At 43.0% G+C, this 72,089-nt stretch overlaps 1 protein-coding gene across 1 annotated transcript; it reads right to left on the bottom strand.

The window, feature by feature from the left end:
- Positions 1-62,164: 62,164 nt before the first annotated feature.
- Positions 62,165-64,303, bottom strand: LOC309558666 (ATP-dependent DNA helicase pif1-like; the record flags this gene model as incomplete). Its single annotated transcript, XM_082261725.1, has 2 exons — positions 62,165-62,642; positions 63,237-64,303. 2 exons carry the CDS (start codon positions 64,301-64,303, stop codon positions 62,165-62,167), a joined length of 1,545 nt encoding a protein of 514 aa, XP_082117851.1.
- Between the last annotated feature and the right edge of the window lie 7,786 nt (positions 64,304-72,089).

Genomic DNA, 72,089 nt, shown 5'->3' with positions numbered 1-72,089 from the left:
GGGCAACTAAACTGATTAGGGGGTTGGAGGATCTTACCTATGAAGAGCGGCTGCAATCGCTCGATTTATTTTCCCTGGAGAAAAGACGTCTGAGAGGGGACATGATAGCAATTTATAAATATCTTAATGGGGATCTCAGCTTAGAAGAAAAGCTGTTCATTCGAAGGAATTGCATGAGGACTCGAGGACATACAATGCGATTAGAGGAGAAGCGTTTTAACCTCAGGCAACGTGGGGGGTTCTTTACTGTTAGGGCTACAAGATTGTGGAATTGTCTACCACAAGAGGTGGTTTCTGCGGGTAGTATGGTGACTTTCAAAAGACTCTTAGACTTACATCTCAAGGATCAGGAGATTGAGGGCTATGTTAGATGATTACAGTCACACACACCTACACAGGTTGAACTGGATGGACTATTGTCTTTATTCAACCTCACCTACTATGTAACTATGTAACTATGTAACTATGTTTTAGAGTTTTAAGACTCAGGGAAATCTCTGCTATATGATAATGATGTGGTCAAGGATAACAAGATTGTGTCACATTAACCAAAACACATTATTTATGTTATATTGATATTGTGTAATGCTATATAGGGCCGGCCCTATCATGGGTCCCACTGGGTCCATTGGACCCAGGCAGTACTTTGAGAGGGGCGGCAAATTAACACACAAGAATTTTTTTTCCAGCAGTTTTGTGTGTCATTCAGGAGTGGCTGCTCTGCTGCCATGTAAAAAGGCTACCCTTCTTCCCTCAACATGCATACTCATGGTTGCCGAGCGCGAGGGTGCTCACACACAGTCTAACACCGGCTGTTAAACACCCGAGCACACATGAACTGCTCAGGTGTGCTGCCAGGGGCGGGGTACCCACAGGAGACAGAGAGCAATGAAAGATCCCTTCCATACCAGCTCCGCCAGCAGCCAGTGTTCAGGCGCAGCTTGGGAGCCTTGCATTTCTATTGGGTGGAACTGGAGGAGGGGGTGCGGCCAGCCTCACGCCTGGCCTGTCTTCTTCTGCTCTCGTGCATGCATAAAGCTAGGCATTGAAGATGGTGGGAGCACTGGGAGAGAGAAACAGAGAGGTAATGTAAGTTAGTTTTGTTTGATAAGACACAAAGGGTGTCCAGCATTTTTTCTAGTAGTGGCTGCTGAATCTGTTGGATGGCCTATTTATATACTACCCTAGTCTGTCTATATACTACCCTAGCCTTTCCATATACTACCCTAGCCTGTCCATATACTACCTTAGCTTGTCTATATACTACCCTAGCCTGTCCATATACTACCCTAGCATGTCGATATACTTCCCTAGTATGTCGATTTTCTACCCTAGTCTGTCCAAATACTACCCTAGCCTGTCTATATACTGCCCTAGCTTGTCTATATACTACCCTAGCCTACCCCAATACTGTCCTAGCCTATCCGTATACTATCCTAGCCTGTGTATATACTACCCTAGGCTGCCCCTATACTACCCCAGCTTATCTATATACTATCCTAGTTTGCCCCCTTTACTGCCCTAACCTGTCCGTTTACTACCCTAGCCTGCCCCTATACTGCCCTAGCCGCCCCTAGACAGAGCTATCCTAGTAGCATATCATCCATGGGTGCAACATGTTCACTGCGCACGGGCCCTGAGGGGTGGGGGGGCCCACTCTACTGACACACACTGCACCCATGGATGCCCTAGGGTGCCAAGATGGGGGAGCCGTCAACACCACCAGTAACATGGTGGTATGTCATATAATTTTGCATATAGACAAGGTGCTGTTGCATGTAATTCTGACTTCCTGATAAACTAAATTTTTGTTTTAATGATTATGATATAAAATAATGGATGTGGGGACATTTTGGTGGGCATAATTTTTATTTTTTTTGGGGGGGGGAGGGGGGATTCAGCATTTCATTTTTAAGCCCAGGCAGCACAATGTCTTGGGCCATCCCTGATGGTATAGGTAGCAAAAACAGTGGGTTCAAGAGAATGATACTCACAGATTTCACCCAACATTCTAGCATGATTGATCCCAGTGTTAACACAAATAGAACTTAAACTTCCACTACATCCAAGCAGCCTCCTGTGTTTGTATTGGAGGAATAGGTGGGGGCCCTTGACAGGGCGAATCCCTTCCAACATGCACCAAGACTACCTGACACCAGGATAGAAAAAAAGTGGGAAAACTATGAGAGAATATTGATGTGATCTCATCGCATACAAATCATGTACAGAGGAATATGCTCCATACCCCAAATATTACCAAAGTGGACTTAGGGAGAGATGTATGTAGACAGGGAAATACATAGGGCTTGTGTCCACTGGATGTGGATGTATAGACAAGCCACAGGGGGATCTGTAAGGAAAATTTAGATACAGTTCACTGGTAAGTATAAATCTATCAATAGTATAACACTGAGGGAAACAAATGCTGCTGTGTGTATAGCTTGGTCTTTCAGCACACTATATCAAAGTTTGTGTAATGTCAGAGCTAACCTCTCTTTGCCTGCACTGTCTCTCCTTGTCTTGCAGTTTGAAATGGTGAAAGATGTACATGCCTCTGCCTTAGGGCTCTAAATAGTGCAGTGCTAAATCACTCCCTGGTGTGTGTGAGGAGAGGAGTACCTGTGTCTCTACAGGTTATCATTGTTTGGCGTCATCCTCTGTTCACCCTGGTCTTGGTGCGGCATAGCTCCACCCACTGCCATGAATCGTGTGTGGGATGATATCATATGTCGAAGACTCACCGACAGGCACACATGCCGGCTTGTTAATTGCCATGCAATGAAAGGCGGAATTGAGGTAGCGGAAGCATCTGGGGTGACACCAATCGAGTCTCCAATTCCCGAATATAAAACCCAGTGAAAAGGGGCCGACATGCTTCCCATCTCCTAGACCGGCTAGGAGCAGTGCAGCCCGCATGTGCTGTCTGCTGTCAGGTGCGTTCCTGCCCAGTGAGTTCCCTCAAAAAAAATGTTATATAATTTATTGCTTGGACAAAAGAGTTACTGGCATAGAACAACTGTGATCCATCATACTAGAGCTTGGTGACAAAAAGCTCATGTGGAGGCATAAATTGAGATCCTATGGACAAAGCAATGCATATACAGTACATTGTCAAAAGAAAGTCATATGGAAAGGAGACTCCATAGAAGGCATACAGGCTTTACCAGAGGTTCCAGGGCTAAGGTAAACAGGAGGGGGGATAATGGGCATCCCTGTCTTGTGCCCCTATGTAGCGTAAATGGGGCCGAGGTGTGGCCATTCACTATTACGTTCACCGAGGGGTTCGTGTACATTGCTTTGATAAGGTGGACAAAGGGGCCCTGAAAACCAAAACATTGCAAGACCAATGGAGCCAATCAATGTCCACCCTATCAAAGGTCTTTTCCGCGTCCAGGGAGATAATTGCCATGTCAGCGGTTTGGTGGCGTTGGGATGTTTCCAGAGAGAGCACTTTTCGAATATTGGCCGTGGCGGATCTACCAGTAGTAAATCCTGCTTGAGCAGGGTGGATCAGAGTGGGTATGATGGGTGCTAGTCTGGTGGCTATTATTTTTAAAATAATTTTACCATCTAGGTTCAAAAGTGATATGGGGCGATAAGAGCTTGGTTCGGTCGGATCTTTCCCAGGCTTCGGGAGCAATTTAACATGGGCTTGGAGGCCGGTCGGAAAGTAGGGGTGACCGTCAAGGATATGTTGGTAAAGTGAAGCTAAAAGGCTAAAATTCTTCTACATCATGATTATCATGTCTCCTTCCCCCCTGAGGTGAAACCTTCTAAGAAGGATTTAAAGTTCAATGCCTTGTTTAAACCTGGAAATTTAGTGGCCTTGAGCTGGTGGATCCATCTCAATTCTTGCTGGAGGAGGAGCTTGTTCAAGCCCCCTCCTCTCGGACTGGGGAGAATCTGATCATGCGCAAAAAATTGACTTTAAGAAAGATACCACCATGTATGGCCATAACATGTCTGCCCAATGGCAGTTCTGAATTGCAAAGCTCCATGTTGCAGATATGCCTGTACACCCACCTCCAAAATTATAATTTGGTTTTGCTTACATCAAATGAGCCACAATCACAGAGCATGAGATACACTACACCATAGATCAGTTCACATAGTGTTTGGCCATTAGCCATTGTGCATATATTTACAGTACCCACATGCCCCACAAAAAAGGGACCCCTACACTTGCAGGGGTTTTTCCTTTTGGTTCCCTCGAATTCACTTTGTATAATATGATCCCTTATGGAGGTGGCTTTGTTAAGTGTCACTAAAGGGGTTGGGGATCAAAACTTGCCAATATTGGGGTCCATTGATAGCAAATGCCAGTATTTTTGCACAATATTTCTAATTATGAAGTATTGGTTTGAGTATTTCATAATGATTCTCGTGGTGTTTTTGTCAGTTGTGTTTGTTTGATTTTTTGAGTTTAATTTGAATGTGTATTATATACCATATAAGCTCATTTCTTGTTTTCTTAATTTCTCTCTTGTAGATCTTTTTGAGGCTTGTTTTAGCTTACCCTCTTTCCAATAGACAATCCCTCAACATCCTCGGTGGAAGCCCTTGTGACGAAACGCGCCAGAACATAGGCATGCTGTCTCCAAGGCAACCTGTGTCGTCACGGCCGGAATCCGGAACTCGCCGATGGGAAGCTGTGGGAAGGTCCATCAGTAGCGGTGAGCCGGCCAGAACGCCTTGGTTGCGGTTTTATGATTATATTGCCTTGTCATTCATGTTGTTGATGTAAGCAGATTGGATTAGGGAGGTTTTGGTGTTGTATACTGTGTTGTGAAATAAACTTGGAAAAGCAGTATTACACTATTGTGCCTCCTATCCTATCTTTATATTTGGTACGGTCCGGTCTCTGAGTACCATCGTTTATTGTGAAATCTTGTTTTACCATCAAAAGGACTGAATATTTTTAGACTCATGTGCACATTATTTATGAGGACGATTATGATTAACAATATGTACACACATATTGAGCGCTGCTGAATGCTATTGATGCTAGGTTGATTTTAGTATTTATTGCATTTTTTTTGGAAATCCCTCAACGTGTTGGCTTCTTGTCGGAAGGATATCTCATTGGAACAATTTCTACTGGTCCTCAAATACTGACTATAGGGAATTTACCTCAACAGGGGCTTAGGATGAAAACCTGAGACATGTAAAATTTAATTACTGTTCTGTTGGTTTCATTTTTTTATTTTTTTTCCAAACCAAAGTTTATTGAACAAAATTAGAGGGAATAGTACATAGTTGAGGGTGAGGTATACAAAATCCAGAAGGGATACAATGTCCTATCAGTATGGTTTATCATATCTTATGACAATTAGGTATAGTATAGCATAGAAAATACAAGTCATAGAAATGTTAACAGTGCATCTTATATTAAGACATGTAATTGGTGAAACATACATATATATGTATATATGCACACTAACATATACATACACACATATACACATATAGATCTATGTGTTCGATTGTAGAGTTTAGTTTTGTGCAAGATTTTGTAAGATAATTTTTGCAAGATAACAAAAATTGTGTTAACCGGTGTTTGGAAAGTATCAAAAACCAAATGAGGGATGTGCTGGGTGCCTTTGGTTTTGTTTTTTTTTTTGTCTCCCCCCTCCCCCATGGGTAAGTCTCTTGTATCTTACAGATATAGCAGAGAGTCAATAACTCTGCATAGATAAGGAGAGTGTTTGAATACTCCGCTCTCATAGGGGGTTTGAGAGTTAACATGCCCTCCCAAGTTCAGAAAGTATGAGATAGGTAGTCAGTCATGTAACCAATAACCAAGAGAGATTTCAAAGCTGTGAGGTGCAAAATTGGAAAACAATAAAGTACTCACACCCATGAAATGAATTGAGTAGATTTTGTCGATGTAATATTTTCTTTAAATGAACACGATGATGATCAGGCTGGAAGTGAGGTCACGCCTGGGTTTAGGATGAGCCGGTGATGCAGGAGCACTGCCTTCTCAGGGAGATCAGTGGTTAGCAGATATAGGTGAGGTGCAGTGTGGAGATTGCCATCTTCTGTATTTTGGAGGATGTTCTTGATGTTGTATCTCCATCAGTTAAGCCAAGAACTGCGTGGGGGGGCAGAGGTCACTGTACCAGTCCAGTAGCTCTATGTAGGGGATATTTAGGCTGTTGCAGAATGCTGTTAAATCTTCTGGTCCTCTTAGTTGTGCTGTGTGGTCTGCAGAACCTGCAGATAGACAAAAGGGAAATGTTTTGTTCCCTAAAGACGTCAAGAAGAGGTCCTTGTGTTGTTGTAGTGTGATCTGTCACAGATTCTGGTATAGCTTGATTTCCATGGTAGAGAAGGCGTCCTCTGAGTCTCGCTCTTCTCATCATTCCTTCTTTTAGCTTGAAGTTTACAATGCAGCACATAATGTCTCTAGGTGGATCTGTCTCTCTGCCCTGGGTCGTAGAGTTTGGTGCAGCCATTCCATATCAATTGGCATTTCCTGGGGTCTGCCTAAGAGATCATTAAATATAAAGAGGATTGCCAGAAAAGAAAATGAGTGCTATTCAGCACCTCACTCCTGCGCTCAGAACCCGGTCCTCAGGCTGCCTCAATCCCGGAACTCGTACTTGCACTTGGCATCCAATATGGCTAGGCTTTGCTGCCCCTTACGACCAGGGCGGTCGACCAGACACTGTAGATATAAAACAAAGAAAAGGGCGCACCAGCCTAGCGCATTATCCTCAGCGAGTTTATTTAAAATAATGAGGGGTTCATCAGATTACCCCAGATAATAATAATAATCTTTTAACCTGGTACATTGGCCCTATGCATTACTCCCTTGCAGGTACGAATCCTTGATACTCACAGGCGGCAGCGTGAGTAATACTACTAAGATAAGTGAACCATTATGCGCCTGACTGATTTTCCAGCTCCTGGTGTCACGCATGTACCGTGAGAGAAGGAGGGGTTGTTCCGTGCAGCACTGACAGAGCAGTGTATTGTCCTGACTTATTGCAATATTCAGATTGCGCTATTCTTAATGTAGTATTATGCAAAACTCCAGATGAGTTGGGAAGATGCTGTTGATTGGGTAGCATACCAGTAGAGCCATTGGATGTTTAGGGTTCGCTAATCAACATCTGTTATGCTTTTGGCAACTAGCTATGTAGCCACGCCCATTTGGGCGATATCTCCTCCCACATCCCTAAGGGTCATGTGGAGGCCTGGTTTACCTCACTATATTTAAGCCATAGATTTGGTCATGGCCTCCAGGCTCTGAGGAAGAGGCACAGCCTCGAAACGCGTCAGCCCTCTGCTTCTATGAGATATTGGACTCCTATAATGAGGCGGCTTTATGGAACTGATATGCTTGTTTTCTACGTATGTTTGTGAGTAGCCGATTTTTATCTAGATATTTTAAATAAACCCGCTGAGGATAATGCGCTAGGCTGGTGCGCCCTTTTCTTTGTTTTATATCTACAATATAAAGAGGATTGCCTGGGTAAGGTGGTCAGTTTTAACCGATTCAGGGAGGTTTCTAATCCTCAAGTTGTGGCAACGACCCCTATTGTCTAGATCTTCAAGGTGCCTATGAATGTCTCTTAGATAGTGAGTGTGGGAGTCAGTAGTTTGTCTCACCTCATGGATGATTGTGTCAGGGTGGGCAGTGGTGTCCTCCACTTCCTCCAGCCTCTTGGCTACTGCCTGGATATCGAGGCGCAGGCCTGAAATGGCTGCACACAGTGTCTCCTTAATGTCTCCAGCCACTGCATGTAGATCGTCCAGCCTGGGAGGTTTAGGTGTGGTCGAGGTGTCAGCGGGAGGTAGAGAGTGAGCTGTGAGGGTCGGGCTCCTGCTCTCTGAGCAGATGGACCTGCTGGGGGTCAGGGCTGAGGCAGCCATATCCCTATATTGAGTGTGGAATATTTCAGGAATATTCCTGCTGAGCTGCGTGCCAAAATCCCATGTTGAGCGGGAGCTGGTTGCTGAACTCAGCTCAGGCTTCCCCATAGTGGCTGTGTCGGTTTCCCTTAGAAGGCTTACAGGGGACTGTTGTGTGTCGCAGCAGAGGGTTTAGGCAGCCATCATGATCCGGATCCAGGCCACGCCCCTGGTTTATAAAGATGGCTTGCGAGCATGTTATTCTCATCAACCTTCACAGTGACATCCAAAAATGTGACATCCGCAGGGTCATAAGACATCGTGAAGGCCAGATTCAATTCATTTTTATTGAATTTATCAAGGCAACTTTTTAATAAGACCTTAGGGCCGTCCCAAACCATGAACACATCATCAAAGTATCGGTACCATAGAAGTATATGATCTGTGTACATCGATAACTGTTCATCGGCCAAAATCATATGCTCCCACTCCCCCAGGCACAGGTTGGCATACAACAGGCACAACATGTCCCTATCGCAACCCCCTGCACCAGGAGCTAGTGGAAGCTGTCAATGGGAAAACATTGTGTTTGAGCACAAATTCCAGAGATTGCAAGAGTAAATCATTAAAAGCCCATTCCTACTGGCCACTTTGGGCTAAAACATGTCTTACTGCAGCTAAACCTAACTCATGAGGAATGGAACTATACAGGGCCTCTACGCCAATAGTGACTAGAAGCGACTGTGAGGGTATATAAAGGTTATCAAGAATTTAAAAAAAAACTGTATAGTGCACTTTATATATGAGAGGAGACACATTACATGGGGTCTAAGATATTCGACGATGAGGTGACCTAGATTCTCAGTGAGTGCGCCGTTACCTGAAATTGTGGGTCTTCCAGATGGATTTTTTTCATCCTTGTGTATTTTGGGTAATAAACAGAGTGTGGGAATTTTGGGAAAGTTTGTTCGAACGAAATCCCAAGTATTTTTGGCTATAATGCCATTCCTGAATGCTGTATCCATAAGAACGGTAAACTATTGAACATGTCAATTAGTTAAGGAGTTGTAGGGTGGTACCAGTTAGTGTTATTCAAGTTTTTTTTTTTTACATAGATATGTATTGTTCATTGTCCATATAGGGCCTGTCTTCCATCTTTGGTAAGATTGTCTTTTTTGTGTTGTTTGAATGGGCAGTTTTTCTATATCTCTCGTTACTAATTTTAAGAAGGCAACAACATTGGAGTTAGAGCTAGGTGGTGGAAAACTATCAGATTTTTTCCTAAGGGAGGAAGTATAGCAGACAGGCTCCACTGTTTGCTCCTCACATTGTTGTAACAATTGATTATTATCTAAACGATCAATGAAATCAATATGCTCGTTTTTTTCTAGTAAAGATATAAGATGGTCAAGTGTTTTGTCTGTGTATTTATTGGAATGTTCTGTAGGTTTTTTTTCTGAGTTGTTATACATTCTCACTTCTGCCTTTCATTGGGTGGCAATGAACAAGCTGGCATGTGCACGTGTTGGCGAGTCTTTGACACGTGACTTCATCCTGCTGTCAAGGTCTTATCTTGCCTTCCTGTTGGCAGCCATCTTGGACATGTGCAGACTGCTGTCTTTCAAAAACTCTGTGTTGCATCATCATTTGCCTGCTGTCTGGGCGTTGCTCAGTGAGGATGTTGCACACCTGACTATATACAGTATCTCACAAAAGTGAGTACACCCCTCAAATTCTTGTAAATATTTTATTATATCTTTTCATGTGACAACACTGAAGAAATGACACTTTGCTACAATGTAAAGTAGTGAGTGTACAGCTTGTATAACAGTGTAAATTTGCCGTCCCCTCAAAAAAACTCAACACACAGCCAACACATGTCTAAACCACTGGAAACAAAAGTGAGTACACCCCTAAGTGACAATGTCCAAATTGGGCTCAAAGTGTCAATATTTTGTGTTGCCACCATTATTTTCCAGCATTAACCCTCTTGGGCATGGAGTTCATGAGAGCTTCACAGGTTGCTACTGGAGTCCTCTTCCACTCCTCCATGACGACATCACGGAGCTGGTGGATGTTAGAGACCTTGCGCTCCCCTACCTTCTGTTTGAGGATGCCCCACAGATGCTCAATAGGGTTTAGGTCTGGAGACATGCTTGGACAGTCCATCACCTTTACCCTCAGCTTCTATAGCAAGGCAGTGGTCTTCTTGGAGGTGTGTTTAGGGTCATTATCATGTTGGAATACTGACCTACATGTCACAGTACATGTTGGCATTCATGGTTCCCTCAATGAACTGTAGTTCCCCAGTGCCTGCAGCACTCTTGCAGCCCCAGACCATGACACCCCACCATGCTTGACTGTAGGCAACACACACTTGTCTTTGTACTCCTAACCTGGTTGCTGCCACACATGCTTGACACCATCTGAATCAAATAAGTTCATCTTGGGCTCATCAGACCACAAGACATGGCTCCAGTAATCCATGTCCTTAGTCTGCTTGTCTTCAGCAAACTGTTTGCGGGCTTTCTTGTGCATCACCCCTAGAAGAGGCTTCCTTCTGGGAGGACAGCCATGGACACCAATTTGATGCAGAGTGCGGCGTATGGTCTGAGCACTGAGAGGCTGACCCCCATCCCTTCAGCCTATGCAGAATTTCTGGCTGCACTCATACATCTATTTCCCAGAGAAAACCTCTGGAAATGACACTGAGCATGTAATAATACATACATTGAAAGACAAGGTTGCGGCCAAGGATCTCTCTGACGAGCTCAAGGCTCTCATTTCTTTCCTGATTTTCTTTTTTTTTTAAACATAAATTTTTTTATTGAAAGTTTTTGCAGATAATACAATCCTGCTCAAGGATATAGAAACACGGGACAACTTAGGAAACAGTGACCATAGGTCAATTGGTTTCAGTATTAATTACAGTAATAGGAAGCACAAGGGTAATATAAGGACACTGAATTTCAAAAGAGCCAATTTTCCTAAACTGCGCTCGCTGCTAGAAAATATCAAATGGGATAGAACCCTGGGAACAAAGAACACAGAGGAAAAATGGGAGTGCTTCAAGAGCATACTTAACAAGGGGGTTGGCCAGTGCATTCCAAAGGGAAATAAATTTAAAAGAGCAAAACTAAACCCTGGGTGGCTAAACTCCAACATAAAAATGTATATTAGTGCTAAAGAAAAGGCCTTCAAAAAATACAAGACTGAGGGGTCATTGGCAGCATTTAAGCATTACAAAGAGTGTAATAAGAAATGTAAAGATGAAATCAGGGCGGCTAAAATAGAACACGAGAGACATATAGTGGAGGAGAGTTAAAAGAACCCCAAGAAGTTCTTTAAGTATATAAACAGTAAGAAAGCGAGGCCAGAACACATTGGCCCCATAAAAGATGACAAAGGAAATATGGCCACTGAGGATGGAGAAAAGGCGGAAGTGTTAAATAATTTCTTCTCTTCAGTCTTCACAAAAGAATCGGGGGGGCTACACGAACCTTGCTTGTAACCTGAACTAAATAATACACCTCAGGAAGTGCCGCCATGGCTAACAGAAGATAGACTTAGAGCTAAGCTAGAGAAACTTAACATAAATAAATCCCCGGGACCGGATGGCTTGCACCCGAGGGTTCTTAATGAGCTCAGCCAGGTGATTGCCAGACCATTATTCTTGATCTTTAAGGATAGTTTACAGACGGGTATGGTGCCAGCTGATTGGAAAAAAGCCAACGTGGTACCAATATTTAAAAAGGGGCCGAGATGTATCCCAGGTAACTATAGGCTGGTCAGCCTAACATCAGTAGTCTGCAAAATTTTGGAGGGGATGTTAAGGGACCACATACAAGACTTTAGTAATGAAAATGGTATTATAAGTAGTAATCAGCATGGATTCATGAAAAATCGTTCTTGCCAAACCAATCTATTAACCTTCTACGATGAAGTGAGCTGCCACCTAGATAAGGGAAAGCCTGTGGATGTGGTGTATCTGGACTTTGCAAAGGCCTTTGACACCGTTCCCCACAAACGCTTACTGTACAAACTAAGGAAGGTAGGTATGGACCATAAGGTGAGTACCTGGATAGAGAACTGGCTCCAGGGGAGAGTCCAGAGGGTGGTGATTAATGGGGAGTACTCGGATTGGGCGGGTGTGGAAAGTGGGGTCCCCCAGGGTTCTGTCCTGGGACCAATCCTGTTTAATTTATTCATAAATGATCTAGAGGAGGGGATATCTAGTACAATCTCAGTATTTGCAGATGATACTAAACTAGGCTTGCCAATATCTTCTATGCAGGATGTGGAAACCTTGTAAGCGGACCTGAACAAAATAACGGGGTGGGCAACTACATGGCAGATGAGGTTTAATGTTGAAAAATGTAAAGTAATGCACCTGGGGGCCAAAAAACAGAAAGCAAGCTACTCACTAGGGGGGGAACCTCTGGGTTAGTCTAGGATGGAAAAGTACTTGGGGGTACTGGTAGACAACAGGCTTGGCAGTGGCATGCAATGCCAAGCCGCTGCAAGCAAAGTCAACAGAATACTGGGATGTATAAAAAAGGGGATTCACTCCAGAAATAAAGAGATTATTCTCCCGCTCTACAAGACTCTGGTCCGGCCACATCTGGAGTATGCTGTCCAGATCTGGGCACCGGTCCTCAGGAAGGATGTACTGGAACTGGAGTAAGTCCAGAGAAGGGCAACAAAAATGATTAGGGGAATGGAGGACATCAGCTATGAGGATAGGCTACAAGCACTGAACCTATTCTCTCTGGAGAAGAGACGATTGAGGGGGGATATGATATCAATGTACAATTTCTGTACTGGCGACCCTAGCATAAGGAACAAACTATTCAGAGAAAGGAGATACAATAAGACACGTGGCCACTCACTAAAACTAGAGGAAAGGCGGTTTAACCTTAAAGTGGGTAAGGGGTTCTTCACTGTAAGAGCGGTAAGGATGTGGAATTCTCTTCCACAAGCAGTCGTATCAGCAGGGAGCATTGATAGTTTCAAAAAACTAGTAGATGGGCACCTTAGAGACCACAACATACAGGGGTATACGATGTACGGTTAAAAGCAAACACACACACACATCATAGGTTGAACTGGATGGACTGATGTCTTTTTTTCAACCTCACTAACTATGTAACTATGTAACTATGTAACAATAACAACAAGGTATTAAAAAAAAGACTGTGGTTACAGAAGCAGAGACCGTAACGTCAGTCGCCAAAGTGTAAACAGTGAAACATGGACAATGAGTAAAAGGCATGTTGAGAGTTCCCTGAAACAGGGTGGCACTCAACTGTATTAGTATTATAGGCATACCAGCAAATGTAGTACAGCAAGAAACCATTGGCATGAGCGAGTCTAGATACTGGACGGAGTGGGTATATAAAAGGAGGATTACCTGTCCCCCCAATGGGAACATACTGTAAACAGGTAATCCCCCGCGACGCTAGCATGAGGAGGCGGACTGCCACTACTCGCCCCCTCACTCCGGGATGTAGACCTATAGCTTGTGATGAGCCCATCACAATGCAGATTCAAACTAAAGAAAAAGCTCTCCTATAAGGGAGGCAATTAGTTATCCATCAGGTCAACACAATAAATAACCAGCAATAACAAAGTAGAGAGGAGGGAAAATAAAAGAAGGGGTAAATGAGGAGGGGATGGGGAAACGGGGAGGGTCCATGTACACCACCAGAGGACACCAGTCAATAGCATGATACGTCTACACCATATGTTTAAATCACATCAATTAGTCCACGTCAGGGAACAGTGTCAGCCATGCATTCCATTTGTGATGGAATGAAGAAGCTTTGTGCTCTTTGTACGCCAGGAGCTTCTCCATTTCATACTGGTAATGGACTCTGTGTTTAATTCCCCCTATAGTGGGGGGGAGAGGTTATTCTCCAGTGTTTTACCAAAGATATTCAAGTTGCAAATAGTAAGTGGGCTACTATCGTTCTGCATTCAATTCGAAATTGGTCTATACCCACACTCAAAAGAGCTAAAGCTGGGTTCATAATGAATGTGTTCCCACTTAATGTTGAGATAATAGATGCAATCTGTGTCCACAGAGGTTGAATGACGGGGCATTCCCAGAACACGTGTAGTAAATTCCCTACTTGTCTACACTCTCTCCAGCACCACCGTCACACAGTGTCGTCCATCAGGTGTAGTCTATGTGGGTTCATATAATATCTGTGCAGGATCTTCTGCGCATTGTCCCAGTGGTCGACGCATGCCGAGGATGTAGCGTTGGCTTTGAAAGCCGCCAGCCACTGGGCAACCGAAAAAGACAGTGCCAGATCCTTTTCCCATTTAAGTATCATATTAGATTTCTTAAACCCTTCCGGACGGTTGCAAAATGGCATAGACTACAGAGATACCTTTACAGGTAGGAGAAGACTTATTCATTAAGTATTGCCAAACTTGACCGGGATACGAAGTGGGGAGCCTCTAATAGAATTGTTATACAACTTGATTTGGGAGAGGTTCAAAACCTCTAAGGAGCTAGGGTTGGTAAGTGACGCAGGGGGGGAAGTGCAGACCCTGTTTCCTCCACTGGTGAGTGGATAGCCCTGGTATCAGAAGGTGGTAGCTAGCAGTCGTGATCTGGAGAGACACGCAGTTTACATCTCCTAAGTCTTGCTGCAATAGTGCGGACCAAGCGGAAACAGTAGCTAAAATAGTCGGGTATGGTGGAATCTGAATGTGACAATCTAAACATCTGGCCATCACCAAAGCCGGAAGGTCATGGATGTCTGCAACACAATGTTCGATTTGGTTCCATAAATTGTCCTCCTGCGCAGAGAACCAGTATTTAGCCTGACTCAGATTAGCTGCCAAGTAGTAAGCTCTTGCATTAGATAGGCCTACGCTTCCATATTTTTTTGTGTCATACAATCTAGTCAAGGAGATCCTGGGGTGTTTACCCTGCCATAAAAACAGTCTCAGGGATTTAGCAAGTGTAGCAAAGAACCCCGGTGGCAACGGTATTGGCAAAGTCCTAAAGTAGTATAGAAGCTTAGGGAGAACTTGCATCCTATAAGCCGCAATGCGGCCTAGCCATGACAAGTGGGTTTTTTTGATAGAGGAAAATTCCTCTTCTATTTGCTCCAGCAGCGGTATGTAGTTATATTGATAGAGGTTGTCGGTCGGCGTAGTCAATTGAATACCCAAATATTTGATGGATGTCGAGTCCCAGCCACAGGGGAACACGCGCTTGAGCACCTCTAATTCCTCGGGGGAGACATTAATTGGCAACGCTGAACATTTGCTAGTATTAATCTTATATAACGAGACTGCACTAAATGTTGCTAGAAGTCGCTTAGTCTCCACCAGGGAATCAGAGGGATCAGAGAAAGTGAGCATAATGTCATCCGCAAATAATCCCAATTTATGTTGCATAGGGCCTATAGTGATACCTTTAATCAATGGGCTGGATCTAATGGATTCTGCCAGAGGCTCAATAGCCAAGGAAAACAGCATAGGCGATAATGGGCAACCTTGCCTAGTGCCATTCGAGAGCATGAAAGGGTTTGATAGTAGGCCATCCGAATACACACACGCCGATGGGGTCGAGGATAATGACATAATTGCTGTGAGTATCTGGTCTTTAAAGCCAAACTTACTAAGGGTTCGGGAGAGGTACCCTCAGTGGACCCTATCGAACGCCTTTTCGGCGTCTAAGGCCACAAAAATGGAAGGGAAGCGCTTAAGTTCAACATGCTTGAGAAGATTAATCATTTGACGCGTGTCGTGAGGGGCTTGTCTGCCCTTAACAAAGCCTACTTGGTCTAAGCCAATCAAAAGTGGGGTAACTTGGAGCAGTCTATTGGCCAGTACTTTAGCGTAAATCTTAAGATCCACGTTGAGGAGGGAAATAGGCCGGAAATTTTGAGGGGAGTCAGGAGGTTTACCGGGTTTGGGTATTGTAACTATCACTGCCTGGAGCATTTCTTTAGGAAAGGAACCTAATTGGGCTGCTGTATTGAATATGCTGGTTAAATGAGGCACAAGGGTTCGAGCAAAAGTCTTGTAGTATTCTGTCGAGAAGCCATCAATACCCGGGGATTTATGAAGTGGAAGGGAGCGGACAACATCCAGGACCTCCTTGTCATTGAATGGTGCGTTAAGGGCCATAAGAGAGTCCTCTGTCAGGGATGGCAAATTAAGATTATTTAGAAAGGAGTCAATGTCAGGTATTATCGGTCGGTTTTCAGGATTTGAGTCTGCTAGATTGTAGAGGGATTCGTAGTAATCTTTGAAAACATTTGCAATGTCTTTAGGGTTAGTGTAAAGTTTTTTAGTCAAGTGATGCTGCATATGGGGAATATGCGACTTCAGACGTTTTGCCTTCAATTGAGAGGCTAGGAACTTTCCAGCCCTATTCTGTTGTGAGTACCATGAGACTTGAAGTCTCTGTCGGGCCTGTTGGGGGTTATTAAAATAATAATAGGTAAAAAGAAAAATGATTTTAAAAGCCATGTATATTTCGTATTATGCATAAGAGATTCTGAACAGGATGGCGTCCATCTTGTTTTTAAGGTGAAACAAAGTTCATATATACTTGTTAAACAAAATGTCTCGTACAAGCTTACAAGAGAGCATAGAATTTCAACAATAGGGTCCTATACTTTCAGCAGACATTTCTATTTTCTTTTGTCATAAATAGGATTTCTTTTGACATCTCGATCAGATAAAACTTAGTCAGTCTGACGCTATGTTAAGGGGGGATATCTCAGTCTGTCTATAAGTATATAACAATGGACAATACCCCAGTATATTCTAGCAGACATTTAAAGATGAACCATATACGTTTTCATAGATACATTATTATATGTGAGAAGATATTAGCTATAATTATGTTATTATATTATGTAAGGCATATACATATATATTTAGGAATGTTATATCACATTTTGGGTTTATATTCTCAGTAATAATCTTACTTAGAATTCTTTTTCTAATAAGTGTAAGGACATATGTATCTCGTCACTAGTTACCTCATTTCAGAGAAGTCTAGTCTAAGTGCTCAAGGTGTTGTAAATCCTACAGGCCAGACATCCTAATTGACAGTGTAAGACATGGTCAAAGAAGTAATGGCTATTCACTAGCTAGGAGGTCAGTAGGTCATCAGATAACATGGTGGTAATTATTATGTTAAATACAAAATCTAATGAGCGGTACGATACTGCCCTCTGGAGGCGAAATACCAGGTGCAGTCTTGAGATAATTTGAGATATTCCAATATAAAAATATTATATTGTGTTAAATAATATAATTATTGGAATGGCATTACTTGCCCAGGTGAATTATGGAGACACAGGTGGACATTTATGTATGTACTGGAAGTCTGGACAAAGTTTTATGTTGTGTTATATGATTAATCTCACATATAGAGAAATCATTTGACTTTATTATCCAAGTATGGGGTTAATTATCAAAAGAGGTGTCTATGATCTCACTAGTTTAGGTATAGAATATCCCGACCAATTGGGATAATGTTTCATCCCTCTGGGTTTTACTTATGGTAATTTTTATAGCTCTTTGTTCTTACCATATAAAAGACCAACCCAGATATGAGATAGACACATTACACTACTGACAACACACCTCACACTTACACCACACACGCTATTACATTTTTCAATAGACTCATCCAGACATACTTCCTGGTCCATCATTCATTTGAAACTTGAAGGGAATCCACCATCTTAAGAAAGGCATCCATCTTAGGACTCTGGTAACGATTTGAAGCTAGCGGCTATCTTAAGTGTGGTAATTATGCCTTGCTATATTATTTGATTTTATTCAACAATTGTTTATTCCTTCCTTATATGTTTTATATTGCATATTTAAGGGTAATGAGATTACAATCCCAGCCGTATAAACCATGGTAGATTTTTCTCTAAAAAGCTGATTTTTGTTTTTATACATTTTTATTAATATCAGATTAAGTGCATTATTTGCAATTTTAAGTCTTCCGTTTTGCATGGCTTATTCTCATTCCTTCTGCAGTGGAATGACTTTGGGCCCTGTGATTCGCAGACCATTGTAGTCTGTTTATATAGAACATTAATTTATGGCTTATACTATACCTGGGAAGAAATGGTAATCTTGCTTTCATTTTGTTTTGGTTTCACTTTGTTTCATTTTGTTTCAGTTTCACTTTCATTATTGAGCTAAACATCACATTGCATTGATTGTTTGAAGTTAGTATTTTTTTTCTGTAGAGTTATCTTTTTGTGTCACTTCTTGTTTGATCATATATCGTGTTTGCATGTCTTGAGAATAAATATTTTTATATATATTCCACACTGTAGACTGTACTCACTAAGATTGGTATATGCTTTTAAAAAGAAATTAATCAATTAAAAAGAATTCACGACATTGATTTATGGCAATAGGTGAAGACTCTCCTTTTTCACAGATCTTTGCTTATTAACCATAAATAAATACACTGCTATATTCAGAGCAGTATAAATATTCTGACATAAGTACGAGCGCAAGATATTTATTATTAAATATTCTTACATATAATGGAGGCCCCAGCGAGATAATTATTGATTTCTTACATATGCCAATCATAATTTTGATCAGGTGACATAATCAATAACTTTGAAAAAAAAAAAAAATTTTTTTGAATTTTTTTTAATAATTATGAATGTTGATAGTAATGCCTTAAAAATGTCTACAGCAGGTAATTTTCATGCTGCCAACTCTGGCAAGGTGTGAATCCCTAGTGGTAATGCCACAACCCCAGTAGATTTGGCACAGATCATAAATGTGTGGAAACACCTCTCTGAGTCTGAAATGGTGGAATATGTAAATGCTGGTTAGAGTCATATATCAAAATCCTCAGAAAGTCGGGCCAATAAAGGGCATCTGACATGGGTGGAGGACAACCTGTATGTATGAACTCACCAATAAGCTTATCTAACACCAAAAGACATCAGGAAGTGTGATCGCATACTTTTTGGTCATGGCTAATCTTACTGTATCTTTATGAGGAACTGCACCAGAAGGCTCAGCAAAAAGGAGTTTAGTAAAGTTTCAATCTCCACTCCAAATAAATGAGAGAATGAGATTAGGAACCTCCTTGAGCAGGTGAAAGTAACCTCTATTGGGACACATAAGTTAAGAGAATGTAGCGTGAAATTGCAAAATAAAGTAGAACTGTGGCAGAAGTCTTATCAAGTAAACTGTAATGAAAGTAACCATTGAAAGTGAAATGTAAATGATTAATGCAATAATTAGGAAGTTTTGAGCAAGGAAAAATGTTTTCTAGCAAAAAGTTGCCGAGTAATCAGCAGTGAAAAAAAAAATTTTTTTTGAAAAAAAACAATAATAAAAATGTAACTGTTCAAGTTATGACAGGAACTCATAAGTAAATACGTAAAAGAGTTCCAAAAGGTCATGGTGTCCATGCATAAGGGCAATGCTTAATTAGTCCCGCATTTTAAATATGAAATAATCATTCATAGATCCAGATATGACTCCCAGTCTGTTGGTTATGACCCAGACAAGGGGGGGAGTCAGGCATAGAGTCCCTGTCCTACCCCAGCCATATTCCAAATATAGGAGGGCAGAAATTGGGCAGCCATGCATAAATAGGTATGAGTCATATCAGGTCACTGCAAAAAGACTAGCACCCCTAAAAAGACACCATACACCTCCAGAATTAAAAAGTTTTAAAAAGAGTACTGTCCTGATTTGGTAGTGAAAAGGTTCTTAAACATTATTGATTACCCTGAGGTCTATGAAAACAACTGTCTGTGTTGTGCCTGCAGGATGTAATTTAAAAGTCAGCCCATACAAAACCTTACTGCTGCTAGAGCTGTTATCTACAATTTAAAATGTAGACAGCACCAAGGCCCCATCATTATTTTTTGCTGTACTCAAAAGTGCCTAACACCCTTTAATGAAGGAACTGAGTACAACCACCTGGAATTTAAATCCCTATGCTTTGAGGCATTGCCCATGTACATAATAATAAGTTTGGCAAAGGAGCAAGATATGCCACCTAGGCCCCAAAGGGAACACCGGATACCTTAAGGAGGACACCGGACATCCCATTAACAAGGGGGGGGGGACACCCACAAATAAATAGGGATTTGCCCCATCCTAGGGTTCCCCAAAATCCTCGGGAAGATCAAGTGACATTAAGGCCCAGACCTCACGCCAGAACCGAGTAACTGGTTCTAATGGGGATCTGTCCCATAGGTCTGAACCCGAGAGACATAGGCACCGCAGGAGGCGGAGCCAATAATCCAATTCTGTAAAGGTTTTCAGCAGAATAGAAGCCAAGTTTGATCAGCTGATCACTTGGTTCACTCTGGGTACTACAGCCCAGAACTAAAATAAATTCCTCTTTAGGAACAAATCCTGTGGCCAGCCAAAGGCCACAAAATCTTTAAATGCCCAAGTGGCAGGAATCAGTAGGGATACACTGAATAGAGGTATAGGATACAGAGGTTCTAACACCATTTTATTCCAGGTCACAGCATTGAGGATCCTGAAATCCCTATCAGGGAATCTTGGTTGTTATATACTAACTACCCTCCTATTTTTCAGTGGTCACTTCATCCCTCTGACTCAAACAGGTCACTCAAAGCGGGCACATTTTTGAAAAATCGCCAATGACGGTGATACCAAGGAGGATCAAACCCTAATGACGTAATGCAGTCAAGAGGTTAAAGGTTGTATACGGTAACCAAGAAGGAATCCTCAATGCCAGGTAGTTTTATTGCCTACAATAAATTGCATTGATGCCCCAAAGGGGGAGGTATTTTTTTTTTTCTCCTAAGTAGTAGGTAAATTTTAAACAAAATATTGTATTATTGTGTCATTGTCCAATGTGTGGTATCCATGGCGATAAATACATTCCATGTTAATAAGCCCCAGAAGTCAGTCGCCCAAGGAAAGGTCGCATATATAGTCTCACTTTCCCTGGTGTCATAAAAGGACTGATCACACGGTGGATTAAAGGAGAACTCTGAGAAAGCTTAGGGTACCAACATCGCATTGAAATGTCAATTGATAAGAATGTATATTCATACTATATGTTTCATCCAATAGGAAGAGCTTAACCTTCCATGCCAGGTCGTTGATTGGTACAGACGATGATGTTTGCCAAAGACACAGCGATCGGATGGGTCATCTCTCCTTAAAGCCCAGCTCTGGATGGAACACCTCATTGAATTGGATCCCTCTTCAGGAATCAAGCTGCGAGACGCTCCAGATTCTTGTTGACGGAGAGGAAGATTTGTTTCAACAGATCTTTGTGCATTTGATCCGAGGAAATCCATTGAGAGGAATCGCACTACCTCCTGTTTTCAATTGAAGGAGATGTGAGAATGGTGCATTGCGCATGTGAGCAAAACCTCAGTCTAGGTGTATGACACTCTAGACCATGCTGAAACCATTCATTATTCAACCAACATCCAAGGTTGAACGTCCAAACAGATTTCTCGGATTCCTGATTGCCAACGTTGTTTTACTGCGCTTTGAATGGTAATTGCCAATGCCATCGCAGCAGTTAATTTCTGTCTCCATTAACACTTTGCAAGCTGGAGATGCAGATTTCAAGGAACATTTGTGTTTCTTTACCAGGAGATCAGAATTCAAAGAGACTAAATAGGAACAGTTTGTGACATAGCTGACACAAGCAAAGTCGCTACGAACTGACATTTTGAACTGATTTTTTTTTTCTCTCATTTTTACCGCTTTACTTAAAAGTAATGAACAATTCCCAACATGAACTATTCTCTTACAAAAAGAGAACAAGACATTTTTTTTTACTACTCCTTAAAAAGCTTTCTTTCCAGATAGGCCTAAGTTGCTCACTTGTCTACTGGGAAGAAAGGGGGGGGATATGTCGGGCCTGTTGGGGGTTATTAAAATAATAATAGGTAAAAAGAAAAATGATTTTAAAAGCCATGTATATTTCGTATTATGCATAAGAGATTCTGAACAGGATGGCGTCCATCTTGTTTTTAAGGTGAAACAAAGTTCATATATACTTGTTAAACAAAATGTCTCGTACAAGCTTACAAGAGAGCATAGAATTTCAACAATAGGGTCCTATACTTTCAGCAGACATTTCTATTTTCTTTTGTCATAAATAGGATTTCTTTTGACATCTCGATCAGATAAAACTTAGTCAGTCTGACGCTATGTTAAGGGGGGATATCTCAGTCTGTCTATAAGTATATAACAATGGACAATACCCCAGTATATTCTAGCAGACATTTAAAGATGAACCATATACGTTTTCATAGATACATTATTATATGTGAGAAGATATTAGCTATAATTATGTTATTATATTATGTAAGGCATATACATATATATTTAGGAATGTTATATCACATTTTGGGTTTATATTCTCAGTAATAATCTTACTTAGAATTCTTTTTCTAATAAGTGTAAGGACATATGTATCTCGTCACTAGTTACCTCATTTCAGAGAAGTCTAGTCTAAGTGCTCAAGGTGTTGTAAATCCTACAGGCCAGACATCCTAATTGACAGTGTAAGACATGGTCAAAGAAGTAATGGCTATTCACTAGCTAGGAGGTCAGTAGGTCATCAGATAACATGGTGGTAATTATTATGTTAAATACAAAATCTAATGAGCGGTACGATACTGCCCTCTGGAGGCGAAATACCAGGTGCAGTCTTGAGATAATTTGAGATATTCCAATATAAAAATATTATATTGTGTTAAATAATATAATTATTGGAATGGCATTACTTGCCCAGGTGAATTATGGAGACACAGGTGGACATTTATGTATGTACTGGAAGTCTGGACAAAGTTTTATGTTGTGTTATATGATTAATCTCACATATAGAGAAATCATTTGACTTTATTATCCAAGTATGGGGTTAATTATCAAAAGAGGTGTCTATGATCTCACTAGTTTAGGTATAGAATATCCCGACCAATTGGGATAATGTTTCATCCCTCTGGGTTTTACTTATGGTAATTTTTATAGCTCTTTGTTCTTACCATATAAAAGACCAACCCAGATATGAGATAGACACATTACACTACTGACAACACACCTCACACTTACACCACACACGCTATTACATTTTTCAATAGACTCATCCAGACATACTTCCTGGTCCATCATTCATTTGAAACTTGAAGGGAATCCACCATCTTAAGAAAGGCATCCATCTTAGGACTCTGGTAACGATTTGAAGCTAGCGGCTATCTTAAGTGTGGTAATTATGCCTTGCTATATTATTTGATTTTATTCAACAATTGTTTATTCCTTCCTTATATGTTTTATATTGCATATTTAAGGGTAATGAGATTACAATCCCAGCCGTATAAACCATGGTAGATTTTTCTCTAAAAAGCTGATTTTTGTTTTTATACATTTTTATTAATATCAGATTAAGTGCATTATTTGCAATTTTAAGTCTTCCGTTTTGCATGGCTTATTCTCATTCCTTCTGCAGTGGAATGACTTTGGGCCCTGTGATTCGCAGACCATTGTAGTCTGTTTATATAGAACATTAATTTATGGCTTATACTATACCTGGGAAGAAATGGTAATCTTGCTTTCATTTTGTTTTGGTTTCACTTTGTTTCATTTTGTTTCAGTTTCACTTTCATTATTGAGCTAAACATCACATTGCATTGATTGTTTGAAGTTAGTATTTTTTTTCTGTAGAGTTATCTTTTTGTGTCACTTCTTGTTTGATCATATATCGTGTTTGCATGTCTTGAGAATAAATATTTTTATATATATTCCACACTGTAGACTGTACTCACTAAGATTGGTATATGCTTTTAAAAAGAAATTAATCAATTAAAAAGAATTCACGACATTGATTTATGGCAATAGGTGAAGACTCTCCTTTTTCACAGATCTTTGCTTATTAACCATAAATAAATACACTGCTATATTCAGAGCAGTATAAATATTCTGACATAAGTACGAGCGCAAGATATTTATTATTAAATATTCTTACATCTCCTATAGTGAAAGTCGTGGTCTGCTACTAAGAGCCTCTTTAGTTCATTTCTTTTATCAGTAAGGGTCGTTAACAGGGAAGGGGAGGCAGTCGGGGCCTGCTTATGTTGTTTCTCTAAGTGGAGTATCTCCGCTTGGAGGGTTTGAATACGAAATAAACTAGATTTCTTATCCCTGAGCAACAGACCCCTTGCCACGACCTTGTGGGCACACCAGACCGTGGTTGTGGGGCAAGAACCGTCATTGTTCACTTCAAAATATTCTGCAATCTTCTGTTGTAATTCCGCAGAATATTTAGGGTGAGCAAGAATGTGCAGGTTGTTGCATCACAAGGGTTTAGACACTTTTTTAGAGCCATCCAGCACATCTATGGTAACAGGCCCATGATCTGACCAGGTGATGGATTGGAGCTCCGCTTTAGTGACTCGTTGCAAGAGAAATTTATCCGTGAGGAACATGTCGATTCTGGTTAACTATTATGTAATCTTGAATAGAAAGAGTAATCTCGTTCAGTGGTGTGGGCACATCGCCACGGGTCGTAAAGACCCTCCATGAAGCAGAGAGAACCAATGTTAGGCCTGTGTCTCCGCCCCACTGAGGAGCAATCAACATTAGCATTCATGACAGAATTAAAATCGCCACATACAATCATGGAACCTTTTTGGTGCTGCTTAACCAAGGTAAGCATTTTACGAATAAATTTTGTTTGTTGCTGGTTAGGGGCATAAATGTTTAAGATCGTGTATTTGACCCAGATAAATCTCCGCCACCATAAGTATATATCTACAAGAGTCGTCACGCAAAATAGAGATCAAGTTAAACACAACTGTGTCCCTAATAGCTATCAGGACACCTTTGTTTTTAGCTGGACAATTGGCACAATATACAAACGGGAACCTGCGATGGGAACACCTGGGTGGGTTGGATTGCAGAAAATGCGTCTCTTGAACACAAAGAATGTCCGTCTGCGAGTCCAAAGCAGTTTTCCAGAGACTGTTTAGTTTTGCAGGGTGGTTGAGTCCTCTGACGTTGATGGACATCCATCTAAGAGACATCTCGAGATGAAGAAAGGCTGGAGCTCCATCTGGTGGTAAAAAAGGGAAAAGCAAGGGCAAGGAGAAAAACAAAAACAAGTAGCTGGCTCCTGTTCAGGAAAGGGCCCAACTACTCAGGCAACAATGCTGTATTAGCCACAGCATATAAGTCAGTGCCGAAACAAAAAGGTAACATCACTCGGATGCGAGAAATCTCGCAATTCTGTCCGGGGTAGAAGAACATAACGAACTGGACAACGGGAATGATCTATGCCGCAGGCAGGGAAGCTTGAACACTCAGCGTGCATCTTTGTTGGTACGTTGTCTACCAGTGGATCTTGATGTAGAGGCAGAAGAGTCTGAGTCTCTAGGGATGAAGCCCATCCTCTGCAGGAGTTCCAGGCCCTTTTCCAGGGAGGTTATAGTGTGAGGAGTGTTGTCTAGAGTCACCGTTCGTTTGGCAGGGAAGCCCCACTTATATAAGATCTTATGGTTTCTCAGGATCTTAGTAATGGGAGTGAGGTTGTGGCATGCAGATAGTGTCGCCTGAGACAAATCCGTAAAGAGGGATATGCCTGCATATGGATCAGGAAGAGCAGGATTTTGGCGAGAGAATCTCATGAGTCTATCTTTTATGAGATAAAAGTGGATTCTAGCAATAGCGTCTCGTGGCACGTTTTCAGGTATGTGGGCAGGCTTCGGAAGCCTATGAGCTCTGGAAGTGTTTTCTGCATAAGTTGCTGCAAGAATTCAGTGAGATCAGCAGGTTTAACATTTTCTGGGACACCTCTAAATTTAACGTTGTTCCTGCGTGACCTGTCCTCAATATCTGCCACTTTGAGTTTGAGCATTTTCAGTTCATCCTCCAGGTCTACATGAGCATCTACAAGCTCATTATGAGCCCCTGAAACATCATCTAGTCTTTGCTCCGCAATATCCACTCTATCCCCTAAATCAGCAATCTCTCTCTTGGTAGCTCTCATAAATGCAGCCATGTCCTTCTGAAGGGCTCCCCTCAGTGTCAAAAGCATATCCTTCATAGTCACATCTGTAATAGTCTGCCCTGTGGTCAGGAAAGCATCTAAGCGCTGTGAAACTGTGTCAGACTCCTCCATTTCTTCCCCCTCCCAGGGATTAGTGGAGGCTGTGTTATGTGACATGTTAAGTCTCCTTCTCTGTTTCACCGGACTATCAAAGGGGGAGGATGGCAATAAATCATGACCTGCCAGCGACTCACCGGTGTCTGCGAGGTCTGCTGGTGGTGGATGCCCTGCCGGACGTTGATGGGAGGCCGTGCTGTGAGGAGAGCCGGCGCCATTTTGGCTGCCCCGGCCCGCTGTTGAGGAGAAGAACTCAGTGAGCTTGCGGGGCCTCTCCCGCTCCTTCCACTTCCCCGCCGTCGCCATCGGGTTCCCTGCAATCGGAGGAAGGTCAGTGACCGAATTCTGGCTTCGGGTGGTTGCTGGTGAAAGCTGTAGAGATCCCGTTGTAGAGAGCAGCGGTTTCACACAACCATCCGCTCCGGCTGCCGTCTCCCATTTCTTTCCTGATTTTGATTGATACCAGGCTCATGGAGAGACCATCATTTAGAAGTCCCTGCGAAAGGCCTCCTACCAGATTGGCTCCCACGTTTTCTTCCCGCCCATTCCTCCCTCACCTCCCACACCTCCTGCGGATATTCAGAAATGTATCAGGAACTTTTCCTCTTTGGCCAAACCTATGTCAGATCTGACCAAGAAGGGCAGCGATCCCCACAATTGGATGCCATCCAAGCTTTCCAGGCCCTCAAGTCTTAAGTCTGCTTTCGCTTCGGCTCCCATTCTGTCTCACCCCAATCCTGGTTTGCCCATTGCCCTAGAGGTGGATGCATCTGAGACGGGAGTGGGCCCCTTACTGTCTCAGTGTCTGACACCTGATGGACTTTTACTTCCTTGTGGGTTCTACTCCAAGAAGCTGTCTCCAGCTGAATGCAATTATGAGATTGGAGACAGAGAGCTCTTAGCCATTATCCTGGCTCCCAAGGAGTGGAGACACTTGCTTGAAGGTTCTGTGGTTCCAGTTCTCATTCTCACCGTTCATAAGATTCTTACATATCTCTCGGATGCCAAGAGGCTCACACCCAGTCAGGCCAGATGGGCCTTATTCTTGTCTCACTTTAACTATGCGGTCTCCAATTTGCCCGGCTCCAAGAATGTTAAATCTGATGCCTTTTCTCGTCAGTATTCTAAGTTGTCCAGGAAGGACTCCGTGCCAACACCAGTCATACCTTCGGATGATATCCTGGCTTTCATCCGCACAAACTTAACCTCTCCTCTTGGGGAACAGATCTTGGCTGCCCAACCTGATACTCACACAGAGAGACTTGGTGGAAAATGTTTGTTCCTAAGGGGTTGCACATCAGACTGTTGCACACGTGCCCCAATTCGAAGACTGCCGGTTATCCCGGTAAGAACCAGATGCCCTGGGCTATTTCTCTTCAGTTCTGGTGGTCATCTCTTCCACACTGATGTTGCTGTGTATGTGGCTGCTTGTTTGGTCTGTGCCCAGAACAAATCTCCACGGCACCTTCTCTTGGGCCTACTGCATCCCATTCCCAATGAGGAGCGTCCCTGATCTCACCTGGCCATCGATTTCATTGTGGAACTTCCCACGTCTCAAAGTTACGCGGTTATTCTCATGGTTGTCGACCGATTCTCCAAAATGTGCCACTGTGTTCTGTTTAAGCAGCTGCCTACTGCTCAGGAGTTTTTCTTGGTGTTTGTCAGGGAGGTTTTTGGCTTACATGGGTTGCCTAAGGAGATTGTCTCAGACCGTGGGAGCCAGTTTGTCTCCAGATTGACGCCGACCAATGGTGCTACTCTCCTCACACACACCAGGTAGTAATTTTTTATTCAGCACTGCACTAGTTAGATGCCCTATGGCAAAGGCATGTACATCTTCAAATATTTCAAACTGAAAAACAAGGAGAAATAATTTGGAGAAAGAGACGGTAAGCTGTGACACTACACAAACTTTAATATAGTGTGCTGAAAGGCCAAGCTATATACACAGGGGTATTGTTTTCTCTCAGTATTATACTATTGCTAGAATTATCCACCTGTGGTGTGTCTATATATCCACATCCAGTTAATGCATGTTCTATGTACTGCATTTCCCTGTCTACATACATCTCTCCCTAAGCCCACATGGTAATATTTGGAGAATGTAGCATATTCCTCTACAGATGCCATATTTTGTATGCAATGATATCACATCAATATTTACTCATATTTTTCCCTTTTTTTATGTCTAGTGGTCTCAGTGCACATTGAATGGGCTCCGCCCGGTCAAGGGCCCCCTCTTATCCCTCCAATCCCAACATAGGAGGCTGCTTGGATGTAGTGGAAGTTTTATTTTCTTTGTTTTAACACTGTGATCAATCATGCTAGAATGCTGGGTATATTCTATGAGTATAATTTGTTGAACCCACTTTTTTTCTACCTATACCGTTACACATATAACATTAATAATGTGTTCTGGTTAATGTGACACAATCTTTTTATCCTAGACCACACCATTATCACATTGAAAAGATTAATCTGAGGAAGGAGTCTTACAACTTTGAAATGCATTGAATTTGCCTTTTGCAACCTCTGCATGCTGACTCAAACAGTACTATTATGTGATTATGTTGTGAGAAATACTGTACCCCACTTATCATATACAAATGTATGTCTTTTGTACTGTGAAAATATATCTTTTTGATCTTTTTGATAAATAAAATAACGTTTAAAATACATGTTTACTCTCTGAGCCTTTAAAGTCCAATTTTTCTATTGAAGAAAACTTTTTTTTATAATAATGAAGAGATGTGGCCATATATAGCAGACTAATTTCACCCAAACATATTTTCATGTAAAGTATAGTATGCACTTAATACTTGGTTGGAGCTATTTTTGCATGAATTACTGCATTAATGCAGCATGGCATGGAGGTGATCAGCCTGTGGTACTGTTGAGGTGGTATGGAAGCCCAGGTTGCTTTGATAGTGGCCTTCAGCTTGTCTACATTGTTGAGTCTAGTATCTCTCATCTTCCTCTTGACAATACCCTACAGATTCTCTATGGGGTTTAGTTAAGACGAGTTTTCTTGCCAATCAAGCACAGTGATACCATGATCAATAAACCAGGTATTGGTACTTTTGGCAGTGCATGTGCCAAATCCTGCTGAAAAATGAAATGAACAGAAAGCTGGTCAGCAGAGGGAAGCATGAAATGGTCTAGAATTTCCTGGTAGAGGGCTGTGTTGACTATGGACTTGATAAAACACAGTGAACAAACACCAGCAGATGACAGCAGATAATATAGCTCCCCAAATCATCACAGACTGTGGAAAATGTTGCAATATATTTGGAAATCAAGGTCCCAGAGTCTGAAGAAAGAGTGGGGAGGCACAGAATCCAAGTTGCATGAGGTCCAGTGTGAAGTTTCCACAGTCAGTGATGATATGGGGAGCCATGCCATCTGCTATACACACACATACATGCCCTCTGCTATACACACACATACATATATGGCTCTTGAAAAAACTTTTGTGTAACTAAAGTAGGATGGATACATGGTTTTAATAATGCTGCTGTATCAGTAGCCTTGGGGTTGCAGGTATTTCAGTGTTCATTTAGATGATGATGTTTAAAATACAAGTTATGAATAGTGTTGAGCGAACACGGACTGTATTATTCGTGTTCGTACCGAATAATTGGATTTTTGTTACCCGAACACGGACCCGAAAACTTTACTGTATGTTCGGGTTTAAAATCCGTGTTCGGTCATTTTATTTCCGGGTTTGTATGTATTGGCGCGCTTTTAATGGCGGGCTTTCAACAGCCAATCAACAAGCGTTTAACTGGTGTGCCTTAAGCCATCCCAGCCATGCCTACAAATGTATTAGTAGCTGTGATTGGCCATCTAAAGCATGTGACCAAGTCTTTATAAGTTCGAGACCGAGCGCCGCTGCGTCATTCTGCTGTAGTACAGTGACAGAGCACACATCATACGTGCTGCCTGCTGATTAGGGACAGACAGGCAAAAATCATATTGTGTCCGAAAATAATTCAGGGACAGGTCGGAGTGCTGCAGGCAGGGTGAGATATTAGGGCATTTTAGGGAGAGGCTGGAGATAGGCAGGGTCAGTGTTCTACAATCGATTTTGCTGTGTGGGGGGTTTGCAGTGCCGGCAGTGACCGATCTTATCGATCATTTTAGGGAGAGGCTGGAGATAGGCAGGGTCAGTGGTCCACATCGATTTTGCTGTGTGTGGGGTGGTGTGAACACAATCTTTTTGCCCGCTGAGGAGGAGGGAGAAAAAAGTATTTTTTATCAGTCAGTTGTGTGCGGCGTTTTTCCTTCAGTGCTGCTGTGCTGACTGTGATAATACACTGCTGTGTTCACATGTGCTATTATTGAGTGATTTCAAAATTTATACACTTTTTTCTATTCCACTATTCAATATACACTCTTGGGTTAAAAAAATTAAATTGTGGCATAGTCTGTACTAATCTATTTAAAAATTACAAACTTAAAAGGGGAATTTTCTTTTTTTTTTCCCTCCATAGCCTGCAGCAGAGCTGACTGATATAAGACACTGCTGTTCACATGTGCTATTGATAAATCACCAATTTTATATCATATTTTCTATTCCACTATTCAATCTACACCCTTGGGGTAAAAACAATTAAATTGCAGGATAGTCTGCATTGGTACGTGTGAGATACACCTTTCCAATTTTTGGGGCGCATCTCATACCGCCGAGGATTACAGGGTGCTTCAGTGTGCCTCCTGCCTGTTCTGAACTCCTCCTACTCCTCATCCTGCCTTTGGGGGTACAAAAAATAGTAATTTGGGCCTAGTTTGGGTCTCTACGTGTGAGATACATACACCTTTTGATATCATATTTTCTATTCCGCTATTCAATCTACACCTTTAGGGTAAAAACAATTAAATTGCGGGATAGTCTGTATCGGTACGTATGAGATACACCTTTCCAATTTTTGGGGCGCATCTCATACCGCCGAGGATTGCAGGGTGCTTCAGTGTGCCTCCTGCCTGTTCCGAACTCCTCCTACTCCTCATCCTGCCTTTGGGGGTACAAAAAATAGTAATCAGGGCCTAGTCTGTGTTTGTACGTGTGATATACACCACCGTTTTGTAAAAATTTTCCTATTCCGCTATTCAATATACACCCTGTTTGAGTGTAAAAAATTAAGTTACGGCATAGTCTGTATCGGTACATGTGAGATACACCTTTTTAAATTTGTTTGACGCATCTCCTTCCACCGCCAAGGAATGCAGGGCGCTTCAGTTTGCCTCCTGTTCCCAACTCCTCCTCTTCCTCATCCTGCCTTTAGGGTACAAAAAATTGTAATCGGGGCCTAGTCTGTGTTTGTACGTGTGAGATATACTGTATTATAAAATTTTTCCTATTCCGCTATTAAATATACACCCTTTTGGAGTGTAAAAAATTAAATTACGGCATAGTCTGTATCGGTACGTGTGAGATACACCTTTTAAATTTGGTTTGCGCATCTCCTTCCACCGCCAAGGATTGCAGGGCGCTTCAGTTTGCCTCCTGTTCCGAACTCCTCCTACTCCTCTTCCTCATCCTCCCTTTAGGGTACAAAAAATTTTAATCGGGGCCTAGTCTGTGTTTGTACGTGTGAGATACACCGTTTTTTATCCTTTTTTCTATTCCGCTATTCAATATACACCCTTTTGGGGTTAAAAAAATTAAATTTGCGGCATAGTTTGCATATTTGACTGTGAAATACACCCGTGCGATACTGTTGTTGTTTTGTTCCGCTATTCAATAAACACCTTTCTAGGGAGAAATCATAAATTACAGAAATATGAGGAGACCGTCAAATAGGGGCCATGGCCTGGATCGTGGTGCTGCTGGTAGAGCTCCTGTTGCAAGGAGAGGACGTGGTCGATCTGTGCCAGCTACACGCACAAGTGAAACACCTTCCTCAAGTGTGAGTAGGCGACAGAACCTGCAGCAGTATTTGGTAGGGCATAATGCGCCTCTAGAAGTGATGAGGCCAGAAGAAGTACAGGCGATAGTAGATTGGGTTGCTGACAGTGCCTCCAGTTCCTTTACATTGTCTCCCACCCAGTCTACTGCAGAAAGGTCAGAGTTGGCACCTGCAGCCAATGTCCAGCCGTCTTTCACCTCACCCCCTTGCAAATCAGGCAAGCAGTCTGAGCTCCAAGTCATACAGCAGTCTCTTCTTCTTTTTGAGGACTCTGTCAGCAGGGTTTCCCAGGGCCATCCACCTAGCCCTGCCCCAGAAGTGGAAGAGATTGAGTGCAGTGATGCCCAACCACTTATTTCTCAAGATGAGTACATGGAAGGACCATCGCAACATGTCTCCGATGATGACGAAACGCAGGTGCCAACTGCTGCGGCATTCAGAATTGTGGAGACCGACCAGGAGGGAAGGGGTGAAGACTGGGTGGAAGATGATGTGGAGGATGATGAGGTCCTCGACCCCACATGGAATGAAGGTCATGCAGGTGACCTGAGTAGTTTGGAGGAAGAGGCGGTGGTCGCACAGAGCCAGCAGCACAGCAGAAGAGGGAGCAGGGTGCAGAAGCAGAGCGGCCGCGTCCTAGACACTACGCCTGCTACTGCCCAACGCAGCAAGGGAACGAGCGCACCAAAGCCAGCTCAAAGGAGTTCTCTAGCGTTGAAGTTCTTCAGAAAATGTGCTGATGACAGGACATGAGTGGTTTGCACCCTGTGCAATCAGAACCTGAAGCGAGGCATAAACCTTCTCAACCTGAGCACAACCTGCATGATCAGGCATCTAAGTGCAAAGCACGAGCTGCAGTGGAGTAGACACCTTCAAAACCAGGAAAGGTCTCTGGCTCCTCCTGCTTCCTCTTCTGTTGCAGTCTCGGCCTCTCCATCCACATCTGTAGTGATACCGGCACCTGCCACCCCGCAAACAGACGATCTGTCAGCAACACCACCACCTGGGTCACTAACCATTTCCACAATGTCCCGTGGAAGCGTTCAGCTTTCCATCTCCCAAACACTTCAGAGGAAGAGGAAGTACCCCCCTACCCACCCGCGATCCCTGGCCCTGAATGCCAGCATTTCAAAATTCTTGGCATTTGAAGTGCTGCCATTCCGTCTGGTGGAGACGCACAGTTTTAAAAGTCTTATGACGGTGGCTGTCCCACTGTACGTCGTGCCCAGCCGCCACTACTTTTCCAGGCAAGCCATCCCTTCCCTGCACAACCAAGTGGGGGGAAAAAATCAGGTGTGCACTGCGCAACGCCATCTGTGCCAAGGTCCACCTAACTACCGATACGTGGACCAGTAAGCACGGTCAGGGGCGTTATATCTCCCTAACGGCACACTGGGTAAATGCAGTGGCGGATGGGCCTGAGGGGGATAGCAATTAGGCACATGTCATTCCACCACCAAGGATTGCAGGGCGCTTCAGTTTGCCTCCTGTTCCTAACTCCTCCTACTCCACTTCCTCATCCTCTACCGCCTCCTCATCCGGTCAGCGTAACACCTTCACCACCAACTTCAGCACGGCCAGGGGTAAACGACAGCAGGCAGTTTTAAAACTTGCCTGTTTGGGGGAAAAACCACACACCGCGCAGGAGTTGTGGAGGAGCATGGAACAGCAGACAAATGAGTGGTTGCTGCCAGCGAGCCTCAAGCCCGGCCTGGTGGTGTGCGATAACAGGCGAAATCTCATAGCAGCTCTGGGACTAGCCGGTTTGGCGCACATTCCTTGCCTGGCGCATGTGCTGAATTTGGTGGTGCAGAGGTTCCTTAAAAATTACCCCGATATGTCAGAGCTGCTGCAGAAAGTGCGGGCCGTCTGTGCGCACTTTCGGCGTTCTCACCCTGCTGCTGCTCACCTGTCAGCGCAGCAGCGTAACTTCGGCCTTCCCGCTCACCGCCTCATATGTGACGTGCCCACAAGGTGGAACTCCACCTTGCACATGCTGGAAAGACTGTGCGAGCAGCAGCAGGCCATAGTGGAGTTTCAGCTGCAGCACGCACGCGTGAGTCCCTCTGCGGAACAGCACCACTTCACCACCAATAACTGGGCCTCCATGCGAGACCTGTGTGCCTTGTTGCGCTGTTTTGAGTACTCCATCAACATGGCCAGTGCCAATGACGCCGTTGTCAGCTTAACGATCCCACTTCTATGCCTCCTTGAAAAAACAATTCGGGCGATGATGGAAGAGGATGTGGCACAGGATGAGGAGGAGGAGGAGGAGGAGGATGAAGAGGTAACATTTCCAAGGCTTTCAGGGCAGTCATTCGCAAGGGGCTCCGAGGGTGGGTTCCTGCACACACAAACGCCAGGGACACAATTGTCCAGCAGGGGCACAGTTCTGGAGGATGAGGAGGATGAGGAGGAGGAGATGGAGGAGGAGATGGAACCATGTTCACAGCAGGGTGGCACCAAGGCAAGCTCATGGCCATCACTGGTGCGTGGCTGGGGGGATACAGAGGACACAGACGATACACCTCCCACAGAGGACAGCCTTTCGTTGCCTCTGGGCAGCCTGGTACACATGAGCGATTACATGCTGCAGTGTCTCCACAACGACCGCCGAGTTGCCCACATTCTAACTTGTGCTGATTCCTGGGTGGCCACGCTGCTGGATCCCCGTTACAAGGACAACGTACCATCCTTAATTCACTCACTGGAGCGCGATCGCAAGATGCGCGAGTACAAGCGCACGCTGGTAGACGCGATGCTGCTGGCATTCCCACCTGACAGTGGGGCCACAGTGGAAGCACAAGGCCAAGGCAGAGGAGGAGGAGGAAGAGGTCGCCAACGCAACCAGGGCACCGCCAGCACCTCAGAAGGCAGGGTTAGCATGGCCGAAATGTGGAAAAGCTTTGTCAGCACGCCACAACAAACAGCAGCACCAGCAGCTCATATGGAACCTCTTAGCAGGAGGCAGCATTTCACCAACATGGTGGAGCAGTATGTGTGCACACGCCTACATGTAGTGAATGACGGGTCTGCCCCCTTCAACTTCTGGGTCTCCAAATTGGGCACATGGCCTGAGCTTGCCCTTTACGCCTTGGAGGTGCTGGAGTGCCCTGCAGCCAGTGTATTATCTGAACGTGTATTTAGCACGGCTGGGGGCGTTATCACAGAAAAGCGCAGCCGCCTGTCCAGAGACAATGTGGAAAAGCTCAGGTTCATTAAAATGAACCAGGCATGGATCCCACAGGACTTTTCCGTACCTTGTGCAGAATAGAGATGGATACCGACCTTACCCAGCCATTGTTCTATTTTTGATCTTTCTCACTCTTTTGGGGTGTACCCTCATTTAAAATGACTGAAAAAAAGCAGTGTTGGCTACCTCGTCCTCCTCCACCGCTGCTTCCACCTACACCGCCCATAGGTGTGCGCAGCCTATTGCATTAGGGTGTGCACCCCAAAGTTTAAATACACATGCATGTGTTTGCCTACATGTATATGGCCCGGTACATTACTCTCCCTGCTGGCAAAGTGAAATAGAAGTGTGTGGCACTTCTCTTATGGCAGAGCAGGTCCGAGGGAGATCTTTCCCATCTCCTCACTGGCAAACAGAGCGATAATGCTAATGCGCCCTAGGTGATTAGGGTGTGCCCAGGCACACCCGGCACACCCTGTGCGCATGCCTATGACACCGCCACATCCACCACCACCTCAACCTCCCTCCTACTCCATATGGGCCTCGTCCTGCACAGATGAAGAATATTGTTTTATTTTTCTGTTTTTTTTTGTTGTTTTAAGTTATTTCCCTATCCACATTTGTTTGCAGAGCACCCTCCATGCTCTTAACTACGTTTTGCTGCCATTTGCAGCACTCTAGCCCTTTCCATTGGTGTTTTAGAGCCATTTTAGTGCCTGAAAGTTCGGGTCCCCATTGACTTCAATGGGGTTCGGTTTCCGGGTAAAGTTAGGAAAAAGTCCGGGACACAGACCCGGACTTTTTTTTCAAGTTCGGCCGAACCCGCCGAACACGGACATCCAGGTGTCCGCTCAACTCTAGTTATGAATTACATTCCACACACTGTATTCTGACTAACACACTTGTAGTTTTAATTTACATTATATTCCACTATTTTAGGGGAGTAGACACAGGTACTCCCTATCCCCTCATCTATTTAACGGAAAGAAAGAAAACCCCCCTAAAGGGAATGGGACTTTTATGGCCAAAATAACACCAAATATAAAATTAAGTAGACATAAAATCAACTGAATAGAAAAAACAACAAATATGAAATACAGACACATAATATGATAAAATACTTGTCAGATCAGACAAGAATTGGGTGGAGCACAGACTTCCAAAGAGCACCCATCACCCTACGCGTTGCGGGAAACCCTTCATCAGGGGTGTGAGTGATGAAGTTCAAAGTGCTGATGTAAATGTATTTCTGCAATAGAAAGTACACAATAATAATATACAGGCAATAGGTATATGACCAAAAGAGTTTTTGAAAAATACATAATATGCCAGAAAACCAAAATATCAATTAACACAATACTGCAATATCGTAAACATGAAAATAAATTCAAAATAGATGACGTACCCTGAATAAATGACTAAATCAAGATGGAGAGAAAATGTTGAAGAAAGTCGACCAAGGGGGGGTAGGAGGAGCGACAGATGTGGAGCTGAAATTATGAAAAGGAGGTGGCCAAAAAATGTCTCCAAACACAAGTCCCTAGAGAGTCCATGTGTGGGATAAAAAGTGCATGTATCAACTAGAAAATTATATCTGTAGGAATCTCACATATATAGAAAAAGTGTATAGAGGTTGTGACAGAACCCACTGTCACTGTGTGTTTTGGAGGAGACTGTGCGCAAGCCTCCTACCGACAGACTATGGGCCAGAAGCTACTGGAGTTTGGCGCTGCAGCCTTTTGACTTTACCATCCACTACTGCCCTGGGAAGCAAAACGGCAACGCCGACGAATTATCCAGGCAAACAGACATTGACTCTTTGGGATTTGTTACCCGACTAATTCAGGCACAGACCAGTTGGAGGTCTAGTACCTGGATTAGTCTACCTTTGGGGGGAAGAGATGTGACGGTACTAGCCGTCACTATGGGTGACGGATCACCCTGTCCCTGGATTGTAAACCCCTTTGTGTCATTTTCTTATGAGTTTGGGACATTGCATTTTATTGTGTCATTTTCTTATGAGTTTGGGACATTGCATTTTATTTTCCCTTTATTCATCCTCTGAACAACTGACTCATGGCATTGAGTTAATGTAATGTTATGTTACAACCCATCCCCCCCCCCCTCCTGTTTCTGTGTCTAAGTGTGTGGATTCATGGCAGACAATGGTCTGAGTTGGAGACATCTCTCCGCAGGGGGTGTGTATTAAGACTGCATGTTTCAAATGTACAAATGTTCAGTTCTCATTGGTTGGTTCCCTTCCCCCCCTTCTGTGGAAAGGCTAAGGGGAGTTTCCCTAACTGTATGTAAAACTGTTGTCTTGGAATGTAATAAACAGTTTTAAGCTCTGCATTGCTAACCCTCAACACTTGTGTGGATTGTCTCGTGATTGAGGGGTTACGGGCTGGATATGGCTTCTCTGCAGGCTGTGGGTGCGTTTGGAGGACAGGAGACACAGATCCGGCGGATGTGCCCACCTGGGGTACAAAGATCCGTTATATTGGTTGGCAGCGGTGGGATGTCTCCTGCAGTCCAGGACATCCAAACCACCACCAGGATTCAAGATCTGGGCAGCTGCCGAGGAGTGATACGGGGACCAGCCAGCATGAGAGCGGAGTTCGGGAGGAGGCTGCAAGGCATGCGGAAGCACCATCGGGGACCAGCGACAGAGCACACCAGGCTCGGCTGGGAGGATGTGATCCGCCGGCAACTCTGGCATGAGGCGCTAAGCCACGAGCGGCACCATCAGGGGAAGATCCTTCCCTCCTCCACAGAGATGTACCGGAAGCAGTACCGTGCGCGAGAGGTGTTCCTGAGGGAACGACCGCGAGATGAAGGGAAGACAGAGCTCGGAAGATTGGTCCAGGAGGAAATGAGGCTGGACGCCAGCTACAGAGCCCTCCGGTGGTTCGCGGCTCAACTGTGGCCAGGTACAGCAGATGGCAGCCCAACAGAAGGCGTTGGCTATGGCGGCGTGGGGCTGCTCCATCAAAAAATGTACGGAGACCCAGACTTTGGGAGCGATGAGGAGTGGCGGCTGGAACACATTCTGGATTTCCGAGATGAGGTGCTGGACCTCCCCGACGAGGCGTGTGACCTGGAGGAATTGGAGTTCCTGGTTGAGCAGGAATGGGAGCTCGAGATTGCCTACAAGCGGCTGTTTGACGGTGATCAGCAGCCTGGCATGGCTCCCGTTGCCTGGGACTGTCCGAGAGAAATAGCAGACAGTCACGAAGATGAGAAGCAAATGGGGCCAGGGGTGACCCTGCGTTTTCCCGTACTAACTGCAATGGAAGAAGCAGCGATGATACAGAGGGCACTGCGAGCGCTAGAATGCCGGAACGCACCGGAGGTCCACCAGGCAGCGAGACAAGCTAATAGCATGAAGGTCTCAGAAGGGGGAGTTGAGACAGGCGCTGGAAGGCTGGGAAATGGTGATCAGCAGCAAGTCCAGAGTATCTCATCTGGTGCCCCAGCAGAAGCATTGGCTACAGGGCAGAGTGCCCCTGGCATCTGCCCAGCATCAGAAAAAGAGTTAGTTGTTTCCAGACACATACAAGCTAAGTTCAGGCTAGTTCTTGTATGGGGGGCGGCTGGAATATCTCTATATGTCCAGACTGGAGGAAGCTGTATACTGACGGAAGACCACAAGCACGGTGTGGGTCGACGGTTCCGTCACAGAGGTATATATAACCTATAATGCACCTAAATAGCTGTCATGCAGGGGTCGGTAAGCTCACTTGCCGCAAATTCCTGGTAGTGGGTAAATGTGAATGTATAAGACTGGAGCAAACTTATTCAAGCCCAGCAGCAAGAGGCAGTGTTAAATCATGGCCGTTGGTCAATTCCTGAGGAAAGTACAGATGATCCGATCCTGAAAGCCCAGGTATTGCACACATGAGCTGCAGGAAAACAATGTATGGATGTATAAGCAAAAAAATATAATGCTTCTAGTACTAAAACAAGACACTGCTTAGTGCCAATGGAGGCAAACGGTGCAAGCAATGAATGACATCCAAACTAGGTTTCCATAGAGATAAATGGGGAAAAGCGTTACCTTGTCAGGAGAAGCAGCTTGGAGACGCCGTCTGTGTCGAAGTGACCAGCCGAATAGCGAGACATGTAGACTCTAATAAGGCCGCCAAAGGCCAGGATGCACGCCGTGCGAACCAATCACCGCACGGCATGTGCGTGGCAGGCGGCCAATAGGGAACTTGCAGACCGTGGAGCGCATGGCACCGCCCCCAAAGAGGTAGGGGCCACGCCATGCGCTCCACGGTCTCCGACGCAGCAACCAGGTCAAATGGGCGGCGCTGGATGAGAGAACCGCCAAGTCAACACTGAGAACAGGGGGAAAGGTGAAACAAAGGACAGAGTGCGACCAGTGCGCCATCTATCGATCGATCACATGACCCACTGGGTGCGCCGGATAAAGACAATGTAAGAACCACCTAAAAAAAAGTAAAAAGCAGAAGAGGAAGAAAATTAAGGGGGGCGAAGAAAAGAACAAATAATAAATATTGAAAAATAAAATAAAAATTAAAAAATAATAATAACAATGGAAAAAATGAAAAAAAATTGAAATTAGGCGGGAGCAAAGTCCTAGGAAGGAGAGAATGGCTGTCTTTCCTCCTGTCTGAGGAGGAGGATCTCAGGGTGCTGCCTGAAGATCCAGAGAGTGCTGAGCTAAGCTGAGGGGTAGAGGTACCAAAGAGGTAGGGGCCACGCCATGCGCTCCACGGTCTCCGACGCAGCAACCAGGTCAAATGGGCGGCGCTGGATGAGAGAACCGCCAAGTCAACACTGAGAACAGGGGGAAAGGTGAAACAAAGGACAGAGTGCGACCAGTGCGCCATCTATCGATCGATCACATGACCCACTGGGTGCGCCGGATAAAGACAATGTAAGAACCACCTGAGAAAAAGTAAAAAGCAGAAGAGGAAGAAAATTAAGGGGGGCGAAGAAAAGAACAAATAATAAATATTGAAAAATAAAATAAAAATAAAAAATAATAATAACAATGGAAAAAATGAAAAAAAATTGAAATTAGGCGGGAGCAAAGTCCTAGGAAGGAGAGAATGGCTGTCTTTCCTCCTGTCTGAGGAGGAGGATCTCGGGGTGCTGCCTGAAGATCCAGAGAGTGCTGAGCTAAGCTGAGGGGATCCGGTGTGCCGAGAACCTGTGGAGAGTCAGAGGGGTCCAGTCCCAGGAAAGCCTACATAGGTCATGAATACTGAGCATTGCCCCTGGGGGTCTGCCTGAAGTTAGAGGGGGCCACTCCGGAAGAGGTTCGGGGATCCAGTGCCAGCTAGTGGTGAAAGGGGGTACCTAGGTTGAGGACCCTGAAGTGACAGAAGGGGTACATAGTCAGTGGACCCTGAAGAGCTTAAAGTATAAAGGGGGCGCCTGCTGTTTGGGCCCTGACGTGCCAGTGCACAGTGTAAAGTGTGCCAGTTGAGAGTTGCAGCAGTACAGGAACTTACAAGGATCTTTCTCAGCCAGTGCAGTGCTTAAGGGAGCCATTCAGTGACTTTGAGCTATAGCAGTGTTACAAGTCAAGTGGTTCTACAGTCCTGGATCTTCTGGACTAAAGTCGAGGATCCAGCACAGTTTTCAGTGATACACAGAGTTCAAGCGTCAGGAAGCGTTGTCTATCGGCGGCTGGCGTCAAGACAGTGATAACAGGCATTTTTGCCAGAAAAGTCCCACAATTGTGTTAGTTGAGCCTAAAGGAATATCCCACTCATTCCCTTCTCCCATCCCCTCAAATACAATAAAACAACAAAACAAAGATGCCGGAGTTGTCAATGTCTCAGTGCTCACACCCAGGGTCGCAGCTCACATGGGCTGGAGGGGTAACCGGTACCGATGGCAGACCCACATCAGGCCACAGGCCTGAAAAACCTGCTACACTTAGGATTGCATATAAACTATGATACCTTGTTGCAGACAGTGATACCTCTTTTCATACAAAAACACGGTTTTAGAAGCCCAGCTAGAACTGCCTTGGTCACTGATAGGAGTATTTAATACCCCCTTTCCAAACCCTCTAATCATATTAAAAAGAATATATTATTTAGAGACACAATCACCACCTGGAACAAATTGAGTATGCAAATCTGGCTATCTATCTACCTGCCACTAATCTAATTTCTGATTCCCCCCCCCCCCCCAGGTGCAGGCACAGCAGCATGTGGTCTACAGGGAGTGGGTAGACAAGGGTCTCATCTCCTTTTAGCATCTTCTCATTGTCCCTCAGTTATGTCTGTGACGACACCCTGCAGTACTCCCTTCACAGAGCTTGCTTGAACGTCGTCTCTATCATCCTTCAAAGAAGAAAACTTTAACAGAATTGCACAGTTATTTAATGTCTGATATATCTCAAAGCAATTGTCTACATTTCCTCATATTTAAAATTAGGCAGAAAGTATAGGCAAATAAAGGTATATTATATAAAGGGTCCACCTTAAACTTATACGCAGGGTCTAAGGAGCCTTTCATATAAATCTTAGCTTGGTTACATGGCAATGCCCAGCTATAGAAATATTTTGGATGGATGCAATCCTCTATATAAACAATATTACTAAAAAACAGTCTTTACTTCTCAGATGGTCTTCTCCATTAAATAGAGCAAATGCAGGGGAACCACCATTTCCAATCATTTACACATATGCACTCTAAGCATTGAAAAATGTATCTTGTATAGGTAGCAATATGTACTATGGATAAACTGTATACTAGTCAACAGAAGGTCATGCATAAGTCATTTTTCAAGGTGTAGTCTAATTTCATTGTGACAGAATGCTCAGCACAGAAATTAAAGAATGTCATGACTATCTTTATATATGCAGCGTGGTATGCTGCAGAAAAACTTAAAGTGTTACTAAACCCACAAAAGTAAAATCAGTGTGTATATGCAGTAAAGCATGCTTGTTATACTCACTGTGGAACCTAAGGGGCTAATCCTTCGCATTGAGTAAAAAGGCTGTTTGATTCTGTCTTCTCTGATACTCCTCTCCTTCCATTGTCCCCCTGTCCCCTGCTAATTTCTGGATAACACAGAGTCTATGGAGTTAGGCTTGCACATGCTCGGTTTGGTGTGTATTGCTTGAGAGAGTGCATGTGATCAGCTCAGGGCCAATCAGCACTTTTCAGACAGAGGGTCGGGGTCTTGCAATCTCATAGGATAGTTAGAAAACTCCCCCTACAAGCTTTAACTAGTGCTTGGCTGGACACTGATAGAAGTCAAAAGACTGCTCTAACTGCTGATGAGAAAAGGAATTTAGCAGTTTATATTTACTAAAATAATTGCATTTCCATGTTCTGTGTACTGTGGGAGACCAGATATAGTTAATGCAGGGTCCTGGTTTAGTAACACTTTAAGGGTACTCCGGGAAAGCTGTAAATTATTTGAGGAATCTGGTAGGCAGAAATGTGCTGTGCTGAGGAGCTCTCCTTTAAGACATAAACATTGAATAGCACATGCAAGGGCTGCTTTTGGGCGGTTAAAGGTAGTGGCTGAGGTAATGAGAAAATAAACTTTAATCTTAAATCTATGGCCAAGGATGGGGGGGGGGGCATTAAAAGTATCTATTTTTTTTTATGCCGATGTAATCCCAAGCTGAGCTGTCCGTGGCAGCTTCTCTGTGGATGTGGGTGCAGAAGGGCAGCGACAACGGAAGCCCCAAAGTTAGTCTATGGGTGATGTCACTTCCCATGTATTTCACATCTGTTGTCGGCTGTGTCATGCACAGAGCTTCTGCCGCTGGAGACCGGATTGGATTTGCTTCAGAAAAGGTATGTATAGCAAGTTTTGCTTTACAGGGTTAGATAGGTTAGTCTTAGATTGTGCCTGCAAATAAATTTAGAGATTTTAGTTTTAGGCTAGACTTCCCCTTTAAATAGAACCAAGTTATGGTCACTGCTATCATACTAACATTTGTTAAACGTTGAGGTTAGCAGGCCCAGAATTACATACTTTTTTAGTTTAAAAGTTTGACTTCTATAACGTTCCCAATGAAAGCAGTATTTAACCCCAAAAAATGTAATATATTGCAGCTTACTAATCCTTAGATGTGGTGGCTGCATTAATTCTTTTTTTAGGCTTTCTTCCCTCTGTTTTTACCTGGTGATCTGCCCAGGGACACAACTCCTGTATTAAAATGGCCACACTCTGGATGAAGGAGGACAGGGGGCCCATTTGGACAGCAGTATTGTCAGTCTGGAGGGGGGTAGTGTTAAATTTACTAGCAGATTTATATATCCTAACAAATTAATCCAGACTCCAGCTCACACTTTATAAGCAGTTACAACAAGTTTTTTTTCTTCTGGGATAAGAGTTTTACATACATAAATACAAGCTGATCATTGTAAGCACCCCTGCGGATGTAAAATGGTTTGTCTCATCCCTGCAAACTGATACAACTGGAGAGCTTGTTCTTTTGAAAAACAAGTTTACTCTTCGAATCACTAGATGAAAATAGAAGAAAGAAATTCTAAAAAAGAAAACAAATGCAGCTATCACATCTAAGAATTGGTAAGCAATATAATAAAGGTTTGCCTTTGGGTTTAGTAACACTTAAAATGGTCTTGTAGTGCGTTTTTAAATTACTGCCCTTTTACTATTCCAGCATTGTCATTTCACCAGTCAATGTAAAAACGTTTCCCATTATTACTACTGTCACAGTCTGTGCAGCCCTTTTTGTTTGTGTAAAGAGCTGAGTCTCTGCTTTCTCATTAATACTGGCATCCTGTAGCATACGCAAGTAATTAACTTAGCAGTGGGCAAAGCTATATGTAACGCCACTTATAATGCCTTAGTTATCCTCAGATCCTTTATTTAAAAGATCATATTTTACTATAGTGGATGATTTATCTATGATTCACTAGAGCATGAAAAATGAAACCGTCACCCACAGCAATCGATTACATTGATTAATTAAACTAAGGTAGCTGATCTGTACAGTAAATGCAATGTGGCTGTATGGTAGTGTGCATTGCACATCATTATTGCTCTTTGCACCTCTAATAAGGTACAACAATGAACCAGTATTTTTTTGCTTTCATCTTTTAACATGCATTAGGAGAATGACACCATTAGCAAAACATATTTGGTAAGGTAGATGCAAATAGTAATACTTGACGATGATTCATTTTGCAGTATATAAATATTTTACAAAATACACATCCCCGCTGCTCAGTTCGCTTACTTTTTAAATACATTTTATATAATACCATGGGCAAAAAAAAAAAAAAACACATTCCTTTAGAATAGTTTGCTTTTTACTACCTGAAGTTCACACATTTTAAACAAATTAAAATTGGTATTAAAATAAACAATTCACATTAACTGATAGAATTAATAATATAAAGCAAAATTAAGTGGCACAATGCAACCAAACAGTTTTCTACTGTATAAATTTGTAATGTGACCAGGTGAGATTATCACATGAAGATATACTGTATGTCTATGGGCTACAAAATGTCCCTGCACACTTTGACATTAGGAAAACATTGGAGGTTTCTCACTTGCAGGGGAAGCTCCAGAGACATTTTTTTTTTCTAGAAAAGGGTATGTAACATTCTCTTTGCCCTAAAAAGACAACATGTACAATCTCACCTTCACCAAACCATATTCAAATTCCCCTTTGGAATACCTGACATGACCAGATTTTGCTTACTTTCCTATACTATGTAAAACTGAAATGACTAAACATGAACATGTATCATGAAATCTTCTTTAACATTGGAATTGTGTATCTGACTTTTTCATTTGTATTGTTTAAGATGTAATCAGTGCATGTCATCACTCATATCGGTAACACAGTTTTACCATCAACAATGAAAAGATTGTATTCTATAGCTGGCGGTAAAATTTTACTATTGGATTCTCATGGGATAATGCTGTCACTTGCACTGTCCTTGAGATGTAAAGCCAAATTGAAGGTTGCTTTAATGTACTTGTAAGTAACCAGAACATATTGCACATGTATCTGTAATTATTACTAACGGGGTTATTTTAATAAAATGCTAATGTATTCAAATAACCTTTAATATTGCTAATACTTTTCATATTTGTAGTATTTAAGACATTTATAAACCTGGCAGCACTTTAAAAATCCAGCTACATGGATATTTTTATTTACTATTATATGCAGAGAAATAAAAGAAAATAAAGTGCAGCGCTATAAAATTACAAATAGTGCATAAAATCATTCACATTAAAATGTATAAAATGCACAATAAAAAGCAGGTGGATCATAGATAATAAAGTCCTTAAAAGCTGATTTCCAAAGTGAAGAACAGAAATATGTAAAACACCACTACAAACGTGACTCCTCCACCACAGATAATACAGCCTCTCACCTCCTGTATTCGACCACTAGGGGTCACAACACTTTGTATCAGTAAGCATCAATATGGATACAGCCAGAAGATCTGTATATCCAGGACCCAACAGGTTCTCAGAAACTCATGTATGGCAATCCGGAAAAGATTAATAAAACGATCTAATGCTCTCCGCTTAATTAAGGACATTTATTAAAGTAAAAGATAAAGTATCACACTCACAAGCAAGGCACTGTCACACCCCGTGTGATGCAGGTGACAAAATCTTTTATTACATGGGTCTCATGAGTGGCAGTAGCAATAAACTCCTTTCTCCTTTTTAGATGCAGAGAAATAAACAGATGCAGCCAGTAAATTTGACTTGATAATACAAACTTTTGGTTTTTTGGTTTTTGATTCGCAAGAAGGACCATTTTGAGTTATTTGCAATGTTTAGCGGGCTTGCAAGATCTCCTAACCTGTGTCTTCTCTCCCTTTCCAGCTACCAATCAAGCCAGGTTTTACAATGAGCTACTATCAGCACTGAAGGAGTGATTGAAATGTTTGGAAGGCACTTGAGCTAGGCATGTCCTCTATTGGTCCCAAGGGCCTTCATAAATCATTGTTCTTTACACCACAATCTTAGTACAGCCTGGGGGTTACCTACTTCCATTTAGTATTATCCCCGTGTCAGTCACAGAATCACACAGAATTTGCTAAACCATCATTAGATCATTTCTTTTCTTTCATTAATGCAAAAAAACTGTCACCATACATTTTTAACTGACAATATTCAAGCTTTCACTAATTCTTCTCAAATTGTATATTCCCATAGGTAGATGGTTTGTGCTATCACTGTCATACATTAGGGACAACAGGCATTACAGAAGATCATTTAGTTAGTCTGCTAGTGACTAGAGATGGCCTTGCGGTTCGCCCGGCGGTCGGTTTGCGGCAAATTTTGCTTGTTCGCTACCCGCCAAATTTGCGAACACATGGTGTCGTTCACGGCGGCCATATTAGTTTACATTGGGGAGAACTTTGGCCCATGACAGAGCTGTCAGGTGGAACGGGACAGCCAATTGAAACATTTCAGCACATGGACATGCCCCCTACCCTATAAATAGACCTGAGCTGTCGGCCAATTCACATTCCGCTTTCTGCCAGTGTAGGGAGAGGTCTGCTGTGCTCATGAGGGAGAGTTTGCTAGAGACAAATAGCTCTGTGAAGATCCACAAAAGTAATTTTCAGGGCTGGTATTTCGGTATAGGTCTACTAGTATCTTTTGAGTTTAGGGACAGATATCCAGTCTTTGCTTTAGGGGCAGTTAGAGATCAGCTGCAGTCACACAAATCACTCTGTTAATGTCCACAAAAGTCCTTTTCAGGGCTGGTATTTCGGTATAGGTCCAGTCTCTCTTCAGTATAGGGACAGGTATCCAGTGTGTGCTGTAGGGGCAGTTAGAGATCGTCATCGGCAGTGACACAAATTGCTCTGTTAATGTCCACAAAAGTCATTTAAAGGGCTGCAATGTCGGTATAGGGTCTATTACAGTCTCTTCAGTATAGGAACAGGTATCCAGTCTGTGCTGTAGGGGCAGTTAGAGATCGTCAGCAGTGACACAAATCGTTCTGTTAATGTCCACAAAAGTCCTTGAAAGGGCTGCAAAATTTTTGGTATTGCTGTGCAGTGCACTAAAAAGGGGGGGGGGGGAAGTAATCCACAGTATAATAAACTTGGTAGAAAGCATGGTGGATTAGTAGTATCATTGTGCACTGTGCAGCATTGTGACAGGTGTGGTGGTGAGACTGAACGTTTCTGCAGCAATACTACACACAGTGACAAAAGCACTTATAATGTATTATAACTGGTGTAATAGACCAATTGCCCCCCCCCCCAATACCACAGATTGAAGCGGGTTGTTATCTGAGTATACTTTTCCATGTTTATTTGTGTCCTGCAACAATATTGCCTCTTTTGCTGAGTTAAGTCTGCTACACACAGTGGCAAACTCACTGGCCAATTTTTTTGAACTGCTGTGATAGACCAGTGCCCCCCCCCCCCCCCAATACCACATATTGAATTGGGGTGTTATTTAACAGTATAATTTTCTAAGAGTGTATTTTAGTCCTGCAAAAATTTGGCCTCTTGCTGTGTAAACAGTGCTACACACAGTGACAACAGTTACTGGCCAATAATTTGTAGAACTGGTGTAATAAACCTGTGGCCCCCCCATACCACATATTGAAGTGGGATGTTATCTGAGTAAACTTTAACAAGTGTATTTGTGTCCTGCAACAATATTGCCTCGTTTGCCGAGTGAAGTCTGGTACACACAGTGCCAAACTCACTGGCCATTTTTTTTAACTGGTGTGATACACCAATGGCCCCCAAATACCACATATTGAAGTGGGGTGTTATCTGAGTAAACTTTAACAAGTGTATTTGTGTCCTGCAACAATATTGCCTCGTTTGTAGAGTGAAGTCTGGTACATACAGTGCCAAACTCACTGGCCAATTTTTTGAACTGGTGTGATACACCAATGGCCCCCAATACCACATATTGAAGTGGGGTGTCATTTAACGGTATACTTTTCTAAGAGTGTATTTTAGTCCTGCAAAAATTTGGCCTCTTTTGCTGTGTTAACTGTGCTACACACAGTGACAACAGTTACTGGCCAATTATTTGTAGAACTGGTGTGATAAACCTGTGGCCCCCCAATACCACAGATCGAAGTGAGGTGTTATTTAACAGTATACTTTTCTAAGATTGTATTTTAGTCCTGTAAAAATGTGGCCTCTTTTGCTGTGTTAACTGTGCTACACACAGTGACAACAGTTACTGGCCAATTATTTGTAGAACTGGTGTGATAAACCTGTGGCCCCCCAATACCACAGATCGAAGTGAGGTGTTATTTAACAGTATACTTTTCTAAGATTGTATTTTAGTCCTGTAAAAATGTGGCCTCTTTTGCTGTGTTAACTGTGCTACACACAGTGACAACAGTTACTGGCCAATTATTTGTAGAACTGGTGTGATAAACCTGTGGCCCCCCAATACCACAGATCGAAGTGAGGTGTTATTTAACAGTATACTTTTCTAAGATTGTATTTTAGTCCTGTAAAAATGTGGCCTCTTTTGCTGTGTTAACTGTGCTACACACAGTGACAACAGTTACTGGCCAATTATTTGTAGAACTGGTGTGATAAACCTGTAGCCCCCCAATACCACAGATTGAAGTGAGGTGTTATTTAACAGTATACTTTTCTAAGATTGTATTTTAGTCCTGCAAAAATTTGGCCTCTTTTGCTGTGTTAACTGTGCTACACACAGTTAACCAATTATTTGTAGAACTGGCGGACTGACGGACCGGCAGATAGAGAGGAGAGGCAGGCAGAACTTGCATTGCACAAGAGGTACAAAGCAGACTGCAAATGTATCAGGAGCGAGCCATCAACCATGTACAGTCACATCTGGCGCTCCCAGGACGCTGTCACATGGCTCCGCAGTGTGGGCTTTTTTTAATGTGTCTGTTGCTGACAACACTGTTGCCATCTGCAGCCTTTGCAGTCAGCGCATAAGTCGCGGTAAGCCCAACACTCACTTAGGGACCACCGCCTTAAGAAAGCACCTGAAATCACATCACCGAGCCCAGTGGGAGCAAAACCATCAGAACCCACAAAGCCACACTCCAGGCTCTCACCATCCAGCCTCTTCTCCTTCTCCTTCTCCTGTCTTCTCACAGTTGTCCAACACTCCACCTTCCATGATGCCGTCGTCACGTTGTTCTGGAAAAAGGCAGGCTTCTGTGACTCAAATGTTGGAGCTTAAAAAAGGTGTCCGACAGGTGTCAGACTACATTGGGTTAATGGTCGATGTGGACGCTCTGAGGAGTGATGAACCCCTGGACTACTGGATGGGCAGGCTTGACCTCTGGCCAGAGCTAGCACAATTTGCAATGGTACTGTTGGCTTGCCCCCCGTCCAGTGTCCTGTCCGAAAGGACATTCAGCGCAGCAGGGGGGATCGTGACCGATAAGCGCACTTGCCTAGCTCATGACAGTGTAGACTACCTCACATTTATAAAAATGAATGAGGCATGGATCTCTGAGGAATTCAACACATGTGACCAGTAGACCATGTTTCCTTGAAATTCCTCATCACAGGCCACAAATATCTGCCAGACCGCCATCCACCCACAACAATTCCTGGTCCTTGTCTTTGCTAAATACAGCGGCATATAAGGCATTTCATGTCCATTGAATGGCTCATTTTTGGGGCCTATACAGGCTGACACTTACTGTTCTGTGTACTGGGAATGCCTAATGTACCTCCAGCCATCAAATACTAAGTTCTTTGCTGTCAGTTCAACCCATGTGAGCTAATTTTTGGGGCCTATACAGGCCGACACTTCTGTATCCTGTGAACGCCTACTCATAGTTACATAGTTAGTGAGGTTGAAAAAAGACATCAGTCCATCCAGTTCAACCTATGATGTGTGTGTGTGTTTGCTTTTAACCGTACATTGTATACCCCTGTATGTTGTGGTCTCTAAGGTGCCCATCTAATAGTTTTTTGAAACTATCAATGCTCCCTGCTGATACGACTGCTTGTGGAAGAGAATTCCACATCCTTACCACTCTTACAGTGAAGAACCCCTTACGCACTTTAAGGTTAAACCGCCTTTCCTCTAGTTTTAGTGAGTGGCCACGTGTCTTATTGTATCTCCTTTCTCTGAATAGTTTGTTCCTTATGCTAGGGTCGCCAGTACAGTATTTGTACATTGATATCATATCCCCCCTCAATCGTCTCTTCTCCAGAGAGAATAGGTTCAGTGCTTGTAGCCTTTCCTCATAGCTGATGTCCTCCATTCCCCTAATTATTTTTGTTGCCCTTCTCTGGACTCTTTCCAGTTCCAGCACATCCTTCCTGCGGACCGGTGCCCAGAACTGGACAGCATACTCCAGATGTGGCCGGACCAGAGTCTTGTAGAGTGGGAGAATAATCTCTTTATTTCTGGAGTGAATCCCCTTTTTTATACATCCCGGTATTCTGTTGGCTTTGCTTGCGGCGGCTTGGCATTGCATGCCACTGCCAAGCCTGTTGTCTACCAGTACCCCCAAGTACTTTTCCATCCTAGACTCACCCAGAGGTTTCCCCCCTAGTGAGTAGCTTGCTTTCTGGTTTCTGGCCCCCAGGTGCATTACTTTACATTTTTCAACATTAAACCTCATTTGCCGTGTAGTTGCCCACCCCGTTAGTTTGTTCAGGTCCGCTTGCAAGGTTTCCACATCCTGTATAGAAGATATTGGCAAGCCTAGTTTAGTATCATCTGCAAATACTGAGATTGTACTAGATATCCCCTCCTCTAGATCATTTATGAATAAATTAAACAGGATTGGTCCCAGGACAGAACCCTGGGGGACCCCACTTTCCACACCCGCCCAATCCGAGTACTCCCCATTAATCACCACCCTCTGGACTCTCCCCTGGAGCCAGTTCTCTATCCAGGTACTCACCTTATGGTCCATACCTACCTTCCTTAGTTTGTACAGTAGCGTTTGTGGGGAACGGTGTCAAAGGCCTTTGCAAAGTCCAGATACACCACATCCACAGGCTTTCCCTTATCTAGGTGGCAGCTCACTTCATCGTAGAAGGTTAATAGATTGGTTTGGCAAGAACAATTTTTCATGAATCCATGCTGATTACTACTTATAATACCGTTTTCATTACTAAAGTCTTGTATGTGGTCCCTTAACATCCCCTCCAAAATTTTGCAGACTACTGATGTTAGGCTGACCGACCTATAGTTACCCGGGATACTCTACCTCTAGCCATTAAATACTAAGTTCTTTATTGTCAGTTAAACCCATGTGGGCTAATTTTTGGGGCCTATACAGGCCGACACTTACTTCTGTATACTGTGAATGCCTACTGTACCTCCAGCCATCAAATACTACGTCCTTTGCTGTCATTTCAACCCATGTGAGCTAATTTTTGCAGCCTATACAGGCCGACACTTACTTCTGTATACTGTGTGAATGCATAATGTACCTCTAGCCATCAAATACTAAGTTCTTTGCTATCAGTTAAACCCATGTGAGCTAATTTTTGGGGCCTATATAGGCCGACACTTACTTCTGTATACTGTGAATGCCTACTGTACCTCCAGCCTTCAAATACACTACGTTCTTTGCTGTCAGTTAAACCCATGTGGGCTAATTTTTGGAGCCTATACAGGCCGACACTTCTGTATACTGTGAATGCCTACTGTACCTCTAGCCATCAAATACACTACGTTCTTTGCTACCAGTTCAACCCATGTGAGCTAATTTTTGGAGCCTATACAGGCCGACACTTACTTCTGTATACTGTGAATGCCTACTGTACCTCCAGCCATCAAATACACTATGTTCTTTGCTGTCAGTTAAACCCATGTGGGCTAATTTTTGGGGCCTATACAGGCCGACACTTACTTCTGTATACTGCGTGAATGCCTAATGTACCTTCAGCCACAGAATACTACATTCTTAGCTGTCAGGTAAACCCATGTGGGCTAATTTTTGGGGGGAATACTGGCCGACACTTACTTCTGTATCCTGTGAATGCCTAATGTACCTTCAGCCACAGAATACTACATTCTTAGCTGTCAGGTAAACGCATGTGGGCTAATTTTTGGGGCCTGGAATGGCCAACACTTACTTATCCTGTGAATGCTTAATTTTTCAGACTGGAAATGAAAAACAATGGGTCTGTAAAGGTTCCGCCAAATTGTGGAATGGATGCGGACCCATTTTACAGATGTGTGAATGGACCCTATATGTATTAGACAATGTATTTACCGGCTGCTGTCAGTTCTGGCTGATTTATGAAAAAAGAAATAATTTGTTTGCTGTAAAAAAAAAAAATAAATTTAGGGCAACTTTTTCAATTGCAATACTTCTGTTATGACATTGTCCATGTGCTGGGACTATTTGTGCACAGCTAGTATGTCTTTTGTGGCTGCAAATATGACCTAAAGGTTTTTAAAGTTCGCCTCCCACTAAAGTCAATGGGGCCCGCCGCAAATTCGTGGTTCGCAGACTTTTGAGAAAATTTGCGGCTGGCGTTCGCAAACCGCCCCGGCTGATGTTCGTCCATCTCTACTAGTGACCTTAGGTTAGTGTTAAAGCAGAACTTCACCTAAAACAGGGTTTCACTCATCCTCTTCCCCCCTCCTCTCTCATCATTGCAATTTTTTTTTCTGGGACCAGGTACCTATTTGTGACAGCTACCTCATCCCACGTCCGCTCTTTCCCCCTAACCACAACATTATACATCCCAGGAGTAGAGTTGAGCAAACACCTGGATGTCCGGGATCGGCGGGGCCGGCCGAACTTGAAAAAAAAGTCTGGTTCGTGACCCGGACTTAACCCGAACTTGACCCCCATCCCGAACCCCATTGAAGTCAATGGTGACCCGAACTTTTGAGCACTAAAATGGCTCTGCAAATGGCAGCAAAATCTTATTAAAAGCATGGCAAGTGCTCTGCAAACAAATGTGGATAGGGAAATAACTTAAAATAACATAAAATACAAAAATACATAAAAATAAAAAAATAATAATCTTGAATGATGTAGGAGGAGGACGAGGCCCATATGGAGTAGGAGGTTGAGGTGGCGGTGGATATGGCGGTGTAGGTGGAAGCGGCGGCGGCGGTGGAGGAGGAGGATGAGGTAGCCAACACTGGTTTTGGTTTTTAATTTAATTATTTTTTATATGAGGGTACACCCCAAAAGAGTAAGAAAGATCACATACAACAATGGCTGGGTAAGGCCGCTGCACATGTCTATTCTGCACAAGGTACAGACAAGTCCTGTGGGATCCATGCCTGGCTCATTTTATTGAACATGAGCTTGTCCACATTGGCTCTGGACAGGCGTTCAGGTAATACACTGGCTGCAGGGCAGACCCGTCATTCAGTACGTCTAGGCGTGTGCACACATACTGCTCCACCATGTTAGTGCTGGGTCGTGGTGCTGCTGGTGGAGCTCCTGTTGCAAGGAGAGGACGTGGTCGATCTGTGCCGCACAAATGAAACACCTTTCTCAGCTGCGAGTAGGCGACAGAACCTGCAGCAGTATTTGGCAGGGCCTAATGCTCCTCTACAAATGTTGAGGCCAGAACAAGTACAGGCGATACTAGATTGGGTTGCTGACAGTCTCCCACCCAGTCTTCTGCTGAAAGGTCAGAGTTGGCACCTGCAGCCGATGTCCATCAATCTTTCACCTCACCTCCTTGCAAATCAGCCAAGCAGTCTGAGCCCCAAGTCATGCAGCAGTCTCTTCTTCTTTTTGATGACTCTGTTAGCATCGTTTCCCAGGGCCATCCAACTAGCCCTGCCCCAGAAGTGAAAGAGATTGAGTGCACCGATTCCCAACCACTTATGTCTCAAGATGAGTACATGGGAGGACCATCGCAGCACGTCTCGGATGATGACAAAACACAGGTGCCAACTGCTGCTGAATTCCGAATTGTGGAGACCGACAAGGGTTGCAGGGGTGAAGACTACGTGGAAGATAATGTGGAGGATGATGAGGTCCTCCACCCCACATGGAATGAATGTCATGCAGGTGACCTGGTTTAGAGTTTGGAGGAAGAGGCGGTGGTCACAAAGAGCCACTAGCACAGCAGAAGAGGGAGCAGGGTGCAAAAGCGGAGAGGCCGTGCCCTAGACACTACGCATGCTGCTGCCCAACGCAGCAAGGGACCGAGCACACCAAAGCCAGCTCAAAGGAGTTCCCTAGCATGGCAGTTCTTCAGACAATGTGATGATGACAGGACACAAGTAGTTTGCACGCTGTGCAATCAGAGCCTGAAGCAAGGCATAAACCTTCTCAACCTGAGCACAACCTGCATGACCAGGCATCTAAGTGCAAAGCACGAGCTGCAGTGGAGTGCACACCTCAAAAACCAAGAAAGGTCTCTGGCTCCTCCTGCTTCCTCTTCTGCTGCTGCAGTCTCGGCCTCTTCATCCACCTCTGTAGTTACAATGGCACCTGCCACCCCGCAAACAGAGGATCTGCCAGCAACACCACCACCTGGGTCACCAACAACCACCTCCACAATGTCCAGTGGAAGCGTTCAGCTTTCTATCTCCCAAAAACTGGAGTGGAAGAGGAAGTATCCCCCTACCCACCTGCGATCCCTGGCCCTGAATGCATTTCAAAATTCCTGGCCTTTGAAATGCTGTCATTCCGTCTGGTGGAGACGCAGAATTTTAAAAGCCTTATGGCGGTGGCTGTCCCACAGTACATCATGCCCAGCCGCCACTACTTTTCCAGGCAAGCCATCCCTTCCCTGCACAGCCAAGTGGGTGACAAAATCAGGTGTGCACTGCGCAACACCATCTGTGGCAAGGTCCACCTAACTACGGATACATGGACCAGTAAGCACGGTCAGGGACGTTATATATCTCTCTAACAACACACTGGGTAAATGCAGTGGCGGTTGGGCCAGAGGTGGATAGCAGTTTGGCGCATGTCCTACCACCACCGAAGATTGGAGGGTGCTTCAGTTTGCCTCCTGTTCCTAACTCCTTCTACTCCCCTTCCTCATCCTCTACCGCTTCCTCATCCGGTCAACGTAACACCTTCACCACCAACTTCAGCACAGCCAGGGGTAAACGACAGCAGGCAGTTTTAAAACTTGCCTGTTTGGAGGATAAAACCCCACACTGCGCAGGAGTTGTGGAGGAGCATGGAACAGCAGACTGATGAGTGGTTGGTGCCAGTGAGCCTCAAGCCTGGCCTGGTGGTGTGCGATAATGGTCGAAATCTCGTAGCAGCTCTGGACATAGCCGGTTTGATGCACATCCCTTGCCTGGCGCATGTGCTGAATTTGGTGGTACAGAGCTTCCTTAAAAATTACCCCAATATGTCAGAGCTGCTGCAGAAAGTGCGGGCCGTCTGTGCGCACTTTCGGCGTTCTCACCCGGCTGCTGCTCGCCTGTCAGCGCTGCAGCGTAACTACGGCCTTCCCGCTCACCACCTCATATGTGACGTGCCCACAAGGTGGAACTCCACCTTGCACATGCTGGCCAGACTTATTGATTGACTTATTGACTTATTTATTGATAAGCGGAATAGAACAACAGTATCCAATGGGTGTATCTCACTGTAACATATGCAGACTAGGCCGCAATTAATTTTTTTTCCCCTAAATGGGTTTTTATTGATAAGCGGAATAGAACAACAGTACCCAATGGGTGTATCTCACTGTAACATATGCAGACTAGCCCGCAATTACATTTTTTTCCCCTAAATGGGTTTTTATTGATAAGCGGAATGGAACAACAGTATCCAAAGGGTGTATCTCACTGTAACACATGCAGACTAGGCCGCAATTTATTTATTTTCCCCTAAATGGGTTTTTATTGATAAGCGGAATAGAACAACAATATCCAATGGGTGTATCTCACTGTAACATATGCAGACTAGCCCGCAATTAAATTTTGTTTCCCCTAAATGGGTTTTATTGAGAAGCGGAATACAATAACAGTATCCAATGGGTGTATCTCACTGTAACATATGCAGATTAGGCCGCAATTTATTTTTTTCTCCTAAATGGGTTTTTATTGATAAGCGGAATAGAACAACAGTATCCAATGGGTGTATCTCACTGTAACATATGCAGACTAGCCTGCAATTACATTTTTTTCCTAAATGGGTTTTTATTGATAAGCGGAATACAACAACAGTATCCAATGGGTGTATCTCACTGTAACATATGCAGACTAGGCCACAAGTTATTTATTTTCCCCTAAATGGGTTTTTATTGATAAGCGGAATAGAACAACTGTATCCAATGTGTGTATCTCACTGTAACATATGCAGACTAGCCCGCAATTAAATTTTTTTCCCCTAAATGGGTTTTTATTGATAAGCGGAATACAACAACAGTATCCAATGGGTGTATCTCACTGTAACATATGCAGACTAGGCTGCAATTTAATTTTTCTCCCCTAAATGGGTTTTTATTGCAAAGCGAAATACAACAGCAGTATCCAATGGATGTATCTCACTGTAACATATACAGACTAGGCTTCAATTTAATTTTTTTCCCCTTAATGGGTTTTTATTGCAAAGCAGAATACAACAACAGTATCCAATGGGTGTATCTCACTGTAACGTATGAATGAAACATTTGTATTTTTCCCTTTAATTGGTGATTTTTGAAGAACAGATTTGAACAGCAGTGTCTAAGCACTGTATGACAGTGTCACAGTAAAGTATACATGAAAAACTGAAAAATAATTGTCCCCTTAATTGGTGCCTGTTGAATCGCAGATTAGAACTGCAGTGTCTAAACGCTGTAAGTCATAGAAAAATATGAAGGAAAAAAGTTTTTTTTTTAAATCCAGATTAAGCAGACACATATGCACTGAGCTTGCATTACATGGCTGCTGCACGCCGCATGCCTAACAGGTTGGATACTGTTGGTGTTCTATTCCGCTATTGAATAATAAAAACCCATTTGAATGAAAAACTAAAAAAAAATTATTTTCCCCTTAAATTGGTGCTTTTTGAAGAGCAGATTAGAACTGCAGTGTCTAAACGCTGTAAGTCACAGTAAAATATGAAGGAATTTTTTTTTTTCCAGATTAAGCAGACACATATGCACTGAAATCAAAAAAGGGGGGAATGCTGCGCTATGGTAAAATTGAAAACAACTCTAAGTGCTGCTGTTCAAAAATTCTTAAAGAATTTAAAAAGTGACAGTGCTAGTGTACAGCACAAAAAGGTTGTGAAAATTACCTCATAATGGGAGTAATAATTAAATTACTCTAAAGGGAAACACAAATTAAAGTGCAAAGTGCAAATAACTGTGCAATAATATGTGTAAATAAAATAAATCAAACACATATAAATACGACATTAAATGAGTGGTAATAATATATAAATAGTGATATTTCCACATAAAAGTCCATACAAAGTGAACCAAGTGCTTCAGCAAGTAGCCAGTGAAAAGGAAAGTCCAAAAAGTGCTTAAGTGCTGAGAAGACTGTGCAAAACCATGCCAGCAATCAGATGTGATGTAGTGAAGATCCACCCCCTTTAGATGTTCCACTTACCAGACAAATAGGACCCCCAAACACTACTTTATGTGGGTCAAACAGGCATGTGTCCAGTAAGGAACCAGGCAAGTATCCTTTAAGGCTGATAAGGAATATATTCTCAAGGTACACAAGGTACTCCCTACCCAGACACTCCACTACCTATTTGAGCACACCACAATATAGGGTAACGGTTCACAACAGATTTGAACCATTAAGAAATGAGCAACCTTCTCCCTATTATGGGAACAATGGGGGAATCAACCCACCCACCATAATGGGAACCATAGAGGGAGAGGAAGGGGTAGAGGTAGACCGACCCCAATGGCAACAAAACAACTACTATCATAACTCCAACCCACCATCCTGGAATTACAACCAATCCCGAGGGGGTTTTCCCAAAAGAGAGTATGGCGGACCACCTTGGAGGGGGAGGGGACACAATCAGAATTGGGGAAGAGGGGGAAATCATGCCAACAATCCCCCAAGAGAAGAGGAGTAGACACCATGGCAGTACACTCCCATCCCGACCAGGAAACTAGAGAGAAGAAACGGAGAACAAGAGGGTGCAGAGGAGGCCAGAGGAAAAAGAAAACGAGAACTATAGGCCTAGGCATCTTCAATCTCAGTAATGCCACATTTACGGAAGACGAATTAAAAGTTTTAGAGTTGGGACTGAAATTTGCTCCAAACAAGAATCTCAACAAGTTTGAAGTTTTTATCGACTTGCAAACATTTTTAAGAAAAATTAATATTAAAAAACATTATTTTAACAGTGAAGATTTTATTCAATCCAATAATACAAGATTTACCTATATGGAGTTGAGGAACAAGTCTATTTTTAATCTGAAAACACGCAATCCCCATTTTGGTGAAGTTCTTAAAGTACTGGTGGAACAAGAAATTGAGCAACTTAATGTGAAAGCCTGTAGGAAACAAAAAGATATCGAACAAGGGATAAAAATGCTAGAAAACAAGAAGGAAGTAGTGATTAGACCGGCAGATAAAGGTGGAGGCCTGGTTATTCTTAATAAAAAGGATTATTTGGAGGAACTCAATAGGCTTGTGGGGGACCAAGAAACCTATGAAAAATTAAAGGGTAACCCTACAAATAAGAACAAAGCAAAACTGAAAAGAATGGTTAAGAGAGCCCAGAAAGATGAATTAATTAACTTGTTGCCGACAGCCGCACGACTATTTACTGCGGCGGTCAGCCCCTCACAGGCTAAGTGACGTAGTGCTACGTCGCTTGTCTGTGAGGCTCTAGGTAGCGAGCGCGCGCTGCCGGCGGTGCGCTCCCGCTCGCTAACGGACCCCCCCCCCCGCGCAAGTGACCAGCGGACCCGATGTCCGCCGGTCACTCGCGATCGGCGGTTACACCGGGAGAAAGGCAGGCGGGTAATGTAAACAAAGCCGCCTGCCATTCTCCCCTGTGTAACAGCACAGATCATACGGTCCTGCTATGTAGGACCGTTGATCTCTGCTGTTACCCACACAGTCACATCCAATCAAAGCTAGAATCACGCTCCTAGGGACACACTTAACCCCTCCCTCTTAAATAAAGTTAACCCCTTCCCTGCCAGTGTCATTTTTACAGTAACAGTGCATATGTATAGCCCTGATTACTGTAGTAATGTCACTGGTAACCTCAAAAGTGTCAAAAATGTCAGTCAATGGTCCGATCTGTCCACTGCAATGTCGCAGTCCCCCCAAAAAAATCGCAGATCGCCGCCATTAATCGTTAAAAAAAAACAATAAAAATAACAAAAAATCTTTCCCTTAGTTAGTAAACGCAATAACTTTTGCGTAAACCAATCAAAATACGCTTTTTGTGATTTTTTTTACCAAACATATGTAGCAGAAAAAAATTGGCCTAAAATGTTAAAAAAATTAGATTTTTACATTTTTTGGGGGGAATTTCATATAAAAAAATTTGAAAAATATTGTTATTTTTGCAAAATTGTCGCTATTTTTTTTTTTATAGCGCATGATCAAAAAATCACACAGGTGATCAATTACCACCAAAAGAAAGCTCTGTTGGTGGGGAAAAAAGGACGTCAAATTCGTTTGGGTACAGCATCACACGACAGCGCAATTGTCCGTTAAAGTTAGGGGAATATTTGGATTGCTTCCTGCAACCCCTAGTCAAGAGTTTTCCAGCTTACCTTCAAGACAGCAAGGAGGTTATACAAGTCTTGCAAGGAATTACTACTAACAAACATCAGATTTTGGCAAGCGTGGATGTAGATTCGTTATACACCAATGTACATCAACAACACGCACTCAAGGCAGTAAAGTGGGCCCTTGAAAGGTCCAACATAGATAACCAACAGGTGGAATTCCTTGTACAGGCACTCGACTTAGCTATGAGCGAGAACTTTTTTGGCATAATGGGAACTTTTATAGACAAAGAAAAGGCGTAGCAATGGGCGCAAAATATGCCCCCTCAGTGGCAAACATCTTCCTCAGTAATGGGAAGAAGAGGTGATTTTTAGCAAAGAGAGACCACAATTACGTTTATACAAACTATATATTGACAACATTTTGATCGTTTGGGAGGGGAGCTTAGAGTCATTTCAAGAATTCATGGAGGAAATCAGGGTCAACAAGTACAATATATCCTTTTCGGACTTATGAACAAAGAAACCATCAACTTTCTTGATTTGGTAATTTTCAAGCAAGGAAAGACATTGTGTACCAAAACCTATTTCAAGGAAGTCGACCGCAACGGATATATTCCAGTACATAGCTTCCATCATGCAAGGTGGCTTAATGCAGTACCCAAAAGCCAGCTAATACGGATCAGGGGCAACTGTGATGACGAAAAAGATTTCGATAGTCAAGCGGACACTATTATAAAGAGATTCGAGGAAAAAGGGTACAAAAAGAGCTTTCTTTTGAAAACAAAAGAAGAAGTTAGCAAATACAAACGACAAGAAATGGCAAAAACTCGCCCAAAAGATACCAACAGTAAATACGGTACGGGCTTCATGACAGGCTTTTCAAGACAATACAAACAGGTTGAAATTTTTTTTTTCAAAAGCATTGGCATATTTTACAAAAGGATCCCACTCTTTAAAAAATTCTGCCTAAAAAAACGCAGTTTATTTATACCAAACCCACCACTTTAAGAAATAAACTAGCCAAAAACGTGGTAGATCCCCCGAAGACTTCTAGCCCGTTTTTGGATCAAATAGGCTTTTTTTCATGTGGGCGGTGTGTTATGTGTAAAACCTCCAAACATAGAGCTAGAAAAACCACACATTTTATGTCCACCAATAGAGGTACTAGTTTTAAAATTGATAAGTTAATTTCCTGTGAGTCCACCCATGTAACGTACTTATTGGAATGCCCATGCAAATTCCAGTATGTGGGCCGTACCACGCGAAAATTAGGAGTCCGGCGACAGGAACATGTAGCAAACATTAAAAAGGGGTTCAAAAACCATAGTCTATCCAATCATTTCAGACTAGTCCATAATAGGAACCCATCTGGACTCAGATTTTGTGGTACAGACAAATTAGTACCCAACTGGAGAGGAGGAAATCTAACCAAGGGGATTTCACAGAATGAAGGGAAATGGATATATTAAAAATGCTACATCCAAATGGGCTGAACGTTGATTTTGACCTCAACTGCTTTTTATCTAATTGGTAGTTTTTTAACTATTTTTAATCATTTGATCATTTTATGATTAATATTTTAATATTTAATAAGATATTTTTTATTTTTATTTCCATTTCTGTCAAGTCGATACATTTCAGTCCTTTCGTCTTTAATTCACCAGTCCTTCCATTTGTGATTTTTTTTGTTTATTTATAAGGATTGATCACAGCCATATATTTAATTATATATATATATATATATATATATATATATATATATATATATATCATTCAAATCCTATTTATTTATATTTTGAGCCCTTATTTATATTCACATGTATACCAATTTTTATATATTATAGATTTTACACAACATAGATTTTCCCATTCTTATATATATATATATATATATATATTTTATATTTTGATATGTTTACTTTTACTATTGCCCCCATTTAAAGGCATAGGGCATATGGATATATTTTGTTTATTTGCAGGTTATTTTTATTAGTAATTTTTTTTATACATTTCTTTAAAATATAATAATTATTTTTTGCCAACATCTATCCTTTTTGGAGGATGAATGGTGTGATCAAGTCATTTCAATGATGCCAAGTATCGCTGTGATGTAATCTTTTTGGTCCCTTTTAAATGTATTTTTTAACATGCTTTTCCTAATATTAGTATATTATTAAAAACTAGACATTAAGCCTGTTAAATTAACGGGCGCTAGAACATATGTGGGCAAACATTTGTAAAAACAGACTTGTTCCAGTACAAAAAAGAGTGGACAACCATGCAGTTGATTTCTATCTTATCGTATTTATTCTATAGAAATGTTACCGAAGAATAATGTGAAAAATGTCACATTTCTAAGTTTTTTTTTATGTAGTAAACAAAAACAATTAAGGTACGGTAAATGTTGCTTAAGTGCAAACCTTTTAAAACAATTGTAAATATACAAAATCAGTAGTTTTTTTTTTTTAATATTTGTTCTTTTTTTTTTGGGGGGGGGGGGTTGGGGGGGTATATGTTGAATTTCTATAATATTTCTTTATAGACAACATTCCTTGTGACTATTCTGTCACAGTTTTCCAACAGTTTGCCTTGGTCAGGACCTTCTACAACCTTCACCATGACATCAGTAAAACTCCTTACTCTTGATAATGCAACATATAACTGACAATGGCTGAATACCGGTTCTGGCAAGTAAATTCCAACTTTTTCCAAGGTTTGCCCCTGAGATTTGTTAATTGTCATGGCAAAGGCTAATGTTACTGGAAATTGTCGTCTTCGTAAGATAAACGGTAAATCAGTTGTTGATGGAGTCAAATCCATACGGGGAATGAAGACTATGTTTCCTTCCGCTGAACCTGTTATTACTTGAGCAATGATGAGGTTGTTCTTAAGTTGTTTGACAATGAGACGGGTGCCATTGCACAATCTGTTTTTAGTGTTTAGGTTTCTAAGGAGCATAATTATAGCGCCCTCTTTAAGGTTGAGTTTCTGCTTAGGCAACCTGTTGGGGTTAATTAATTGAGTGTCACGGAACCATGAACCAGAAGTACAACAACAGATAAGTGAAAATAAGAAGGCTTTATTGAAAATCAAGCTGTAAAGCAAAAGTCCAAACGGAAGGCGAAACCGAGGCAGAGTCCTTGCGAAGCCAGAGGTCAGGAACCAGGAGGGTAGTCAGACGAAGCCAGGAACAGGAACCAGCAGGGTAGTCAGACGAAGCCAGGATCAGGAACCAGCAGGGTAGTCAGACAAAGCCAGGATCAGGAACCAGCAGGGTAGTCAGACGAAGCCAGGATCAGGAACCAGCAGGGTAGTCAGACGAAGCCAGGATCAGGAACCAGCAGGGTAGTCAGACGAAGCCAGGATCAGGGACCAGAAGCAGCAGCAGTCTTAGAAGCATGTGAACACAGGAGGACCAAGCAAGGAACTGAAGCCACAGACCTCCTATATATATGAGCTAGGCATCCAGCTCCTCCCAGTGGGAAGGAGGAGCCGCAGGGTGGGAGGCTACAAGAAACCCAGAAACCAAGATGGCCGCCAGCACATGTCAAACGAAGGAGAACAGCAAGAAGGTAAGACCATGACATTGAGGAACTCAATTGGATAGTTTCGAATATCTTCGTCACTTGAGTCATCAATTGAGTTTGAGCTGAGGTATGTCACTGTCTCTCCTTCTAAAATGTTAAGCACCTCTTCATTCATGGAGTTTACATCACAGTTCTTTGGACAAAGAATAGATTTTTTTGCTAAGTTAGGGACATCTGTAACACGAATTTTGTCTCCAAAAAAGTATTTTACAATATCTCCTGTGCATAAAATTTGGGAAGGTATTTCAATTACATCTTCAGCCAACCCGTCAATGTGTGGTGTATCACCACTGCCAACTTTGATCAGCCAATTGCTGAAATCAGTGTCAACTGAGCGTATATTGTTTTTAAGTTTAAGTATTTGGAAATTAGTCCACAGTCTATTATTCTTAACACAGGCCTCAACAATTTTTGTCCGGTCACCGTGAGGTACCACGGGAAGTGTTTGCCTGAAATCTCCTCCAAGTAAGAATACTTTTCCTCCAAACGGTTTGTTGTTGTCCATTATTTCTTGGAGCAGTCTGCTAACCACTGCAAAAGCTACAGAGGGGGCTATAGTACATTCATCCCAAATTACTATTTTTGAATTTCTTAAACGTTCAGCATCAACAGAATTGAGTTTTATATTTGATGTTGTATTCTCAACTATAGGCACAGGTAACTTGAATTGGGAGTGGTATGTTCTTCCACCCTCAAGAAGATTGGCTGCTATACCTGGGGAGGCTACAGGTAGTGCAATATTTCCTTGTCCACGAACTGTGCCGAGCAGGGTCTTGTAAAGATATGTTTTACCACTACCTCCTGGGCCATCTATGAAAAAACAATGGTTGGTAAGGTTGTCATTTTCAGTTGCTTGCAATATTGTTTGTAAAGCTGTTTTTTGTTCTTTGTTTAATGTACTTGTCATTTCTTCTGCTTTTTGTTTTTCAAAGACTTGGTTGTAGTTATCTGCAAGTAAGTCTGAATTTGGTAGTATAGGTGGTAATCCAAAATCTTCACATTTTTTCCCATGGAGTAGTAGAATGTTACATATTTCCTGTAACGTGATAGAATTAAATACATATTGTGCATTCATCGTTGTGATGGATATGTTTTTGAACGATATCTTCGGTGAAGTACTGTTCATATTTATCAAAAATATTTCATGTTCTGTAGGGAGGCAAATACACAAATGTACGCAAATAACTCTCTTAGTGGTTTTGGCATGCTGTATTGGATAGCATCTTCTAAAGTGTTCTCCCACACTTGATCATCATTGATGAGGCCTCTTTCTTTCCTAGCATCTTGGAAACTGGGATAGATATTTCCATTGACAGTTCTCAGATCTTCAAATGATATTGCACCAGGAACATGTAGCAATAGGAGACGCATGCAGTAGCGTTCTGGATCTGATGATAAATTGACAGAATACATTCGTCCAATGATTTTTTCTGCACCCGCTGTCGTAATTTCCATGTACAGGTTTCAGAGTCAAATACATAGTGTATAGGAATGTCTGAATATAAAATATTCCTTGCTTGCTCTTGCTCTTGATTTAATTTAAACCAAGCCTTCAATTGAGTATTTCTTGCTGAAGCTCTCTGGGCCGCTGTATTGATGTCATTTGGATTGAAAACTACAGATTGTTCATCAGGCAGGTGCACTGCTAACCTATGTATGGTATGTGATCGGTAATGCATTTCAAACCCATTTAAACGCCATGCGCTGACATATCTGGAATCCATGAAGGTCTTAATTTCATCATGATTTAAAGTGTCTTTTTCTTGAATCACAACATTTGCACAATCACGACCTTTGTACACATATTTAAAAAGGTATTTGACACTTTTTATGGAAGCACAGACTTCAACATTAATGTGGCAATTGTACTTGAGGGCAAGATGTGGATTATATGGTACAACCCAATGGTTATCTATTGTCCTGCCATTCACAATCGAAGTTTGGTTTGTGTTTCTTCTTCTATATTTTGGATAGCCATTTGTATTTGCTGACGTTTTTTCCTGGAATGGTTTTGGAAATTCCTTAGTGCATTTGCCATTTGACATACATGGTGAATTAGGATTGAGTGGCCCGCATGGTCCATGAATCATATGGTTTGTAACAATTGCATGTAAGCGAGGAGTGTTGGTTATATTTGGAATTTCAGCAGATACAATTTTGTCTATCAGTTCTTGAGTTTTGGGTTTGTGTAAGATTCTGGTACCTTTGGTACCCTTATTTCCCATTTCTACCTTAATATTGCGTCCCACCTTGCTAACTAGGTGGAACGCATACACCTTTAAGAACAATGACATCATCGCCGAGCGCCGCTATGAGCGGCTATTTCAATCGCCGGTTTTCTCTCACTCATTGCTCGTTCAAACCGCATGCTTGACCAGTCTTGTCCTATGCTTCCGGAGCTTCTAGCTATTCCTTTGCCTGAACAAAACCGTAACCTCGCTACCGATCCCGTATCTCGCTACCGGATCACTCTCTTGCTACTGGACCTTGCTACTACTAACCCAAGTTGTGATAAGTACCCCACAGGGGATTTCTTCCTAACTAACTTACACTATCTACCTCTGCATACTAAGGACTGTTACTATGTAAGGACTATTTCTATCATCTGCATAACTTCATAGATTGCTAGCTCTTGAGCCTACCATATTCTGCATCATTGCACTAGGTTACTCTCTCTTGTATACTTCATCTGCTGTCCCCTACCACCTGTTACTATACATAATTGCTAAACCTATCTGCATACTACCTATCATCACCTACCACTCTCCTGAATATTACTACTGAGTGCTCACCATTTCTAACGCCTGTCTCTCACCTCTATACTATCATATACATCCTATCACTCCAGGAACATCATATTGAGTGTATGTATATTTGCATAAAGCAGGCTGTGCACGGTGATGAGTCCTGAGAGTTGGATATGTTTGTTCAACACATCTCTACATGACTACTGAGTGTAATAATTCTGCAGCTGCAAATCCATTCACTAACAAAAAACGCAAGAGCATTACAGTTTGCAGTCATCTTTAAGAATAAGTAGTATGTGAGCATGTGGTAAACCCCTCTTCTGAAATTCTATTACGTAGACAATTGCTTTTGGTACTCCAAAAATATGTTCTTTACAGAGATCATCAATTAAAGCTTTCAGTTTTAGATTAAATACTCTTGCAACTAAATCAGGTTGAGCATCAGTAGTTTGGCCATGTTGTAGGTTTTCAACAATCTCTTCCCATTTGGAGTTGCACGTCATTGTAATAAAAAGATCAGGTTTGCCATATTTTCTAACAATTGCCATTGCATCTTGGTAATTTTGAAGCATGTTTCTTGGGCTACCTGCAAATGAGGAAGGTAAAATATATGTTTTTCCAGGAATCAGGCCTTTCTGATTGGATTCATTAATTAAGTGGTCCATCAATCCTGAGTATTTTTCAACTCGCAATTTTGGCTGATTTTGTCGTACGTAGTTGAGTCTGTTGGATTCAGTTTTGACATATGCATCAACTATATATTGTTGTGTAAGGCGGCCAGCATTTAAGAAGGGATTAAAATTGTCTCTGATGGAAAGACGATACCCGTAATATTGCATTTGTGTAACTCAAATTCTAGGATTTCGTGTTTGATTTGTTAAACTTTCTAACACTTGAGGTCTGTGTTGCAAAGGTATATCAATTCCCCAGCTTTCATCACCATAAGGGAAGAGTAATGGATAAACCATGGGTTCCAGATTGGGGTCAAGGACACTAATCCTTTGTGTTTTTCTTTGATTTATATCATCTGTACTTGCTTTGCAGTGTATTAGAAGATCTCTTTTTAGTGGAGGTTCGCCATCATCATTTTGAAAAATAAAAGCAACCTCATTATGTTTTGGTGCATTATAGCGTCTTTGGTCATTTCTATGATCTTGCACTATTGTCATGGACACTTCCTTAATAACGTTTCCAATTGTTGCAGCATCCTCCTCATATTCTTTTTCAACTTGGTACAACATTTTGCAGGCCTCTGCAAATGGATTTGTTTGAGCAATGAGTGTGCTTAGTATTTTCATAAGTTCTGGATTTATTCCAGTATTTGCTGAATTTTGCATTCTTTGCTCTGCTGCTTCAGAAGGATCTAAAATATATAATTGAACAAACTGTCTGTTTTGTCCCTGTTCTTGGTGCAGTGTGCCTGCTCTGTGACAAATTGATCCGTGGATCCGGAAACAATATGGGCCATTGCCAGGTGGTGGAGTAATGTTTGCTCCCATGGAGGCAAATGTTAATGCACTATTTATAGATCTAATATTGGTGAAGAAATGTTTGCTGTAGTAATGCTGTCCAGTCATGAGCTGCTGGATTAATGGATTTGTACTAATTGAGGGAAGATTTCCTTTTCCTTTTGAAGAACATTGTGAAAATTTTCGATCAGAAGGTCTTTCAGCTTCAAAATGTTTTGCACTACAAAAGTGGCATATCTGATCTAAATATCCACACGTGTGTGTTGTAATGATGTCCTCATTAAAGTTCTCCATTTCATTCATAAGTCTCATTGTTAGTATTGCACGCCTTGACTCTTGGTTGTGTATTATTTCCCTCTCTATGTTTTTCCTTTGTCGTAATTCTCTTTTCCTCTGTGTTAGTTGTTGTTTCTGTAATTGGCGTTCATGTGGAGGCAGATGTGTTAACCTTTCTCTTTCTAGTGTGGCATGTCGTTGACATTGAATTTTTCGTTCCTCTGGAGTTCTATTTGCTCTCCTTGCTATTTGTCTTTCAGCATCTTGCTGTCGTTTTTGAATTTCTTTTTTAGCATTTCTGGTTTTCTCTATAGAAATGAATTGTTTTTTTCTGTGAGTTTGTGTCTTTGCATCTTCATGTAAATTTCTTTTATCTGTTATCCTGTCAATCTTGTTTATGTTTTGTTCCTGATGTAGAGGTTGTTGGTCATCATGAGTTAAAGTTGCTTTTGTAGCTCTTTTTCTTTCAGTGTTTTTCTTTTGATCTTTTACCTTTTCTTCAATAGATCTATTTACTCATCTTTTTCTTTCTCTTTCGGTGTTTTGCTGACGTATTGTTAGTCGTTCATCTGGGGTTTGACTTGCTCTCCTAGCTCTGCGTCTTTCTGTGTTTTTATTTTTCGCTCATTTTCTTTTTCTTTTTTTTCCTTTTTTGCTCGTCTTTGTCTTTCACTTTCTGCATGTTGTTGTCGTAAAGATTGTAGCTCTTCAGGAGTCAGATTTTTTCCTCTTTGTGTTACATTTAACATTATTTTTTTTATGTTAATTTTCCTATTCTTCAATAGATCTATTTTCAATTCTTTGCCTTTTGACCTTTGTACTGTTTAACTCATCTTGCTGAGTTGAACACTCTTCTTCTGAATGTTGTATATATGTATCTGTTTGGTTTAGTCCTATAGTAAAAAGGAAAATGGATATCATGTCTTGGCATTGCTACATGGATAGGTTAAAAGTAGGTATGGTCATTCATTGGCAAACAAAGTAAGACCAGCCTTTCAATTCCCAATCTAAACCTTATTCTGGGAAACAAAAAAGTATTATAATTACATACTGATATCATCATTTGACTGCACTTACCTCTTTGGTCAGTCAGATATTGTTCCCTTGTTTTACTTTATATATGGGGAACTTATCAGTAGTCCTAAACCCATTTCATCATCTCTGCCTACAGTAAACTGGTGCATTGAAAGGGGGCACGCTGGTCTCTCTGCATTGAAAGGGGGGCACGCTGGTCACTGTGCATTGAAAGGGGGGCACGCAGTGCTGGTCACTGTGCATTGAAAGGGGGGCATGATGGTCACTGTGCATTGAAAGGGGGGCACGCTGGTCACTGTGCATTGAAAGGGGGCACGCTGGTCACTGTGCATTGAAAGGGGGCACGCTGGTTACTGTGCATTGAAAGGGGGCACGCTGGTTACTGTGCATTGAAAGGGGGCATGCTGGTCACTGTGCATTGAAAGGGGGGCACGCTGGTCACTGTGCATTGAAAGGGGGCACACTGGTCACTGTGCATTGAAAGGGGCCACATTGGTCTCTCTGCATTGAAAGGGGGGCACGCTGGTCACTGTGCATTGAAAGGGGGACACGCAGTGCTGGTCATTGTGCATTGAAAGGGGGGCATGATGGTCACTGTGCATTGAAAGGGGGCACGCTGGTCACTGTGCATTGAAAGGGGGCACGCTGGTTACTGTGCATTGAAAGGGGGCACGCTGGTTACTGTGCATTGAAAGGGGGCATGCTGGTCACTGTGCATTGAAAGGGGGGCACGCTGGTCACTGTGCATTGAAAGGGGGCACACTGGTCACTGTGCATTGAAAGGGGCCACGTTGGACACTGTGCATTGAAAGGGGGGCACACTGGTCACTGTGCATTGAGAGGGGGCACGCTGGTCACTGTGCATTGAAAGGGGGGCACGCAGTGCAGGGCAATGCTGTGGCACTCTGCAAAGATTGGGGACAATGCTGTGGCCCTCTGCAATGATTGGGGGCAATGTTCTGGCACTCTGCAATGGTTGGGGCAATGCTGTGGCACTCTGCAATGATTGGGGACAATGCTGTGGCACTGGGCAATGCTGTGGTCACTGTGCATTGAAAGGGGGCACACTGGTCACTGTGCATTCAAAAGGGGCACGCTGGTCTCTCTGCATTGAAAGGGGGCATGCTGGTCACTGTGCATTGAAAGGGGGCATGCTGGTCTCTCTGCAATTGAAAGGGAGGCACGCTGGTCACTATGCATTGAAAGGGGGGCACGCAGCGTTGGTCACTGTGCATTGAAAGGGGGCACGCAGCGCTGTTCTCTGTGCATTGAAAGGGGGACATGCTGGTCACTGTGCATTGAAAGGGGGGCATGCTGGTCACTGTGCATTGAAAGAGGGGCACTCTGATCACTGTGCATTGAAAGGGGGGCACGCTGGTCACTGTGCATTGAAAGGGGGCACGCTGGTTACTGTGCATTGCAAGGGGGAACGCTGGTCACTGTGCATTAAAAGGGGGCACGCTGGTCGCTCTGCATTGAAAGGGGGGCATGCTGGTCACTGTGCATTGAAATGGGGGCACGCAGCGCTGGTCACTGTGCATTGAAAGGGAGGCACGCAGCGCTGGTCTGTGTGCATTGAAAGGGGGGCATGCTGGTCACTTTGCATTGAAAGGGGGGCACGCTGGTCACTGTACATTGAAAAGGGGCACGCTGGTCACTGTGCATTGAAAGGGGGCACGCTGGTCACTGTGCATTGAAAGGGGGCATGCTGGTCACTGTGAATTGAAAGGGGGGCACGCTGGTCACTGTGCATTGAAAAGGGGGCACGCTGGTCACTGTGCATTGAAATGGGGGCATGCAGCGCTGGTCACTGTGCATTGAAAGGGGGGCACGCTGGTCACTGTGCATTGAAAGGGGGCACACTGGTCACTGTGCATTGAAAGGGGGCACACTGGTCACTGTGCATTGAAAGGGGCCACATTGGTCTCTCTGCATTGAAAGGGGGGCACGCTGGTCACTGTGCATTGAAAGGGGGACACGCAGTGCTGGTCATTGTGCATTGAAAGGGGGGCATGATGGTCACTGTGCATTGAAAGGGGGGCACGCTGGTCACTGTGCATTGAAAGGGGGCACGCTGGTCACTGTACATTGAAAGGGGGCACGCTGGTTACTGTGCATTGAAAGAGGGCACGCTGGTTACTGTGCATTGAAAGGGGGCATGCTGGTCACTGTGCATTGAAAGGGGGGCACGCTGGTCACTGTGCATTGAAAGGGGGCACACTGGTCACTGTGCATTGAAAGGCGGCACACTGGTCACTGTGCATTGAAAGGGGCCACGTTGGACACTGTGCATTGAAAGGGGGGCACGCTGGTCACTGTGCATTGAGAGGGGGCACGCTGGTCACTGTGCATTGAAAGGGGGGCACGCAGCGCAGGGCAATGCTGTGGCACTCTGCAAAGATTGGGGACAATGCTGTGGCACTCTGCAATGATTGGGGGCAATGTTCTGGCACTCTGCAATGGTTGGGGCAATGCTGTGGCACTCTGCAATGATTGGGGACAATGCTGTGGCACTGGGCAATGCTGTGGTCACTGTGCATTGAAAGCAAACAAGAAAATTGGCCCGCGGGACTTTGTGTGAGGTGTGTTCGGAGGCTGGAGAAGAATTAAGTACACAATTGATAAAAGCAATATTTGTTTTATTGCAAGGTATGCACAGGTTGTAAAAATACAAATAAATAACATGTGCTCAATGGCACATGACTTAGCTCAACGGCTATAATGTCAATATTAATCAACACAGGCAAAATTGAATCACATGTTAGAAAACATCTTGGTGTAACCACTCAATTTCAGATAAGACATAAATATAAATATAATACTGAGTTGACATAACAGTGAAATTTGTATATATCATCGTGAACTGACGCGTTTCGGGAGCAACATCTCCCTTCCTCAGAGATCAATAGTTCGAAGTATATCTATAAAAGAACACTGTTGTTAAAATATGCCATAGCCCTATGGTTTAAATTGCAAAGTTCGATCAAATAATGAGAACTTGATGGAGTATGGAATACTCACAACTCAAAGAGACTTGAGTGGAGAAATTGGACTCCTGTGTTGCAGCGGTGTGCGTGTCTGGCCCGGGAGCTGAAGGGTCCCAATGTAGTGACAGCCAATGTCAGGGGTCCATGGTGGGTGAGTGATAAGCGTGCAAAAGAACAAAGCACCTTTCCATCTGTCATGTGTAAAAGTATACATAGTAGTAAGAAGGTAGCAAATTGCAACCGATAAATAATAAATATAATGTGTGTGAGATGGAAAGGGCAGGTGTAAGAGGGAGTAGTTGTGCCCAGATAGTCAAAAGTGAGCAAGGGAAGAAAAGATACCATGG

The sequence above is a fragment of the Pelophylax lessonae genome (assembly GCF_965119305.1).
Source record: "Pelophylax lessonae genome assembly, chromosome: 6".
NCBI classification, from domain to species: domain Eukaryota; kingdom Metazoa; phylum Chordata; class Amphibia; order Anura; family Ranidae; genus Pelophylax; species Pelophylax lessonae.
This window is presented reverse-complemented; position numbering and strand designations above follow the sequence as displayed.